The sequence below is a fragment of the Saccoglossus kowalevskii genome, chromosome 10 (assembly GCF_978046115.1).
Source record: "Saccoglossus kowalevskii chromosome 10, keSacKowa6.1, whole genome shotgun sequence".
Lineage (NCBI taxonomy): Eukaryota > Metazoa > Hemichordata > Enteropneusta > Harrimaniidae > Saccoglossus > Saccoglossus kowalevskii.
Window position 1 is genome coordinate 3339713 of NC_140650.1, and position 72089 is coordinate 3411801.

At 36.4% G+C, this 72089-nt stretch overlaps 1 long non-coding RNA gene and 3 other non-coding genes across 4 annotated transcripts; all 4 read right to left on the reverse strand.

Moving 5' to 3' along the window:
• Positions 1–30265: 30265 nt before the first annotated feature.
• On the reverse strand, positions 30266–30366 carry Mir252a (microRNA mir-252a). Its single transcript, NR_037552.1, has one exon. It is a non-coding gene; the product is annotated as a microRNA mir-252a (primary transcript).
• Positions 30367–33384: 3018 nt separating this feature from the next.
• LOC146737830 (uncharacterized) lies at positions 33385–34175 on the reverse strand. The gene is made up of 2 exons (XR_014930753.1): positions 34093–34175; positions 33385–33920 (listed from the first exon to the last, which is right to left on the reverse strand). It is a non-coding gene; the product is annotated as an uncharacterized LOC146737830 (long non-coding RNA).
• Positions 34156–34256, reverse strand: Mir252b (microRNA mir-252b). Its single transcript, NR_037553.1, has one exon. It is a non-coding gene; the product is annotated as a microRNA mir-252b (primary transcript).
• A 969-nt stretch (positions 34257–35225) lies between these two features.
• Positions 35226–35302, reverse strand: Mir2001 (microRNA mir-2001). Its single transcript, NR_037561.1, has one exon. It is a non-coding gene; the product is annotated as a microRNA mir-2001 (primary transcript).
• Positions 35303–72089: the final 36787 nt, after the last annotated feature.

The window sequence follows — 72089 nt, forward strand, 5'->3', positions numbered from 1 at the left end:
GTCTGACAATCATTTTGTAAATGAGACTACACAGTCTGACTATCACTTGGTAAATAAGATTAAACGGTCTGACTATCATTTGGGTAGATGAGACTACACATTCTGACAATCATTTGGTAAATGAGACTACACAGTCTGACAACCATTTGGTAAATGAGACTACACAGTCTGACAATCATTTTGGTAAATGAGACTACACAGTCTGACAATCATCTGGTAAATGAGACTACACAGTCTGACAATGATTTTGTAAATGAGACTTAACGGTCTGACAATCATTTGGGTAAATGAGACTACACAGTCTGACAATCATTTGGTAAATGATACTACACAGTCTGACAACCATTTGGTAAATGAGACTACACAGTCTGACAATCATTTGGTAAATGAGACTACACGGTCTGACAATCATTTGGTAAATGAGACTAAACGGTCTGACAACTATTTTGGTAAATGAGACTACACAGTCTGATAACTATTTGGTAAATGAGTCTACACAGTCTGACAACTATTTGGTAAATGAGACTACATAGTCTATCAACCATTTGGTAAATGAGACTACACATTCTGAAAACCATTTAGTAAATGAGACTACACAGTCTGACAATCATTTGGTAAATGAGACTACATAGTCTGACAATCATTTAGTAAATGAGACTACACAGTCTGACAATCATTTGGTAAATAAAACTACACAGTCTTACAATCATTTGGGTAAATAAAACGACATAGTCTGACAATCATTTTGTAAATGAGACTACACAGTCTGACTATCACTTGGTAAATGAGATTAAACGGTCTGACAATCATTTGGGTAGATGAGACTACACATTCTGACAATCATTTGGTAAATGAGACTACACAGTCTGACAACCATTTGGTAAATGAGACTACACAGTCTGACAATCATTTTGGCAAATGAGACTACACAGTCTGAAAATCATCTGGTAAATGAGACTACACAGTCTGACAATGATTTTGTAAATGAGGCTAAACGGTCTGACAATCATTTGGGTAAATGAGACTACACAGTCTGACAATCATTTGGTAAATGATACTACACAGTCTGACAACCATTTGGTAAATGAGACTACACAGTCTGACAATCATTTGGTAAATGAGACTAAACGGTCTGACAATCATTTGGTTAATGAGACTACACAGTCTGACAACCATTTGGTAAATAAGACTACACAGTCTGACAACTATTTGGTAAATGATACTACACAGTCTGACAACCATTTGGTAAATGAGACAACACAGTCTGACAACTATTTGGTAAATGAGACTACACAGTCTGACAATCATTTGGTAAATGAGACTAAACGGTCTGACATTCATTTGGTAAATGAGACTACACAGTCTGACAATCATTTGGTTAATGAGAATACACAGTCTGACAACTATTTGGTAAATGAGACTACACAGTCTGACAACTATTTGGTAAATGAGACTACACAGTCTGACAACCATTTGGTAAATGAGACAACACAGTCTATCAACCATTTGGTAAATGAGACTACACATTCTGAAAACCATTTAGTATATGAGACTACACAGTCTGGCAGTCATTTGGGTAAATGAGACTAAACAGTCTGACAATCATTTGGTAAATGAGACTACACAGTCTGACAATCATTTGGTAAATTATAATACACATTCTGACCATCATTTGGTGAATCAGAATACACAGTCTGACAATCATTTCGTAAATGAGACTACACAGTCTGATAACTATTTGGTAAATGAGACTACACAGTCTGACAACTATTAGGTAAATGAGACTACACAGTCTATCAACCATTTGGTAAATGAGACTACACATTCTGAAAACCATTTAGTAAATGAGAGTACACAGTCTGGCAGTCGTTTGGGTAAATGAGACTACACAGTCTGACAATCATTTTGTAAATGAGACTACACAGTCTGACTATCACTTGGTAAATAAGATTAAACGGTCTGACTATCATTTGGGTAGATGAGACTACACATTCTGACAATCATTTGGTAAATGAGACTACACAGTCTGACAACCATTTGGTAAATGAGACTACACAGTCTGACAATCATTTTGGTAAATGAGACTACACAGTCTGACAATCATCTGGTAAATGAGACTACACAGTCTGACAATGATTTTGTAAATGAGACTTAACGGTCTGACAATCATTTGGGTAAATGAGACTACACAGTCTGACAATCATTTGGTAAATGATACTACACAGTCTGACAACCATTTGGTAAATGAGACTACACAGTCTGACAATCATTTGGTAAATGAGACTAAACGGTCTGACAATCATTTGGTAAATGAGACTACACAGTCTGACAACCATTTGGTAAATGAGACTACACAGTATGACAATCATTTGGTAAATGAGACTAAACGGTCTGACAACTATTTTGGTAAATGAGACTACACAGTCTGATAACTATTTGGTAAATGAGTCTACACATTCTGACAACTATTTGGTAAATGAGACTACACAGTCTATCAACCATTTGGTAAATGAGACTACACATTCTGAAAACCATTTAGTAAATGAGACTGCACAGTCTGGCAGTCATTTGGGTAAATGAGACTACACAGTCTGACAATCATTTGGTAAATGAGACTACACAGTCAGACAATAATTTGGTAAATCAGACTACACAGTCAGACAATCATTTGGTAAATAAGACTACACAGTCTGACATCTATTTGATAAATGAGACTACACAGTCTGACAATCATTTGGTAAATGAGACTAAACAGTCTGGCAATCATTTAGTAAATGAGACTACACAGTGTGACAACCATTTGGTAAATGAGACTACACTGTCTGAAAACAATTTGGTAAATGAGACTACACAGTCTGACAATCATTTGGTAAATAATACTACACAGTCTGACAATCATTTGGGTAAATAAAACGACATAGTCTGACAATCATTTTGTAAATGAGACTACACAGTCTGAAAATCACTTGGTAAATGAGATTAAACGGTCTGACAATCCTTTGGGTAGATGAGACTACACATTCTGACAATCATTTGGTAAATGAGACTACACAGGCTGACAACCATTTGGTAATTGAGACTACACAGTCTGACAATCATTTGGTAAATGAGACTACACAGTCTGACAATCATTTGGTAAATGAGACTAAACGGTCTGACAATCATTTGGTAAATGAGACTACACAGTCTGACAACTATTTGATAAATGAGACTACACAGTCTGACAACCATTTGGTAAATGAGAAAACACAGTCTGACAACTATTTGGTAAATGAGACTACACAGTCTGACAATGATTTTGTAAATGAGACTACACAGTCTGACAATCATTTGGTAAATTATAATACACATTCTGACAATCATTTGGTGAATCAGAATACACAGTCTGACAATCATTTCGTAAATGAGACTACACAGTCTGATAACTATTTGGTAAATGAGACTACACAGTCTGACAACTATTAGGTAAATGAGACTACACAGTCTATCAACCATTTGGTAAATGAGACTACACATTCTGAAAACCATTTAGCAAATGAGAGTACACAGTCTGGCAGTCATTTGGGTAAATGAGACTACACAGTCTGACAATCATTTTGTAAATGAGACTACACAGTCTGACTATCACTTGGTAAATAAGATTAAACGGTCTGACTATCATTTGGGTAGATGAGACTACACATTCTGACAATCATTTGGTAAATGAGACTACACAGTCTGACAACCATTTGGTAAATGAGACTACACAGTCTGACAATCATTTTGGTAAATGAGACTACACAGTCTGACAATCATCTGGTAAATGAGACTACACAGTCTGACAATGATTTTGTAAATGAGACTTAACGGTCTGACAATCATTTGGGTAAATGAGACTACACAGTCTGACAATCATTTGGTAAATGATACTACACAGTCTGACAACCATTTGGTAAATGAGACTACACAGTCTGACAATCATTTGGTAAATGAGACTACACGGTCTGACAATCATTTGGTAAATGAGACTAAACGGTCTGACAACTATTTTGGTAAATGAGACTACACAGTCTGATAACTATTTGGTAAATGAGTCTACACAGTCTGACAACTATTTGGTAAATGAGACTACATAGTCTATCAACCATTTGGTAAATGAGACTACACATTCTGAAAACCATTTAGTAAATGAGACTGCACAGTCTGGCAGTCATTTGGGTAAATGAGACTACACAGTCTGACAATCATTTGGTAAATGAGACTACATAGTCTGACAATCATTTAGTAAATGAGACTACACAGTCTGACAATCATTTGGTAAATAAAACTACACAGTCTTACAATCATTTGGGTAAATAAAACGACATAGTCTGACAATCATTTTGTAAATGAGACTACACAGTCTGACTATCACTTGGTAAATGAGATTAAACGGTCTGACAATCATTTGGGTAGATGAGACTACACATTCTGACAATCATTTGGTAAATGAGACTACACAGTCTGACAACCATTTGGTAAATGAGACTACACAGTCTGACAATCATTTTGGCAAATGAGACTACACAGTCTGAAAATCATCTGGTAAATGAGAATACACAGTCTGACAATGATTTTGTAAATGAGGCTAAACGGTCTGACAATCATTTGGGTAAATGAGACTACACAGTCTGACAATCATTTGGTAAATGATACTACACAGTCTGACAACCATTTGGTAAATGAGACTACACAGTCTGACAATCATTTGGTAAATGAGACTAAACGGTCTGACAATCATTTGGTTAATGAGACTACACAGTCTGACAACCATTTGGTAAATAAGACTACACAGTCTGACAACTATTTGGTAAATGAGACTACACAGTCTGACAACCATTTGGTAAATGAGACAACACAGTCTGACAACTATTTGGTAAATGAGACTACACAGTCTGACAATCATTTGGTAAATGAGACTAAACGGTCTGACATTCATTTGGTAAATGAGACTACACAGTCTGACAATCATTTGGTTAATGAGAATACACAGTCTGACAACTATTTGGTAAATGAGACTACACAGTCTGACAACTATTTGGTAAATGAGACTACACAGTCTGACAACCATTTGGTAAATGAGACAACACAGTCTATCAACCATTTGGTAAATGAGACTACACATTCTGAAAACCATTTAGTATATGAGACTACACAGTCTGGCAGTCATTTGGGTAAATGAGACTAAACAGTCTGACAATCATTTGGTAAATGAGACTACACAGTCTGACAATCATTTGGTAAATGAGACTATACAGTCTGAATATCATTTGGTAAATGAAACTGCACAGTCTGACAATCATTTGCTAAATTTGACTACACAGTCTGACAACCATTTGGTATATGAGACTACGCAGACTGACAATCATTTGGTAAATGAAACTACGCAGTTTGACAATCATTTGGTAAATGAGACTACACAGTCTGACAAACATTTGGTAAATGAGACTACACAGTCTGACAACCATTTGGTAAATGAGACTACACAGTCTGACAATAATTTGGTAAATGAGACTACACAGTCTGACAATCATTTGGTAAATAATACTACATAGTCTGACAATTATTTGGTAAATGAGACTACACAGTTTGACAATCATTTGGTAAATGGACAACACAGTTTGACATTCATTTGGTAAATGAGACAACACAGTCTGACAACCTATTGGTAAATGAGATTACATAGTCTGGCAATCATTTGTCAAATGAGACTACACAGTCTGACAATCATTTGGTAAATGAGACTACACTGTCTGACAACCATTTGGTAAATGAGACTACACAGTCTGACAACCATTTGGTATATGACACTACACAGTCTGACAATAATTTGGTAAATGAGCCTACACAGTCTGACAATCATTTGGTAAATGAAACTACACAGTCTGACAATCATTTGGGTAAATAAGACGACAGAGTCTGACAATCATTTTGGGTAAATAAGACGACATAGTCTGACATTCATTTGGTGAATGAGACTAAACAGTCTGGAAATCATTTAGTAAATGAGACTACACAGTCAGACAACCTTTTGGTAAGTGAGAATACACAGTCTGACAACTATTTGGTAAATGAGACTACACAGTCTGACAGTCATTTGGTAAATGAGACTACACAGTCCAACAATCATTTGGTAAATGAGACTACACAGTCAGACAATAATTTGGTAAATCAGACTTCACAGTCAGACAATCATTTGGTAAATAAGACTACACAGTCTGACAACTATTTGATAAATGAGACTACACATTCTGACAATCATTTGGTAAATGAGACTACACAGTCTGACAATCATTTGGTAAATGAAACTACACAGTTTGACAACCATTTGGTAAATGAGACTACACAGTCTGACAATCATTTGGTAAATAAAACTACACAGTCTGACAACCATTTGGGTAAATAAGACGACATAGTCTGACAATCATTTTGTAAATGAGACTACACAGTCTGACAATCATTTTGTAAATGAGACTAAAAGGTCTGACAATCATTTGGGTAGATGAGACTACACATTCTGACAATCATTTGGTAAATGAGACTACACAGTCTGACAACCATTTGGTAAATGAGACTACACAGTCTGACAATCATTTGGTAAATCAGACTAAACGGAATGACAATCATTTGGTAAATGAGACAACACAGTCTGACAACCATTTGGTAAATGAGACTACACAGTCTGACAATCATTTGGTAAATGAGACTAAACGGTCTGACAACTATTTGGTAAATGATACTACACAGTCTGACAACTATTTGGTAAATGAGACTACACAGTCTGACAATCATTTGGTAAATGAGACTACACAGTCTGACATTCATTTGGTAAATGAGACTACACAGTCTGACAATCATTTGGTTAATGAGAATACACAGTCTGACAACTATTTGGTAAATGAGACTACACAGTCTGACAACTATTTGGTAAATGAGACTACACAGTCTGACAACCATTTGGTAAATGAGACAAAACAGTCTATCAACCATTTGGTAAATGAGACTACACAGTCTGACAATCATTTGGTAAATGAGACTACACAGTCTGACATTCATTTGGTAAATGAGACTACACAGTCTGACAATCATTTGGTTAATGAGAATACACAGTCTGACAACTATTTGGTAAATGAGACTACACAGTCTGACAACTATTTGGTAAATGAGACTACACAGTCTGACAACCATTTGGTAAATGAGACAAAACAGTCTGACAACAATTTGGTAAATGAGACTACACAGTATGACAACCATTTGGTAAATGAGACAACACAGTCTATCAACCATTTGGTAAATGAGACTACACATTCTGAAAACCATTTAGTAAATGAGACTAAACAGTCTGGCAATCATTTAGTAAATGAGACTACACAGTATGACAACCATTTGGTAAATGAGACTACACAGTCTGAAAACAATTTGGTAAATGAGACTACACAGTCTGACAATCATTGTGTGAATAATACTACACAGTCTGACAATCATTTGGGTAAATAAAACGACATAGTCTGACAATCATTTTGTAAATGAGACTACACAGTCTGAAAATCATTTGGTAAATGAGATTAAACGGTCTGACAATCCTTTGGGTAGATGAGACTACACATTCTGACAATCATTTGGTAAATGAGACTACACAGTCTGACAACCATTTGGTAATTGAGACTACACAGTCTGACAATCATTTGGGTAAATGAGACTACACAGTCTGACAATCATCTGGTAAATGAGACTACACAGTCTGACAATCATTTGGTAAATGAGACTACACAGTCTGACAATCATTTGGTAAATGAGACTAAACGGTCTGACAATCATTTGGTAAATGAGACTACACAGTCTGACAACCATTTGGTAAATGAGAAAACACAGTCTGACAACTATTTGGTAAATGAGACTACACAGTCTGACAATGATTTTGTAAATGAGACTACACAGTCTGACAATCATTTGGTAAATTATAATACACATTCTGACAATCATTTGGTGAATCAGAATACACATTCTGACAATCATTTCGTAAATGAGACTACACAGTCTGATAACTATTTGGTAAATGAGACTACACAGTCTGACAACTATTTGGTAAATGAGACTACACAGTCTATCAACCATTTGGTAAATGAGACTACACATTCTGAAAACCATTTAGTAAATGAGACTACACAGTCTGGCAGTCATTTGGGTTAATGAGACTACACAGTCTGACAATCATTTTCTAAATGAGACTACACAGTCTGACTATCACTTGGTAAATAAGATTAAACGGTCTGACAATCATTTGGGTAGATGAGACTACACATTCTGACAATCATTTGGTAAATGAGACTACACAGTCTGACAACCATTTGGTAAATGATACAACACAGTCTGACAATCATTTTGGTAAATGAGACTACACAGTCTGACAATCATCTGGTAAAAGAGACTACACAGTCTGACAATGATTTTGTAAATGAGACTAAACGGTCTGACAATCATTTGGGTAAATGAGACTACACAGTCTGACAATCATTTGGTAAATGATACTACACAGTCTGACAACCATTTGGTAAATGAGACTACACAGTCTGACAATCATTTCGTAAATGAGACTAAACGGTCTGACAATCATTTGGTAAATGAGACTACACAGTCTGACAACCATTTGGTAAATGAGACTACACAGTCTGACAATCATTTGGTAAACGAGACTAAACGGTCTCAAAACTATTTTGGTAAATGAGACTACACAGTCTGATAACTATTTGGTAAATGAGACTACACAGTCTGACACCTATTTGGTAAATGAGACTACACAGTCTATCAACCATTTGGTAAATGAGTCTACACATTCTGAAAACCATTTAGTAAATGAGACTACACAGTCTGGCAGACATTTGGGTAAATGAGACTACACAGTCTGACAATCATTTGGTAAATGAAACTACACAGTCTGACAATCATTTGGTAAATGAGACTACACAGTCTGACAACCATTTGGTAAATGAGACTACACAGTCTGACAATCATTTGGTAAATGAAACTACACAGTTTGACAACCATTTGGTAAATGAGACTACACAGTCTGACAATCATTTGGTAAATAAAACTACACAGTCTGACAACCATTTGGGTAAATAAGACGACATAGTCTGACAATCATTTTGTAAATGAGACTACACAGTCTGACAATCATTTTGTAAATGAGACTAAAAGGTCTGACAATCATTTGGGTAGATGAGACTACACATTCTGACAATCATTTGGTAAATGAGACTACACAGTCTCACAACCATTTGGTAAATGAGACTACACAGTCTGACAATCATTTGGTAAATCAGACTAAACGGTATGACAATCATTTGGTAAATGAGACAACACAGTCTGACAACCATTTGGTAAATGAGACTACACAGTCTGACAATCATTTGGTAAATGAGACTAAACGGTCTGACAACTATTTGGTAAATGATACTACACAGTCTGACAACTATTTGGTAAATGAGACTACACAGTCTGACAATCATTTGGTAAATGAGACTACACAGTCTGACATTCATTTGGTAAATGAGACTACACAGTCTGACAATCATTTGGTTAATGAGAATACACAGTCTGACAACTATTTGGTAAATGAGACTACACAGTCTGACAACTATTTGGTAAATGAGACTACACAGTCTGACAACCATTTGGTAAATGAGACAAAACAGTCTGACAACAATTTGGTAAATGAGACTACACAGTATGACAACCATTTGGTAAATGAGACAACACAGTCTATCAACCATTTGGTAAATGAGACTACACATTCTGAAAACCATTTAGTAAATGAGACTACACAGTCTGGCAGTCATTTGGGTAAATGAGACTACACAGTCTGACAATCATCTGGTAAATGAGACTACACAGTCTGACAATCATTTGGTAAATGAGACTACACAGTCTGACAATCATTTAGTAAATGAAACTACACAGTCTGACAATCATTTGGTAAATGAGACTACACAGTCTGACATTCATTTGGTAAATGGGACTACACAGTCTGACAATCATTTGGTTAATTAGAATACACAGTCTGACAATTCTTTGGTAAATGAGACTACACAGTCTGACAACTATTTGGTAAATGAGACTACACAGTCTGACAACCATTTGGTAAATAAATCTACACAGTCTGACAATCATATTGGTAAATGAGACTACACAGTCTGACAATCATCTGGTAAATGAGACTACACAGTCTGACAATGATTTTGTAAATGAGACTAAACGGTCTGACAATCATTAGGGTAAATGAGACTACATAGTCTGACAATCATTTGGTAAATGAAACTACACAGTCTGCCAATCATTTGGTAAATGAGACTACACAGTCTGACAACCATTTGGTAAATGAGACTACACAGTCTGACAACCATTTGGTAAATGAGACAAAACAGTCTGACAACAATTTGGTAAATGAGACTACACAGTCTGACAACCATTTGGTAAATGAGACAACACAGTCTATCAACCATTTGGTAAATGAGACTACACATTCTGAAAAACATTGAGTAAATGAGACTACACAGTCTGGCAGTCATTTGGGTAAATGAGACTACACAGTCTGACAATCATCTGGTAAATGAGACTACACAGTCTGACAATCATTTGGTAAATGAGACTACACAGTCTGACAATCATTTAGTAAATGAAACTACACAGTCTGACAATCATTTGGTAAATAAAACTACACAGTCTGACAACCATTTGGGTAAATAAGACGACATAGTCTGACAATCATTTGGTAAATGAGACTACACAGTCTGACAACCACTTGGTAAATGAGACTACAGAGTCTGACAATCATTTTGCTAATTGAGGCTACACAGTCTGACAATCATCTGGTAAATGAGGCTACACAGTCTGACAATCGTTTGGTAAATGAGACTACACAGTCTGACAACCATTTGGTAAATGAGACTACACAGTCTGACAATCATTTGGTAAATGAAACTACACAGTTTGACAATCATTTGGTAAATGAGACTACACAGTCTGACAATCATTTGGTAAATAAAACTACACAGTCTGACAACCATATGGTAAATGAGACTACACAGTCTGACAACTATTTGGTAAATGAGACTATACAGTCTGACAACTATTTGGTAAATGAGACTACACAGTCTGACAACTAATTGGTAAATGAGACTACACAGTCTGACAATCATTTGGTAAATGAGACTACACAGTCTGACAACTATTTGGTAAATGAGACTACACAGTCTGACAACCATTTGGTAAATGAGACAACACATTCTAACAACCATTTGGTAAATGAGACTACACAGTCTGGCAGTCATTTGGATAAATGAGACTACACAGTCTGACAACCATTTGGTAAATGAGACTACACAGTCTGACAATCATTTGGTAAATAATACTACATAATCTGACAATTATTTGGTAAATGAGACTACACAGTTTGACAATCATTTGGTAAATGAGACAACACAGTTTGACAATCATTTGGTAAATGAGACAACACAGACTGACAACCTATTCGTAAATGAGATTACATAGTCTAGTAATCATTTGTCAAATGAGACTACACAGTCTGACAATCATTTGGTAAATGAGACTACACAGTCTGACAATCATTTGGTAAATGAGACTACACAGTCTGACAACTATTTGGTAAATGAGACTACACAGTCTGACAACCATTTGGTAAATGAGAAAACACAGTCTGACAACTATTTGGTAAATGAGACTACACAGTCTGACAACCATTTGGTAAATGAGACAACACAGTCTATCAACCATTTGGTAAATGAGACTACACATTCTGAAAACCATTTAGTAAATGAGACTACACAGTCTGACAACCATATGGTAAATGAGACTACACAGTCTGACAACTATTTGGTAAATGAGACTATACAGTCTGACAACTATTTGGTAAATGAGACTACACAGTCTGACAACTAATTGGTAAATGAGACTACACAGTCTGACAATCATTTGGTAAATGAGACTACACAGTCTGACATTCATTTGGTAAATGAGACTACACAGTCTGACATTCATTTGGTAAATGAGACTACACAGGCTGACAATCATTTGGTTAATGAGAATACACAGTCTGACAACTATTTGGTAAATGAGACTACACAGTCTGACAACTATTTGGTAAATGAGACTACACAGTCTGACAACTATTTGGTAAATGAGACTACACAGTCTGACAACCATTTGGTAAATGAGACAACACATTCTAACAACCATTTGGTAAATGAGACTACACAGTCTGGCAGTCATTTGGATAAATGAGACTACACAGTCTGACAACCATTTGGTAAATGAGACTACACAGTCTGACATTCATTTGGTAAATAATACTACATAATCTGACAATTATTTGGTAAATGAGACTACACAGTTTGACAATCATTTGGTAAATGAGAATACACAGTCTGACAACCATTTGGTAAATGAGACTACACAGTCTGACAATCATTTGGTAAATGAAACTACACAGTTTGACAATCATTTGGTAAATGAGACTACACAGTCTGACAATCATTTGGTAAATAAAACTACACAGTCTGACCAGCATTTGGGTAAATAAGACGACATAGTCTGACAATCATTTTGTAAATGAGACTACACAGTCTGACAATCACTTGGTAAATGAGATTAAACAGTCTGACAATCATTTGGGTAGATGATACTACACATTCTGACAATCATTTGGTAAATGAGACTACACAGTCTGACAACCACTTGGTAAATGAGACTACAGAGTCTGACAATCATTTTGCTAAATGAGACTACACAGTCTGACAATCATCTGGTAAATGAGACTACACAGTCTGACCATGATTTTGTAAATGAGACTAAGCGGTCTGACAATCATTTGGTAAATGAGACTAAACGGTCTGACAATCATTTGGTAAATGAGACTACACAGTCTGACAACTATTTGGTAAATGAGACTGCACAGTCTGACAACTATTTGTGAAATGAGACTACACAGTCTAACATTCATTTGGTAAATGAGACTACACAGTCTGACAATCATTTGGTAAACGAGACTACACAGTCTGACAATCATTTGGTTAATGAGAATACACAGTCTGACAACTATTTGGTAAATGAGACTACACAGTCTGACAACTATTTGGTAAATGAGACTACACAGTCTGACAACCATTTGGTAAATGAGACAACACAGTCTGACAACTATTTGGTAAATGAGACTACACAGTCTGACAACCATATGGTAAATGAGACTACACAGTCTGACAACTATTTGGTAAATGAGACTATACAGTCTGACAACTATTTGGTAAATGAGACTACACAGTCTGACAACTAATTGGTAAATGAGACTACACAGTCTGACAATCATTTGGTAAATGAGACTACACAGTCTGACAATCATTTGGTAAATGAAACTACACAGTCTGACAATCATTTGGTAAATGAGACTACACAGTCTGACATTCATTTGGTAAATGGGACTACACAGTCTGACAATCATTTGGTAAATGAGACTACACAGTCTGACAATCATTTGGTAAATGAGACTACACAGTCTGACAATCATTTGGTAAATGAAACTACACAGTCTGACAATCATTTGGTAAATGAGACTACACAGTCTGACATTCATTTGGTAAATGGGACTACACAGTCTGACAATCATTTGGTTAATTAGAATACACAGTCTGACAATTCTTTGGTAAATGAGACTACACAGTCTGACAACTATTTGGTAAATGAGACTACACAGTCTGACAACCATTTGGTAAATAAATCTACACAGTCTGACAATCATATTGGTAAATGAGACTACACAGTCTGACAATCATCTGGTAAATGAGACTACACAGTCTGAAAATGATTTTGTAAATGAGACTAAACGGTCTGACAATCATTTGGGTAAATGAGACTACATAGTCTGACAATCATTTGGTAAATGAAACTACACAGTCTGACAATCATTTGGTAAATGAGAATACACAGTCTGACAACCATTTGGTAAATGAGACTACACAGTCTGACAATCATTTGGTAAATGAAACTACACAGTTTGACAATCATTTGGTAAATGAGACTACACAGTCTGACAATCATTTGGTAAATAAAACTACACAGTCTGACCAGCATTTGGGTAAATAAGACGACATAGTCTGACAATCATTTTGTAAATGAGACTACACAGTCTGACAATCACTTGGTAAATGAGATTAAACAGTCTGACAATCATTTGGGTAGATGATACTACACATTCTGACAATCATTTGGTAAATGAGACTACACAGTCTGACAACCACTTGGTAAATGAGACTACAGAGTCTGACAATCATTTTGCTAAATGAGACTACACAGTCTGACAATCATCTGGTAAATGAGACTACACAGTCTGACAATGATTTTGTAAATGAGACTAAGCGGTCTGACAATCATTTGGTAAATGAGACTAAACGGTCTGACAATCATTTGGTAAATGAGACTACACAGTCTGACAACTATTTGGTAAATGAGACTATACAGTCTGACAACTATTTGGTAAATGAGACTGCACAGTCTGACAACTATTTGTGAAATGAGACTACACAGTCTGACAATCATTTGGTAAATGAGACAACACAGTCTGACAATCATTTGGTAAATGAGACTACACATTCTGACAATCATTTGGTTAATGAGAATACACAGTCTGACAACTATTTGGTAAATGAGACTACACAGTCTGACAACTATTTGGTAAATGAGACTACACAGTCTGACAACCATTTGGTAAATGAGACAACACAGTCTGACAACTATTTGGTAAATGAGACTACACAGTCTGACAACCATATGGTAAATGAGACTACACAGTCTGACAACTATTTGGTAAATGAGACTATACAGTCTGACAACTATTTGGTAAATGAGACTACACAGTCTGACAACTAATTGGTAAATGAGACTACACAGTCTGACAATCATTTGGTAAATGAGACTACACAGTCTGACATTCATTTGGTAAATGAGACTACACAGGCTGACCATCATTTGGTTAATGAGAATACACAGTCTGACAACTATTTGGTAAATGAGACTACACAGTCTGACAACTATTTGGTAAATGAGACTACACAGTCTGACAACTATTTGGTAAATGAGACTACACAGTCTGACAACCATTTGGTAAATGAGACAACACATTCTAACAACCATTTGGTAAATGAGACTACACAGTCTGGCAGTCATTTGGATAAATGAGACTACACAGTCTGACAACCATTTGGTAAATGAGACTACACAGTCTGACAATCATTTGGTAAATAATACTACATAATCTGACAATTATTTGGTAAATGAGACTACACAGTTTGACAATCATTTGGTAAATGAGACAACACAGTTTGACAATCATTTGGTAAATGAGACAACACAGTCTGACAACCTATTCGTAAATGAGATTACATAGTCTAGTAATCATTTGTCAAATGAGACTACACAGTCTGACAATCATTTGGTAAATGAGACTACACAGTCTGACAATCATTTGGTAAATGAGACTACACAGTCTGACAACTATTTGGTAAATGAGACTACACAGTCTGACAACCATTTGGTAAATGAGAAAACACAGTCTGACAACTATTTGGTAAATGAGACTACACAGTCTGACAACCATTTGGTAAATGAGACAACACAGTCTATCAACCATTTGGTAAATGAGACTACACATTCTGAAATCCATTTAGTAAATGAGACTACACAGTCTGACAACCATATGGTAAATGAGACTACACAGTCTGACAACTATTTGGTAAATGAGACTATACAGTCTGACAACTATTTGGTAAATGAGACTACACAGTCTGACAACTAATTGGTAAATGAGACTACACAGACTGACAATCATTTGGTAAATGAGACTACACAGTCTGACATTCATTTGGTAAATGAGACTACACAGTCTGACATTCATTTGGTAAATGAGACTACACAGGCTGACAATCATTTGGTTAATGAGAATACACAGTCTGACAACTATTTGGTAAATGAGACTACACAGTCTGACAACTATTTGGTAAATGAGACTACACAGTCTGACAACTATTTGGTAAATGAGACTACACATTCTGACAACCATTTGGTAAATGAGACAACACATTCTAACAACCATTTGGTAAATGAGACTACACAGTCTGGCAGTCATTTGGATAAATGAGACTACACAGTCTGACAACCATTTGGTAAATGAGACTACACAGTCTGACATTCATTTGGTAAATAATACTACATAATCTGAAAATTATTTGGTAAATGAGACTACACAGTTTGACAATCATTTGGTAAATGAGAATACACAGTCTGACAACCATTTGGTAAATGAGACTACACAGTCTGACAATCATTTGGTAAATGAAACTACACAGTTTGACAATCATTTGGTAAATGAGACTACACAGTCTGACAATCATTTGGTAAATAAAACTACACAGTCTGACCAGCATTTGGGTAAATAAGACGACATAGTCTGACAATCATTTTGTAAATGAGACTACACAGTCTGACAATCACTTGGTAAATGAGATTAAACAGTCTGACAATCATTTGGGTAGATGATACTACACATTCTGACAATCATTTGGTAAATGAGACTACACAGTCTGACAACCACTTGGTAAATGAGACTACAGAGTCTGACAATCATTTTGCTAAATGAGACTACACAGTCTGACAATCATCTGGTAAATGAGACTACACAGTCTGACAATGATTTTGTAAATGAGACTAAGCGGTCTGACAATCATTTGGTAAATGAGACTAAACGGTCTGACAATCATTTGGTAAATGAGACTACACAGTCTGACAACTATTTGGTAAATGAGACTGCACAGTCTGACAACTATTTGTGAAATGAGACTACACAGTCTAACATTCATTTGGTAAATGAGACTACACAGTCTGACAATCATTTGGTAAATGAGACTACACAGTCTGACAATCATTTGGTTAATGAGAATACACAGTCTGACAACTATTTGGTAAATGAGACTACACAGTCTGACAACTATTTGGTAAATGAGACTACACAGTCTGACAACCATTTGGTAAATGAGACTACACAGTCTGACATTCATTTGGTAAATGAGACTACACAGACTGACATTCATTTGGTAAATGAGACTACACAGTCTGACAACTATTTGGTAAATGAGAATACACAGTCTGACAACTATTTGGTAAATGAGACTACACAGTCTGACAACCATTTGGTAAATGAGACAACACATTCTAACAACCATTTGGTAAATGAGACTACACAGTCTGGCAGTCATTTGGATAAATGAGACTACACAGTCTGACAACCATTTGGTAAATGAGACTACACAGTCTGACATTCATTTGGTAAATAATACTACATAATCTGACAATTATTTGGTAAATGAGACTACACAGTTTGACAATCATTTGGTAAATGAGAATACACAGTCTGACAACCATTTGGTAAATGAGACTACACAGTCTGACAATCATTTGGTAAATGAAACTACACAGTTTGACAATCATTTGGTAAATGAGACTACACAGTCTGACAATCATTAGGTAAATAAAACTACACAGTCTGACCAGCATTTGGGTAAATAAGACGACATAGTCTGACAATCATTTTGTAAATGAGACTACACAGTCTGACAATCACTTGGTAAATGAGATTAAACAGTCTGACAATCATTTGGGTAGATGATACTACACATTCTGACAATCATTTGGTAAATGAGACTACACAGTCTGACAACCACTTGGTAAATGAGACTACAGAGTCTGACAATCATTTTGCTAAATGAGACTACACAGTCTGACAATCATCTGGTAAATGAGACTACACAGTCTGACAATGATTTTGTAAATGAGACTAAGCGGTCTGACAATCATTTGGTAAATGAGACTAAACGGTCTGACAATCATTTGGTAAATGAGACTACACAGTCTGACAACTATTTGGTAAATGAGACTGCACAGTCTGACAACTATTTGTGAAATGAGACTACACAGTCTAACATTCATTTGGTAAATGAGACTACACAGTCTGACAATCATTTGGTAAATGAGACTACACAGTCTGACAATCATTTGGTTAATGAGAATACACAGTCTGACAATCATCTGGTAAATGAGACTACACAGTCTGAAAATGATTTTGTAAATGAGACTAAACGGTCTGACAATCATTTGGGTAAATGAGACTACATAGTCTGACAATTATTTGGTAAATGAGACTACACAGTTTGACAATCATTTGGTAAATGAGAATACACAGTCTGACAACCATTTGGTAAATGAGACTACACAGTCTGACAATCATTTGGTAAATGAAACTACACAGTTTGACAATCATTTGGTAAATGAGACTACACAGTCTGACAATCATTTGGTAAATAAAACTACACAGTCTGACCAGCATTTGGGTAAATAAGACGACATAGTCTGACAATCATTTTGTAAATGAGACTACACAGTCTGACAATCATTTGGTTAATGAGAATACACAGTCTGACAACTATTTGGTAAATGAGACTACACAGTCTGACAACTATTTGGTAAATGAGACTACACAGTCTGACAACCATTTGGTAAATGAGACTACACAGTCTGACATTCATTTGGTAAATGAGACTACACAGACTGACATTCATTTGGTAAATGAGACTACACAGTCTGACAACTATTTGGTAAATGAGAATACACAGTCTGACAACTATTTGGTAAATGAGACTACACAGTCTGACAACCATTTGGTAAATGAGACAACACATTCTAACAACCATTTGGTAAATGAGACTACACAGTCTGGCAGTCATTTGGATAAATGAGACTACACAGTCTGACAACCATTTGGTAAATGAGACTACACAGTCTGACATTCATTTGGTAAATAATACTACATAATCTGACAATTATTTGGTAAATGAGACTACACAGTTTGACAATCATTTGGTAAATGAGAATACACAGTCTGACAACCATTTGGTAAATGAGACTACACAGTCTGACAATCATTTGGTAAATGAAACTACACAGTTTGACAATCATTTGGTAAATGAGACTACACAGTCTGACAATCATTTGGTAAATAAAACTACACAGTCTGACCAGCATTTGGGTAAATAAGACGACATAGTCTGACAATCATTTTGTAAATGAGACTACACAGTCTGACAATCACTTGGTAAATGAGATTAAACAGTCTGACAATCATTTGGGTAGATGATACTACACATTCTGACAATCATTTGGTAAATGAGACTACACAGTCTGACAACCACTTGGTAAATGAGACTACAGAGTCTGACAATCATTTTGCTAAATGAGACTACACAGTCTGACAATCATCTGGTAAATGAGACTACACAGTCTGACAATGATTTTGTAAATGAGACTAAGCGGTCTGACAATCATTTGGTAAATGAGACTAAACGGTCTGACAATCATTTGGTAAATGAGACTACACAGTCTGACAACTATTTGGTAAATGAGACTGCACAGTCTGACAACTATTTGTGAAATGAGACTACACAGTCTAACATTCATTTGGTAAATGAGACTACACAGTCTGACAATCATTTGGTAAATGAGACTACACAGTCTGACAATCATTTGGTTAATGAGAATACACAGTCTGACAATCATCTGGTAAATGAGACTACACAGTCTGAAAATGATTTTGTAAATGAGACTAAACGGTCTGACAATCATTTGGGTAAATGAGACTACATAGTCTGACAATTATTTGGTAAATGAGACTACACAGTTTGACAATCATTTGGTAAATGAGAATACACAGTCTGACAACCATTTGGTAAATGAGACTACACAGTCTGACAATCATTTGGTAAATGAAACTACACAGTTTGACAATCATTTGGTAAATGAGACTACACAGTCTGACAATCATTTGGTAAATAAAACTACACAGTCTGACCAGCATTTGGGTAAATAAGACGACATAGTCTGACAATCATTTTGTAAATGAGACTACACAGTCTGACAATCACTTGGTAAATGAGATTAAACAGTCTGACAATCATTTGGGTAGATGATACTACACATTCTGACAATCATTTGGTAAATGAGACTACACAGTCTGACAACCACTTGGTAAATGAGACTACAGAGTCTGACAATCATTTTGCTAAATGAGACTACACAGTCTGACAATCATCTGGTAAATGAGACTACACAGTCTGACAATGATTTTGTAAATGAGACTAAGCGGTCTGACAATCATTTGGTAAATGAGACTAAACGGTCTGACAATCATTTGGTAAATGAGACTACACAGTCTGACAACTATTTGGTAAATGAGACTGCACAGTCTGACAACTATTTGTGAAATGAGACTACACAGTCTAACATTCATTTGGTAAATGAGACTACACAGTCTGACAATCATTTGGTAAATGAGACTACACAGTCTGACAATCATTTGGTTAATGAGAATACACAGTCTGACAATCATCTGGTAAATGAGACTACACAGTCTGAAAATGATTTTGTAAATGAGACTAAACGGTCTGACAATCATTTGGGTAAATGAGACTACATAGTCTGACAATCATTTGGTAAATGAAACTACACAGTCTGACAATCATTTGGTAAATGAGAATACACAGTCTGACAACCATTTGGTAAATGAGACTACACAGTCTGACAATCATTTGGTAAATGAAACTACACAGTTTGACAATCATTTGGTAAATGAGACTACACAGTCTGACAATCATTTGGTAAATAAAACTACACAGTCTGACCAGCATTTGGGTAAATAAGACGACATAGTCTGACAATCATTTTGTAAATGAGACTACACAGTCTGACAATCACTTGGTAAATGAGATTAAACAGTCTGACAATCATTTGGGTAGATGATACTACACATTCTGACAATCATTTGGTAAATGAGACTACACAGTCTGACAACCACTTGGTAAATGAGACTACAGAGTCTGACAATCATTTTGCTAAATGAGACTACACAGTCTGACAATCATCTGGTAAATGAGACTACACAGTCTGACAATGATTTTGTAAATGAGACTAAGCGGTCTGACAATCATTTGGTAAATGAGACTAAACGGTCTGACAATCATTTGGTAAATGAGACTACACAGTCTGACAACTATTTGGTAAATGAGACTATACAGTCTGACAACTATTTGGTAAATGAGACTGCACAGTCTGACAACTATTTGTGAAATGAGACTACACAGTCTGACAATCATTTGGTAAATGAGACAACACAGTCTGACAATCATTTGGTAAATGAGACTACACAGTCTGACAATCATTTGGTTAATGAGAATACACAGTCTGACAACTATTTGGTAAATGAGACTACACAGTCTGACAACTATTTGGTAAATGAGACTACACAGTCTGACAACCATTTGGTAAATGAGACAACACAGTCTGACAACTATTTGGTAAATGAGACTACACAGTCTGACAACCATATGGTAAATGAGACTACACAGTCTGACAACTATTTGGTAAATGAGACTATACAGTCTGACAACTATTTGGTAAATGAGACTACACAGTCTGACAACTAATTGGTAAATGAGACTACACAGTCTGACAATCATTTGGTAAATGAGACTACACAGTCTGACATTCATTTGGTAAATGAGACTACACAGGCTGACCATCATTTGGTTAATGAGAATACACAGTCTGACAACTATTTGGTAAATGAGACTAGACAGTCTGACAACTATTTGGTAAATGAGACTACACAGTCTGACAACTATTTGGTAAATGAGACTACACAGTCTGACAACCATTTGGTAAATGAGACAACACATTCTAACAACCATTTGGTAAATGAGACTACACAGTCTGGCAGTCATTTGGATAAATGAGACTACACAGTCTGACAACCATTTGGTAAATGAGACTACACAGTCTGACAATCATTTGGTAAATAATACTACATAATCTGACAATTATTTGGTAAATGAGACTACACAGTTTGACAATCATTTGGTAAATGAGACAACACAGTTTGACAATCATTTGGTAAATGAGACAACACAGTCTGACAACCTATTCGTAAATGAGATTACATAGTCTAGTAATCATTTGTCAAATGAGACTACACAGTCTGACAATCATTTGGTAAATGAGACTACACAGTCTGACAATCATTTGGTAAATGAGACTACACAGTCTGACAACTATTTGGTAAATGAGACTACACAGTCTGACAACCATTTGGTAAATGAGAAAACACAGTCTGACAACTATTTGGTAAATGAGACTACACAGTCTGACAACCATTTGGTAAATGAGACAACACAGTCTATCAACCATTTGGTAAATGAGACTACACATTCTGAAAACCATTTAGTAAATGAGACTACACAGTCTGACAACTATTTGGTAAATGAGACTACACAGTCTGACAACTAATTGGTAAATGAGACTACACAGTCTGACAATCATTTGGTAAATGAGACTACACAGTCTGACATTCATTTGGTAAATGAGACTACACAGTCTGACATTCATTTGGTAAATGAGACTACACAGGCTGACAATCATTTGGTTAATGAGAATACACAGTCTGACAACTATTTGGTAAATGAGACTACACAGTCTGACAACTATTTGGTAAATGAGACTATACAGTCTGACAACTATTTGGTAAATGAGACTACACAGTCTGACAACCATTTGGTAAATGAGACAACACATTCTAACAACCATTTGGTAAATGAGACTACACAGTCTGGCAGTCATTTGGATAAATGAGACTACACAGTCTGACAACCATTTGGTAAATGAGACTACACAGTCTGACATTCATTTGGTAAATAATACTACATAATCTGACAATTATTTGGTAAATGAGACAACACAGTCTGGCAGTCATTTGGATAAATGAGACTACACAGTCTGACAACCATTTGGTAAATGAGACTACACAGTCTGACAATCATTTGGTAAATAATACTACATAATCTGACAATTATTTGGTAAATGAGACTACACAGTTTGACAATCATTTGGTAAATGAGACAACACAGTTTGACAATCATTTGGTAAATGAGACAACACAGTCTGACAACCTATTCGTAAATGAGATTACATAGTCTAGTAATCATTTGTCAAATGAGACTACACAGTCTGACAATCATTTGGTAAATGAGACTACACAGTCTGACAATCATTTGGTAAATGAGACTACACAGTCTGACAACTATTTGGTAAATGAGACTACACAGTCTGACAACCATTTGGTAAACGAGAAAACACAGTCTGACAACTATTTGGTAAATGAGACTACACAGTCTGACAACCATTTGGTAAATGAGACAACACAGTCTATCAACCATTTGGTAAATGAGACTACACATTCTGAAAACCATTTAGTAAATGAGACTACACAGTCTGACAACCATATGGTAAATGAGACTACACAGTCTGACAACTATTTGGTAAATGAGACTATACAGTCTGACAACTATTTGGTAAATGAGACTACACAGTCTGACAACTAATTGGTAAATGAGACTACACAGTCTGACAATCATTTGGTAAATGAGACTACACAGTCTGACATTCATTTGGTAAATGAGACTACACAGTCTGACATTCATTTGGTAAATGAGACTACACAGGCTGACAATCATTTGGTTAATGAGAATACACAGTCTGACAACTATTTGGTAAATGAGACTACACAGTCTGACAACTATTTGGTAAATGAGACTACACAGTCTGACAACTATTTGGTAAATGAGACTACACAGTCTGACAACCATTTGGTAAATGAGACAACACATTCTAACAACCATTTGGTAAATGAGACTACACAGTCTGGCAGTCATTTGGATAAATGAGACTACACAGTCTGACAACCATTTGGTAAATGAGACTACACAGTCTGACATTCATTTGGTATATAATACTACATAATCTGACAATTATTTGGTAAATGAGACTACACAGTTTGACAATCATTTGGTAAATGAGACAACACAGTTTGACAATCATTTGGTAAATGAGACAACACAGTCTGACAACCTATTCGTAAATGAGATTACATAGTCTAGTAATCATTTGTCAAATGAGACTACACAGTCTGACAATCATTTGGTAAATGAGACTACACAGTCTGACAATCATTTGGTAAATGAGACTACACAGTCTGACAACTATTTGGTAAATGAGACTACACAGTCTGACAACCATTTGGTAAATGAGAAAACACAGTCTGACAACTATTTGGTAAATGAGACTACACAGTCTGACAACCATTTGGTAAATGAGACTACACAGTCTGACAATCATTTGGTAAATTACACTACACAACATGACAATCATTTGATAAATGAGACTACACAGTCTGACAACCATTTGGTAAATGAGACTACACAGTCTGACAATCATTTGGTAAATGAGACTAAACGGTCTGACAATCATTTGGTAAATGAGACTACACAGTCTGACAATCATTTGGTAAATGAGACTACACAGTCTGACAACTATTTGGTAAATGAGACTATACAGTCTGACAACTATTTGGTAAATGAGACTACACAGTCTGACAATCATTTGGTAAATGAGACTACACAGTCTGACATTCATTTGGTAAATGAGACTACACAGTCTGACAATCATTTGGTTAATGAGAATACACAGTCTGACAACTATTTGGTAAATGAGACTACACAGTCTGACAACTATTTGGTAAATGAGACTACACAGTCTGACAACCATTTGGTAAATGAGACTACACAGACTGACAATCATTTGGTAAATGAAACTACGCAGTTTGACAATCATTTCGTAAATGAGACTACAAAGTCTGACAACCATTTGGTAAATGAGACTACACAGTCTGACAACCGTTTGGTAAATGAGACTACACAGTCTGACAATTATTTGGTAAATGAGACTACACAGTCTGACAATCATTTGGTAAATAATACTACATAATCTGACAATTGTTTGGTAAATGAGTCTACACAGTTTGACAATCATTTGGTAAATGAGACAACACAGTTTGACAATCATTTGGTAAATGAGACAACAAAGTCTGACAACCTATTGGTAAATGAGATTACATAGTCTGGCAATCATTTGTCAAATGAGACTACACAGTCTGACAATCATTTGGTAAATGAGACTACACACTCTGACAATCATTTGGTTAATGAGACAACACAGTCTGACAACCTATTGGTAAATGAGATTACATAGTCTCGCAATCATTTGTCAAATGAGACTACACAGTCTGACAACCATTTGGCAAATGAGACTACACAGTCTGACAATCATTTGGTAAATGAGACTAAACGGTCTGACAATCATTTGGTAAATGAGACTAGACAGTCTGACAATCATTTGGTAAATGAGACTACACAGTCTGACAACTATTTGGTAAATGAGACTATACAGTCTGACAACTATTTGGTAAATGAGACTACACAATCTGACAACTAATTGGTAAATGAGACTACACAGTCTGACAATCATTTGGTAAATGAGACTACACAGTCTGACATTCATTTGGTAAATGAAACTACGCAGTTTGACAATCAATTGGTAAACGAGACTACACAGTCTGACAACCATTTGGTAAATGAGACTACACAGTCTGACAACCATTTGGTAAATGAGACTACACAGTCTGACAATAATTTGGTAAATGAGACTACACAGTCTGACAATCATTTGGTAAATAATACTACACAGTCTGACAATCATTTGGTTAATGAGAATACACAGTCTGACAACTATTTGGTAAATAAGACTACACAGTCTGACAATCATTTGGTAAACGAGACTACACAGTCTGACAATCATTTGGTAAATGAAACTACACAGTCTGACAATCATTTGGTAAATGAGACTACACAGTCTGACAACCATTTGGTAAATGAGACTACACAGTCTGACAATCATTTGGTAAATGAAACTACGCAGTTTGACAATCATTTGGTAAACGAGACTACACAGTCTGACAACCATTTGGTAAATGAGACTACACAGTCTGACAACCATTTGGTAAATGAGACTACACAGTCTGACAATAATTTGGTAAATGAGACTACACAGTCTGACAATCATTTGGTAAATAATACTACATAGTCTGACAATTATTTGGTAAATGAGACTACACAGTCTGACAACCATTTGGTAAATGAGATTACATAGTCTGGCAATCATTTGTCAAATGAGACTACACAGTCTGACAATCATTTGGTAAATGAGACTACGCAGTCTGACAATCATTTGGTAAATGAGACTACACAGTCTGACAAACATTTGTTAAATGAGACGACACAGTTTGACAATCATTTGGTAAATGAGACTACACTGTCTGACAATCATTTGGTAAATGAGACTACACAGTCTGACAACCATTTGGTATATAATACTGCATAGTCTGACAATCATTTGGTAAATGAGACTACACAGTCTGACAATCATTTGGTAAATAAGACTGCACAGTAATAACCTATATGAGTTCATTACCCATAGTGCACGAAGGATAACAGTAATTACTCCAGCCCCCGAGTTTGTCACCGATAATACACTATAAAAACAGTAATCGCCTGTGTCCCTTCAAGTTGGTTATCCATAATACACTAAGAATAACAGTAATTACCTCCGTAAGTTCATTACCCATAGTGCACTGTGGAGAACAATAATTTCCCTCGTTCCCGAGTTTCTTAACCATAATACACTGGGAAAACAGTAATCGCCTGTGTCCCCTCAAGTTGGTTACCTATAATACACTAAGAATAACAGTAATTACCTCCGTAAGTTCATTACCCATAGTGCACTGTGGATAACAGTAATTTCCCTAGTTCCCGAGTTACTCATAATACACTGGGAAAACACTAATCGCCTGTGTCCCTTCAAGTTGGTTACCCATAATACACTAAGAATAACAGTAATTACCTTCGTAAGTTGATTACCCATAGTGCACTGAGGATAACAGTAATTCCCCTAGTTCCCGAGTTTCTTACCATAATACACTGGGAAAACAGTAATCGCCTGTGTCCCTTCAAGTTGGTTACCCATAATACACTAAGAATAACAGTAATTACCTTCGTAAGTTCATAACCCATAGTGCACTGAGGATAACAGTAATTCCCCTAGTTCCCGAGTTTCTTACCCATAATACACTGGGAAAACAGTAATTACCTCCGTAAGTTGATTACCCATAGTGCACTGAGGATAACAGTAATTACCTTAGTACCTCTGAGTTTGTCATGCGCAACACACTGGAGATAACAGATATTAACCCAGAGTCTCTTACCCACATAGGGTTTAACAGTAATAACCCTACTCCCTATAAGTTACCCATAAATCACTGAAAATGGCAGTCTTTATCCTAGTCCCTCTAATTTGGCTACGCATGGCCCAGGCCTACCAGACACTGTATGCGGCTTAGGAGATTTAATGTTCAAATTTAGTAACTCGGACTTTAATTAACAGTTAACAGAACTTCGAGTTACGAGCAACATGGATTTTTAGTTTTGTTTAATGTTCAAATTTAGTAACTCGGACTTTAATTAACAGTTAACAGAACTTCGAGTTACGAGCAACATGGATTTTTAGTTTTGTTTAATGTTCAAATTTAGTAACTCGAACTTTAATTAACAGTTAACAGAACTTCGAGTTACGAGCAACATGGATTTTTAGTTTTGTTTAATGTTCAAATTTAGTAACTCGAACTTTAATTAACAGTTAACAGAACTTCGAGTTACGAGCAACATGGATTTTTAGTTTTGTTTAATGTTCAAATTTAGTAACTCGGACTTTAATTAACAGTTAACATAACTTCGAGTTTCGAGCAACATGGATTTTTAGTTTTGTTTAATGTTCAAATTTAGTAACTCGAACTTTAATTAACAGTTAACAGAATTTCGAGTTACGAGCAACGTGGATTTTTAGTTTTGTTTAATGTTCAAATTTAGTAACTCGAACTTTAATTAACAGTTAACAGAATTTCGAGTTACGAGCAACGTGGATTTTTAGTTTTGTTTAATGTTCAAATTTAGTAACTCGAACTTTAATTAATAGTTAACAGAATTTCGAGTTACGAGCAACATGGATTTTTAGTTTTGTTTAATGTTCAAATTTAGTAACTCGAACTTTAATTAATAGTTAACAGAATTTCGAGTTACGAGCAACATGGATTTTTAGTTTTGTTTAATGTTCAAATTTAGTAACTCGAACTTTAATTAATAGTTAACAGAATTTCGAGTTACGAGCAACATGGATTTTTAGTTTTGTTTAATGTTCAAATTTAGTAACTCGGACTTTAATTAACAGTTAACAGAACTTCGAGCTACGAGCAACATGGATTTTTAGTTTTGTTTAATGTTCAAATTTAGTAACTCGAACTTTAATTAACAGTTAACAGAATTTCGAGTTACGAGCAACATGGATTTTTAGTTTTGTTTAATGTTCAAATTTAGTATACTACTGCGAACGGAATTTTTTTTTTAATTGCGTATTGACACTGAGGTTTCAGTGTGTTACGGGATGAACGCAACCCTGTAACATTTGTCTCAACTCGTTAACATTCCCACCATGGTGTGTGAATGATTTATTATATTACGTCATTGTCATGCAAATTAAACGATTTGGGGGTTTTAATAACTCCCCACGTACACACATTAAACTTTCATACTCAGGCAGTAATAAATCATAGCGCGTTGTACAAGACTAAACATAGAATACATTTTTACGTTGACAGTTATTAATTTTAAATTGTTTAAATTAGTTTGAATACAAATGTGCGTGTATTGAATACTGGCAGACATTGTGGTAATTGCCAGATTACGGTATTGATTGATTGTCTCTGGCCACAGCCACGTCTCATATTATAGGACAGAATAGTAATGATTCGTATATACGATATATACATATATAGCGAGTAATTAATTTATGTTGCCAGCCGTGGAATATGAAATCAAGAATATGATGTGGGGGAAATAGCATGAATAGTTCGTAGAATTTGCCGAGAGGTTCTGAATAGACACTTCTCACATAATATTTTAATTTTAGAAAGCCATCGATAATTTTAAAGAGCGTTTATAGAACAACCATCCCGCTGACTAAGTTGTCATTGGCTAGAAAAAGAAACTCTCATGAGCCTCTGCGTGTACGACTGTTTTACGCAGATTAGAGATCCCATTAAACTTCATATGAATCGTTCCCATATATACATAAGCGTCACACTGGAAATGTATGCAAATGGTAATGATTCGCTGATGAAATGTGATTGGCGAAGCGGTCATACGTAATGTTTCAAATGACGGTTGAAAACCCGTGACAGTTCAAACATAGCTGGGTAGGGAGGTGCCCTTGAGTGCTCAAAAGTGAGACCATGTTTATACCTGGATAGTAGCAAAATCTATACCCATATTTATACCAAAGTACCATTTCTGTCATCACTGTTTATTCTAAATAAAACAGTTACCGTATTTGCTCTATTAGAAGAGCATCCCCAATATAAGCACATGTATGCTAAAAGTTGCATTGTATATTGATTTATTAAATCATGTATTTTGACCATGGAAACACCTCTGTCACTTACATAAGTATACCAAATCGGAAAAATATTACCGATATGTTTTGACCAGAAATAAGACCGATACTTATACCAAAAATCAAAAAATACTAGACCCATTTCAGGGGCAGGCCCCATTAAGCAAGTTCTATGTATCCTCCCCCGGGGTTAAAAACAACTTGACTAATCACAGCGCCATTATGGATGCCAGTATAAAATGTATTTCGCGCACATGGCAGTAAATCGACCAGTGAGAGACAAAGAGATTCATGGGTAATGTACGTTACAAAACGGCTTCCACGACCAATGTAATCGTCGTCTTTTCTGGATTTGAACAAAGTGCGAGGATTCTAATGCCATTGTCCAGTAAAACATGCAAAACACGTTTCCTTGGGAATTGATAAAATATGCCCCCCCCAAATTCCTGGAGTCCATAAAAAACCACTGACATGGATACTCTTCCAAATACTGTATCCCCCCAAAAGTGGCATCACTGTCATGCGCATGTATGGTTTCACCAAGGTTTGCTGTGACGTCATTAATTCTGCCCGAGTGGGTGGCAATTTAACGATTTAAAGATTACCGAGAAAATCTCGCTATTTTCATGAATAAAACTGCCGTCGATATTTGGAGGCGATTTCTATTCCTTTTTTTCTCTTTGCATTCCAGATGAATATTGGCACATCCTATGTTAAGCACAAGTACGACAGGGTTACTCAAATATACGACTCCTGCGGCACTAGTACTTAGTATTGGATCAGCCAGTCATGCTTATTCTTTAATTTGCAAATATTAGACCATTTCTTATTCTGTAACTTTAACTGGAACTTGACGTGCAGACAGAGACATTATATGAAGACTACTTGCAATGCATATGAAGACTACTGGAAATGCATATGAAGACTACTGGCAATGCATATGAAGACTACTGGCAATGCATATGAAGACTACTGACAATGCATATTAAGACTACTGGCAATGCATATGAGAACTACTGACAATGCATATGAAGACTACTGGCAATGCATATGAAGACTACTGGCAATGCATATGAAGACTACTGGCAATGCATGTGAGAACTACTGACAATGCATATTAAGACTACTGGCAATGCATATGAGAACTACTGACAATGCATATGAAGACTACTGGCAATGCATATGAAGACTACTTGCAATGCATATGAAGACTACTAGCAATGCATATGAAGACTACTGGCAATGCATATGAAGACTACTGGCAATGCGTATGAAGACTACTGGCAATGCATATGAGAACTACTGGCAATGCATATGAAGACTACTGGCAATGCATATTAAGACTACTGGCAATGCATATGAAGACTACTGGCAATGCATATGAGAACTACTGGCAATGCATATGAAGAGTACTGGCAATGCATATGAAGACTACTGGCAATGCATATGAGAACTACTGGCAATGCATATGAAGACTACTGGCAATGCATATGAGAACTACTGACAATGCATATGAAGACTACTGGCAATGCATATGAAGACTACTGGCAATGCATATGAAGACTACTGGCAATGCATGTGAGAACTACTGACAATGCATATGAAGACTACTGGCAATGCATATGAGAACTACTGACAATGCATATGAAGACTACTGGCAATGCATATGAAGACTACTGGCAATGCATATGAAGACTACTGGCAATACATATGAGAACTACTGGCAATGCATATGAAGACTACTGGCAATGCATATGAAGACTACTGGCAATGCATATGAAGACTACTGGCAATGCATATGAGAACTACTGGCAATGCATATGAGAACTACTGACAATGCATATGAAGACTACTGGCAATGCATATGAAGACTACTGGCAATGCATATGAGAACTAATGGCAATGCATATGAAGACTACTGGCAATGCATATGAGAACTACTGAAAATGCATATGAAGACTACTGGCAATGCATATGAAGACTACTGGCAATGCATATGAAGACTACTGGCAATGCATATAAGAACTACTAGCAATGCATATGAAGACTACTGGCAATGCATATGAAGACTACTGACAATGCATATGAAGACTACTGGCAATTCATATGAAGACTACTGGCAATGCATATAAAGACTACTGGCAATGCATATGAGAACTACTGGCAATGCATATGAAGACTACAGGCAATGCATATGAAGACTACTGGCAATGCATATAAGAACTACTAGCAATACATATGAAGACTACTGGCAATGCATATGAAGACTACTGACAATGCATATGAAGACTACTGGCAATGCATATGAAGACTACTGGCAATGCATATGAGAACTACTAGCAATGCATATGAGAACTACTGGCAATGCATATGAGAACTACTGAAAATGCATATGAAGACTACTGGCAATGCATATGAAGACTACTGGCAATGCATATGAGAACTACTGGCAATGCATATGAAGACTACTGGCAATGCATATGAAGACTACTGGCAATGCATATGAGAACTACTGGCAATGCATATGGAGACTACTGGCAATGTATATGAAGACTACTGGCAATGCATATGAGAACTACTGGCAATGCATATGAAGACTACTGGCAATGCATATGAAGACTACTGGCAATGCATATGAGAACTACTGGCAATGCATATGAAGACTACTGGCAATGCATATGAGAACTACTGGCAATGCATATGAAGACTACTGGCAATGCATATAAAGACTACTGGCAATGCATATGAAGACTACTGGCAATGCATATGAAGACTACTGGCAATGCATATGAAGACTACTGGCAATGCATATGAGAACCACTGGCAATGCATATGAAGACTACTGACAATGCATATGAAGACTACTGGCAATGCATATGAAGACTACTGGCAATGCATATGAAGACTACTGGTAATGCATATGACGACTACTGGCAATGCATACGAAGACTATTGGCAATGCATATGAGAACTACTGGCAATGCATATGAAGACTACTGGCAATGCATATGAAGACTACTGGCAATGCATATGAAGACTACTGGCAATGCATATGAGAACTACTGGCAATGCATATGAAGACTACTGGCAATGCATATGAAGACTACTGGCAATGCATATGAGAACTACTGGCAATGCATATGAAGACTACTGGCAATGCGTATGAGAACCACTGGCAATGCATATGAAGACTACTGGCAATGCATATGAAGACTACTGGCAATGCATATGAAGACTACTGGCAATGCATATGAAGACTACTGGCAATGCATATGAAGACTATTGGCAATGCATATGAGAACTACTGGCAATGCATATGAAGACTACTGGCAATGCATATGAAGACTACTGGCAATGCATATGAAGACTACTGGCAATGCATATGAGAACTACTGGCAATGCATATGAAGACTACTGACAATGCATATGAAGACTACTGGCAATGCATATGAGAACTACTGGCAATGCATATGAAGACTACTGGCAATGCATATGAAGACTACTGGCTATGCATATGAGAACTACTGGCAATGCATATGAAGACTACTGGCAATGCATATGAAGACTACTGGCAATGCATATGAAGACTACTGGCAATGCATATGAAGACTACTGGCAATGCATATGAAGACTACTGGCAATGCATATGAAGACTACTGGCAATGCATATGAAGACTACTGGCAATGCATATGAGAACTACTGGCAATGCATATGAAGACTACTGGCAATGCATATGAAGAATACTGGCAATGCATATGAAGACTACTGGCAATGCATATGAAGACTACTGGCAATGCATATGAAGACTACTGGCAATGCATATGAAGACTACTGGCAATGCATATGAAGACTACTGGCAATGCATATGAAGACTGCCCACTTGACGTACAAATATACACTGCATACTATGAGAGCAGGTAAAACCGAATAATAAATATGTTGAACTAGAACTAAGTGCATACCTAAATTTAGTATTTTATTACATTAACAATGGGGGGTCGTAGCTGATGAAAATTATGAAAAATAGTTTACATAAAGCATAATAAAATAATGCTCGTTACAATGACGACATTACATCGATCTGTAGAAATGCCTAGGTTGTGTAATAGGGCGCATGATAATCCCAGAAATTCAATTCAAATGATCTGATTGAATATTACGAACACAATGTTCAGTGAATGACGTAGCCAGACAGTCTACTCGTCACGGTAGGTAACCGCGGCATACATTGCAATGAAATATGAATAGTTGAATCAATCACACATACATTGCTAATACTAGTATATGGTAGGTTGGCGCGGCGTCTGACAATGAGGGCGCGTCGCAATTCTCCAGAAACCTGGGGCTGAAACAAACAATGACTATATTTCAACGGATTTGACAGTGCAAATGAAATATATAGAGCGTATACCGTTTAATGGAACATATGGTTAATGAGTAATGACAATAACGACATTCATGATGAATCCCTTGCTCTGAATCGTGCACTGCGAGGAAGAGGATAGAAGCCAGCTCACCACTGTTATATCAATCCCTGGGCGCCAGGTATCACGAAGAGTTATTACAGACACTCGTAATTTCGATGATTTTTGGTTATACCTTGTTAAGCAGTAGAGAGCAGGTAAATGATTATTTTAATTACCTGCGGCACTACTACTTAGCAAGGATAAGAACCAATGTACTGTCACAATACCAACTATCACCATGTCCACAAATAATTACGTCATTGTGAATGAATCAACACACAGAAACCGATAATTGTAGAACATTCCATAAATTCCAATATTGAAGCTCGCCAACCTCGTTCACGAACAAACGTTCAGATCTGAAATAAGTAAATTCAAGAGACTCTTACACCGAAACACTATGGGCGCAGAATTAGAGACTCATCTCCAGGCACTGTCATTTCGAGATGTGATACAACAATACAATTTACCAGCCTTGTTCGAATAAGTATGAACCGCCAAAATGTTTTGTCATTGTGAATAGGGATGGCCCAGATAAAAAAAAAAAATATAGCAACGGCAGTCGGCCAGTCTGTCACTGGGGTGTGACAACCAATTAAGTGAACACGTTATATAAAATAATACGATAATCTAAATAAAATAAAATACCGACAAAACTATCTCTGAAGTCGAAATTGGTGTGTTTATACCGAGACTACAGTTTATTGCATTTAGTAGCAGCAACCACACACAAACTACGCAATGCAATAATGGCGAAATCACATGAATTATTCATAAGGGATTTATATTTACATTTTTAAATGCGGCATGTTGAGTGTACAAATCCATTTTTTTAAATCAATGACACGCTTTCCTTCGCTTTGAAACTATGCTTATTTGAAATATATATTTGTTTTGCAGTTACTGTTTTAATTAAATATTAATATCACCACAGTCAATAAAGAACTTTACTTGGTGCCTCGCTAATACATTTTTCCATGGTCGTATATTATGAACACTACATTGAGGTTAAACATCACATATCCACAGCCACACACATAATGTTAATGAATGCAGTTCACATACGTACTTGTTGTGGCTGGCCCACGGAGAATAGACGACACCTAGGCGTGGAGAATAGCACGGTACAATCAACAGGTTGTGTCTGTAGTATAGTTGTCTTCGGAAGTCGATAGAATGTCCCCCATTGTTGTAAACGCTACAGTAGGCATTATGATTGCATTGGTGCTTGATATGCCCATTATAACGGTCACAACAACGTGAAACATATATTAAAAACGTTTTGAAGTGAAGTGCACACGGCGTGTTGTTGTAGTGTTAGTGGATACCGTAATAGCGGTTCAAGTAACGGAAAGAACAGAATGAATTCAACGAAAATATTAAACCCCCAATGTGAGCTAATATACGTGGATGAGAATTTAAATATTAGGTAAAGTTACAGAATGAAATTGCATGGCCCATATGGTAACCACCGCGGGCATGTATGTGTAGTGACATGATGAAACAGTAAATAGAAAGTACAACGCGTTGCAATAGACCAATGGTGGAGAGCAGTGAGAACACGTTGAAACGAAACAGGCATAGCGTGTGTATGGAAATATAGTAGAGTATAGACAAAGAACATGTGTACATTTAAAAGACGAGATATTACCTTCACATAATAAGCAGCCCGTGAAAATAGTCTTATAATGCAAACTAATCTTGCGTTTGCTCGTAATGGCGACGTATCGATAGCTAGTCTGGTCCACTTCGGAATATATCCCGACACAGTGGTTTCGCTCACGTTGCACGTCGAATGAAGCTCCCTTTACATGTACACTGCACTCAGATCGACGTCCGCACGTTAACCAGGGTCGACCATATGTTTTCATGAGAGCTAAATGTTATTAATAACTTGGGGATGAGTAAAAGTGGTGGTAGATACAGGGCGCAGTATCCACGATGATTAAGTTTATTTTTAGAGAATGTATTGTAGTTTAAACCCTCTATCCCACCAAGCTATCTTGCTACCCACCCTCAAATTACACGCTTAAAGGACGCAATAATAATTCCTCAATATGTTCGGGACAAAGCACAGTCGTAGGATAAAAAACAAACATCAGTTCATGTTAATTTGTCATCGAGAATGAACACCAGCACCAACATTAGGGGCATAAGAATTTTACAATTGTTTTCACCAAGAAACTCGACAGTGTAGCCCAGTTGAATTTAAACATTTTATAATATTTAGTTCAGATATCAAACACAGGTGTTGACTTGATGGATTTCAGTCGGTGACTATCGAATCAAACAAGCCAATAAATTCAACTCATCACCGAATGCTACCACGATTATTATTTATAGTAAAATAAAGACACGTAGCTACGTCACTGCAGTTACACATATATCAGACAGGGCCCATATTTGGCAGACTTATTATACGATCCATTTATAACATTTTCAGCTCCTTATAGGTCGTGTCAGGATCAATAATTAGTTTGCCATGTGCCATAGTGAACAATGGGTAAAGGTTATTGTTACAAACATGTATTAAGTGTACTGGAATGGGACAAAGAAATATAGTATTTAATAAGGAGTAAACGCTGCAATATACATACATACATATAGTCATGGTGCTTCATGGGCTGAACCATATTGATTTTAGGGAAGAAAGGAATAGTTATTAGGCACGGATACATAATTTACATATTTAAATATTCATATGACCTGACAAGTTCCAGCAATATCAGTATGTTGTAAATTCAAATTGGCAGTTCGTGGCGTGTGTAAGGTAAGAATCGTGAGTGGCCTGGACTGACATTAACACACTACCACAAAGAGAGCCCATTGTCCAAGCTAAAAATAGTACAGTAGCACGTTATTAAGGGCGAGTTGATTTATGTAAAGCCTAGGGAAATATTAAAAATTATTAAGTCAAGCCAACATTATTGTTACTGGTGTGTAGAAATATATTTACTAATTACGTATTATTTTAACCATGCATGGAAAGCTAAATGTATAATGGGCAAATGTAACGCGGAAGTCATACTAGCAGTGGAAATTACCGCTTTGATGCAAATAGCATGACTGAATTACTTATTTTCTTACCATACTCTAAACAGTTTATTATCTTTGCAATGAAATTACTAACAAGTTGACTGTGGTACATGACTGTGGTACATGACTGTCAGACGCTTCACTGTGAGTTGCAAAACAGTGCAAGTGTAATATGTAATTAAACTATCAGTATATATAGTATGGCATCAATGTTTGAGTGTTGGATCTCTACAAATAACCTGGACGTGGGTGATTGTTTCCCCTGTGAGGGCGATTACATATATACGTATGAAGTATGATCTAATTATAATGACATTCAATTTCCGTTTGAAAATGTATTAACACTACGATGGTTTGGTGCCTCAATATTGCCATACGGCCGCGTGCGAGCTTTGCACTACAATGTATTCTCTCACCGATGCATTGGTGGCGCTGTTAGTTTCACAGCATTATTTTATAAATAAATACTTCTGAGTTCGCAAAGCAGAGCTATGGGATTTAGAAGAACGAAAACATTAATTTTCCAAATTTACTATAATCTTGCAGTACAAGCATTGTTTTTTTAGGATGGTGGTTACATTGCTAATTTGTAGTTAATATTTCAATACAATAATTTATTAAAACGACTTGTCGGTTCTGAGAAAACGGTAATTTCAGATGATAATAAATTATATATTCTCGTCTCTTTATCATGTCGACTGTGTATTTTAAACTCAAACATGTTGTGTACACGTATTTAAAAAAAATAATGATTACTTACCCCAGTATTAGAACGTTAATTCTTACTTTGTTTCAGGCCGTCATACTCTATATAGCCAATGTGTATTCCGTTGATTGTACACTAATGACAGGAATTGATGTATACGGTCCCTCGGCAGATCAAATTAACTTAGTAATTAAAGGTTAAGGTCCAGAATCTTCTGCAAACAGTCGCGCTCGCAGTCTTGTCTCTGTGCAGCGCTCCTTCTGTCTGATGGTTTGCAATAAATAGCCTGATATTTATACCAGGACGTTTTAAAATAAGATTACAGGGGTAAAAGTGATGAGGGCCTTGGCAACAGTTTGGATAAACAAGCTGGTACCATGGTGCTTTGTTATGCTAATTTACGTGCAAAACGAACAAAAATATGATCAGCTGAAAAAAGTTGACGGTGGATTCATTTCACGTAGTTGGGCTGTAAAGATATGCAAATGAGATGGCCTTTGTTCTCTATTCCTTAGAGTACGATGTGTGTACGGGATAAAGTCACTGACGCGCTTGCATTCAACCATATGTTGAGTATCGTGAACTCATTAATATTGCGTCGGATACGGGGTTTCATTCACCGTGAACTCATTAACATTATGTCGAATAATTAGTTACGTCATCCACAGTACAGCATGCAGGTTGGGTCACATTACGTAAAATAACGGCAACATGCTGCTCCAGAACTTCACTTGTAATCCCCGCAAAAGTACGCCCTAAAAAAGGTGACTTTGGTATTCGACAAATATTGGAACACGCCACCGAGAAAAGCTTAGCATCACTGATGTGGCAACAAAAACAATGTCAAAAATTGTTATCAAAGTTACTGTCATTAACCCCCTTTTTAACCCGTGAGTTATTTATTTTATGGCACATGCGTCCTTCGTTCATTGGCCGTCTTACTTTCTACTTGCTACGTAGCGTGCAAACGACAATACGTGTTATCGATATATCACCGTCCCGAACTATTCTTGAACATTTTATAGCACTTATGAGGCATACAAAGGTGACCACAATATTTGAAACAAACGGTCTACAAACAAGCTCTCAGTAGATTAAAATAAATATACGGCTCTTGTCGTACAGACGAGTTCTTATTATTTCATTCACACACACACAATATGCTGTACTTGTAACGCAAGAGTTACTGGTAACAGAAGCGATTATAAACTATTATTATTTTAGGAAATTTGTATGTGTACGATGTTATGAATCATACAAATGACTGAATAGTCTGCTTTCTGCACAACGTTTAAACGAAAAGTCCCGACCAGAAATTCTAGCCGAAATCTCCGTGCATAGAAACATTGGCCATTCTTGTAATTGTATTTTACGCATAAAACTTTAGTGACACCCTTTAAGATATAATTAGTTCATGCCAACAAACACTGCAGTTTATTAGTGTTACAATGTCATCGATGGTGTATTGTTGTTTGCTGGTGTTAATTTGGTGTTGCATACCATTGTTACACCTGACTTGAAGTCTGTATAATTGCCTGTATAAACTAATGATATAGAGGCCACAGATTGAGCCGCTCGCCTGAAGTCCATTACTAACACTTGTTGATACAATCTTCTTTGTTTTACTCTTAATTAATACCAGCGGGGATTATGAGTCCTTATCGCCCTTACGTCTTCACATCTACTGCTGGCACGCGCCATATGTCTCACGGCAACAATACCATTCACAAAGATAGGTGTCCTTGATTCTCCAGTCAAATGTCAATTCGCTGGTATGAACGCCTCTAGGGTGTTGTGACTGCCATTTAAACAGAAAACAATCCATTTGTGTAATATTTTTGTTTCAACGACCAAGCCTGGTAAAAACATTCGTAACTTATTTGATTGAAATATCGACCATGTATAATCAAAACTAATTGGTATCTACTATTAGTACTTTACTAACCTTTGACCCTGAACATTGGAGACACACTGCAGTTTAGCTTACATGCATCTATGAGTAACTGTTTGTATAAACAACAATAACTATTTATAGTTCCAATTATGTATCTCATTGTAGGTTATGATGCAGGGGCGGATCTAGGATTCTGGAATAAGGGGGGGATAAGTTGGCCTAAAGCCAAGTTCGCGAGCGCCGATGGCGCGAAGCCCTGTTGGTTGTTAAAAGTAGGAGGGGGGGGGGGCCTCGGCCCCCATCTAAATCCGCCAATGTCATATATCGTGATGGCGTAGACTACATCGGCTGGTAAGTGAAAGCTACAACATTATAGAACCGACAATTCACTGCGCCCTGGTCCCGGCCCTACACACACACACACACACACACACACACACACACACACACACACACACACACACACACACACACACACACACACACACACACACACACACACACACACACACACACACACACACACACACACACACACACACGCCTGTTCACGACCATGATACAGCCTGTAAATCATGTTAAAGACAGTATAGTTGCAATCGCGTGCAGTCCTTTAGCATGGGTTCGCGCTTACAGGTAGTACGGAGTAAGAAACATTTAGTCTGAGCTAAATTTGATCCGTTTTTAAGACCCGTTCCAAATATTGGTACGGATTAACGAAGTAAGTTCGAACGGCTAGCTCGAATCATGGAAGGTAGTAGGACTATTAACTTCCTTGCTCGAACTAAGTGCCACCACTGTATTCGTTGCCAATTTACTCGATTTACTATTACAATTGTTCAGTCTACTATGTCATACATCGTGAGACCGATTAGCTAAAATGTGTAATTTTCGCGTTACTGCACTCAAAGTTTAAAATATTGCCAATTTTCATATTCATGGTAGGTTGGGGCTCAGATAACAATACAATATCTATATTGTTATCTGACAAACAAACACACAACCAACAAACATACGAGATACAAAAGTGTGGTATGGGTCACGCTTGTGGGTAAACACAATTGACAGTTGCTTTTACAGAAATGGTCTCTGTGTCAATGTAACATTGTATATGAAAAATATAAGATAATTTCATATAGCGATAATAGTACTCCTGCTATTATCTCAGCAATACGGCGTTGAGATAAAACTGATATAACGCGTAAAGTGACGCATATTTTATTGCCCCGCTCCACGTAGAGGAGTTAGGGACTGCATTGTATCCCACTATTAGTCCCTTCACATAGAGGGAGTTAGGGACTGCATTGTATCCCACTGTCAGTCTCTCCACATAGAGGGAGTTAGGGACTGCATTGTATCCCACTATCATTCTCTCCACATAGAGGGTGTTAGAAACTGCATTGTATCCCACTATCAGTCCCTCCACATAGAGGGAGTTAGGAACTGCACTGTATCCCACTATCAGTCCCTCCATATAGAGGGAGTTAGGGACTGCATTGTATCCCACTATCAGTCTCTATACATAGAGGGAGTTAGGGACTGCATTGTATCCCACTATCAGTTCCTATACATAGAGGGAGTTAGGGACTGCATTGTATCCCACTATCAGTCCCTATACATAGAGGGAGTTAGGGACTGCATTGTATCCCACTATCAGTCCCTATACATAGAGGGAGTTAGGGACTGCATTGTATCCCACTGCCAGTCCCTATACATAGAGGGAGTTAGGGACTGCATTGTATCCCACTATCAGTCCCTATACATAGAGGGAGTTAGGGACTGCACTGTATCCCACTATCAGTCCCTATACATAGAGGGAGTTAGGGACTGCATTGTATCCCACTGTCAGTCCCTATACATAGAGGGAGTTAGGGACTGCATTGTATCCCACTGTCAGTCTCACCGCATAGAGGGAGTGAGGGACTGCATGGTATCCCACTATCAGTCCCTATACATAGAGGGAGTTAGGGACTGCATTGTATCCCAATGTCAGTCCCTATACATAGAGGGAGTTAGGGACTGTATTGTATCTCACTATCAGTCCCTATACATAGAGGGAGTTAGGGACTGCATTGTATCCCACTGTCAGTCACTCCACATAGAGGGAGTTAGGGACTGTATTGTATCCCACTATCAGTCCCTATACATAGAGGGAGTTAGGGACTGCATTGTATCCCACTATCAGTCCCTCCATATAGAGGGAGTTAGGGACTGTATTGTATCCCACTGTCAGTCTCTCCGCATAGAGGGAGTTAGGGACTGCCTTGTATCCCACTATCAGTTTCTCCACATAGAGGGAGTTATGGACTACATTGTATCCCACTATCAGTCTCTCACATAGAAGGAGTTAGGGACTGTATTGTATCCCACTATCAGTCCCTCCACATAGAGGGCGTTAGGTACTGTATTGTATCCTACTATCAGTCTCTCCACATAGAGGGAGTTAGGGACTGTGTTGTATCCCATTATCAGTCCCTCCACATAGAGGGAGTTAGGGACTGCATTGTATCCCACTATCAGTCTCTTCACATAGAGGGGTTAGGGATTGCATTGTATCCCACTATCAGTCTCTCCACATAGAGGGAGCTAGGGACTACATTGTATCCCACTATCAGTCTCTCCACATAGAGGGAGCTAGGGACTATATTGTATCCCACTATCAGTCCCTCCACATTGAGGGAGTTAGGGACTGCATTGTATCCCACTAACAGTCTCTGCACATAGACGGAGCAAGGGACTACATTGTATCCCACTATCACTCTCTCCACATAGAGAACGTTAGGGACTGTGTTGTATCCCACTATCAGTCTCTCCACGTAGAGGGAGTTGGGAACTACATTGTATCCCATTATCCGTCTCTCCACAAAGAGGGAGTTGGGAACTACATTGTATCCTAATATCCGTCTCTCCACAAAGAGGGAGTTGGGAACTACATTGTATCCCATTATCCGTCTCTCCACAAAGAGGGAGTTGGGAACTACATTGTATCCTATTATCCGTCTCTCCACAAAGAGGGAGTTAGGGGCCAAACCAAACTTGTCATTGTGTATAATATAGCCGACAATATTGACAATGGATTATCGCTATATTTAAATTTCGAAATGCTTTTAATACAATAACTCATAATATTCCTTTTCAGAAATAACAATCGTGATTATGAATGAAAAAAATCATCAGTTAGCATCACGTGATAATAATAGCTCTTTCAAAAATGTGTCGATTCTAGATAATATTGCATCAACCATTTTGAACAATTATACGAGTCCTGAGAACCCCCTCCCCCATAAATCAGTGATTTTTGAGGCAGTCTGAGTAGCAATAGACATCCCACAGAAGCGTATGCAAATTGAAAAATAAGAAAATCTCCTGCCTCCGAAGTAGAAAATGTTCCTTGTCTATGCGACCCTCGGCATATACTCTTATTACTTTGCAACATTAATGTATTGCGGAGAACATAGCTTGAACCGTAAATCTCTGTTTATTATCATTCTGAGATTTCCGTGGCAACACAGTGCATCTCTTTCACCAACCTAGATAGAATCCACTAAATCTATTAACTATGCCAAAAAAACTTGCCTGTTTCCTCTTTATGTAATATAGTCCCGTCTTTATGTTATGCAGTCCCATCTCTATGTTATGCAGTCTCATCTTTATGTAATGCAATCCATCGCTATGTTATGCTGTCCCGTCTTTATGTTATGCAGTCCCGTCTTTATGTTATGCAGTCCATCTCTATGTTATGCAGTCCCGTCTTGATGTTATGCAGTCCCGTCTGTATGTTATGCAGTCTTATCTTTATGTTATGCAGTTCCATCTCTATGTTATGCAGTCCCGTCTTTATATTATGCAGTCCCATCTTTATGTTATGCAGTCCTGTCTTTATGTTATACAGTCCCGTCTGTATGTTATGCAGTCTTATCTTTATGTTATGCAGTTCCATCTCTATGTTATGCAGTCCCGTCTTTATGCTATACAGTCCCGTCTTTATTTTATGCAGTCCATCTCTATGTTATGCAGTCCCGTCTTTATATTATACAGTCCCATCTTTATGTTATGCAGCCATGTCTTTATGTTATGCAGTCCTGTCTTTATGTTATACAGTCCCGTCTGTATGTTATGCAGTCTTATCTTTATTTTATGCAGTCCCATCTCTATGTTATGCGGTCCCATCTTTATGTTATGCAGTCCCGTCTTTATGCTATACAGTCCCGTCTTTATGTTATGCAGTCCATCTCTATGTTATGCTGTCCCGTCTTCATGTAATGTAGTCCATCTCTATGTTATGCAGTCTCATCTTTATATTATGCAGTCCCATCTTTATGTTATGCAGTCCCATCTTTACGTTATGCAGTCCCATCTTTATGTTATGCAGTCATGTCTTTATGTTATGCAGTCCTATCTTTATGTTATACAGTCCCGTCTGTATGTTATGCAGTCTTATCTTTATTTTATGCAGTCCCATCTCTATGTTATGCAGTCCCGTCTTTATGCTATACAGTCCCGTCTTTATGTTATGCAGTCCATCTCTATGTTATGCTGTCCCGTCTTCATGTAATGTAGTCCATCTCTGTGTTATGCAGTCCCGTCTTTATATTATGCAGTCCTGTCTTTATGTTATGCAGTCCCATCTTTATGTTATACAGTCCTGTCTTTATGTTATACAATCCCGTCTGTATGTTATGCAGTCTTATCTTTATGTTATGCAGTCCCATCTCCATGTCATGCAGTCGCGTATTAATGCTATATAGTCTCGTTTTTATGTAATGTAGTCCGGTCTCCCTGTTATGCAGTCCCGTCTTTATGCAATGTAGTCTCGTCTTTATGTAATGTAGTCCCGTCTTTATGTTATGCAGTCCCGCCTCTATGCTATATAGTCCCGTCTTTCTGTAATATAGTCCCGTTTTTATAATATGCAGTCCCGTGTATATGTAAAGTAGTCCGTCTTTATGTTATGTAGCACCGCCTCTGTGTTATGCAGTAATGTCTTTTTATACAGTCTCCTCTTTATGTTATATGGTCTCGTCTTTATGTAATGTAGTCCTTTCTCTATGCGATATATTCCCGTCTTTATGAAATGTAGTCCTTTCTCTATGCGATAAATTCCCGTCTTTATGTTATGCAGTCCTGACTCTATGTTATATATATCCGTCTTTATGTAATGTATTCCCGTCTTTCTGTAATATAGTCCCGTTTTTATAATATGCAGTCCCGTGTATATGTAATGTAGTCGTCTTTATGTTATATAGTCCCGTGTTTATGTAATGTAGTTCTTTCTCTTGCGATATATTCCCGTCTATATGTAATGTAGTCCTTTCTCTATGCGATATATTCCCGTTTTTATGTAATGTAGTCCTGTCTCTATGTTATATATTCCCGTCTTTATGTAATGTAGTCCTGACTCTATGTTATATATTCCCGTCTTTATGTAATATAGTCCTGCCTCTATGTTATATATTCCCGTCTTTATGTAATGTAGTCCTGCTTCTATGTTATATATTCCCGTCTTTATGTAATGTAGTCCTGTCTCTATGTTATATATTCCCGTCTTTATGTAATGTAGTCCTGTCACTATGTTATATATTCCCGTCTATATGTAATGTAGTCCTGTCTCTATATTATATATTCCCGTCTTTATGTAATGTAGTCCTGTCTCTATGTTATATATTTCCGTCTTTGTGTGATTTAGTCCCGTTTATATACACATCTCTATGTTATGCAGTCCCGTCTTGATGTTATGCAGTCCATCTCTATGTTATGCAGTCCCGTCTTTATGTTATGCAGTCCATCTCTATGTTATGCAGTACCGTCTTTATGTTATGCAGTCCCGTCTTTATATTATACAGTCCCATCTTTATGTTATGCAGCCATGTCTTTATGTTATGCAGTCCTGTCTTTATGTTATACAGTCCCGTCTGTATGTTATGCAGTCTTATCTTTATTTTACGCAGTCCCATCTCTATGTTATGCGGTCCCATCTTTATGTTATGCAGTCCCGTCTTTATGCTATACAGTCCTGTCTTTATGTTATACAATCCCGTCTGTATGTTATGCAGTCTTATCTTTATGTTATGCAGTCCCATCTCCATGTTATGCAGTCGCGTCTTTAAGCTATATAGTCTCGTTTTTATGTAATGTAGTCCCGTCTTTATGCTATATAGTCCCGTCTTTATCTTATGCAGTCCTGTCTTTATGTAATGTAGTCCCGTCTCCCTGTTATGCAGTCCCGTCTTTATGCAATGTAGTCCCGTCTTTATGTCATGCAGTCCCGCCTCTATGCTATATAGTCCCGTCTTTCTGTAATATAGTCCCGTTTTTATAATATGCAGTCCCGTGTATATGTAAAGTAGTCCGTCTTTATGTTATGTAGCACCGCCTCTGTGTTATGCAGTAATGTCTTTTTATACAGTCTCCTCTTTATGTTATATAGTCTCGTCTTTATATAATGTGGTCCTTTCTCAATGCGATATATTCCCGTCTTTATGTAATGTAGTCCTTTCTCTATGCGATAAATTCCCGTCTTTATGTTATGCAGTCCTGACTCTATGTTATATATTCCCGTCTTTATGTAATGTATTCCCGTCTTTCTGTAATATAGTCCCGTTTTTATAATATGCAGTCCCGTGTATATGTAATGTAGTCCGTCTTTATGTTATATAGTCCCGTGTTTATGTAATGTAGTTCTTTCTCTTGCGATATATTCCCGTCTATATGTAATGTAGTCCTTTCTCTATGCGATATATTCCCGTCTTTATGTAATGTAGTCATGTCTCTATGTTATATATTCACGTCTTTATGTAATGTAGTACTGACTATATGTTATATATTCCCGTCTTTATGTAATATAGTCCTGCCTCTATGTTATATATTCCCGTCTTTATGTAATGTAGTCCTGCTTCTATGTTATATATTCCCGTCTTTATGTAATGTAGTCCTGTCTCTATGCTATATATTCCCGTCTTTATGTAATGTAGTCCTGTCACTATGTTATATATTCCCGTCTTTATGTAATGTAGTCCTGTCTCTATATTATATATTCCCGTCTTTATGTAATGTAGTCCTGTCTCTATGTTATATATTTCCGTCTTTGTGTGATTTAGTCCCGTTTATATACACATCTCTATGTTATGCAGTCCCGTCTTGATGTTATGCAGTCCATCTCTATGTTATGCAGTCCCGTCTTTATGTTATGCAGTCCATCTCTATGTTATGCAGTCCCGTCTTTATGTTATGCAGTCCCGTCTTTATATTATACAGTCCCATCTTTATGTTATGCAGCCATGTCTTTATGTTATGCAGTCCTGTCTTTATGTTATACAGTCCCGTCTGTATGTTATGCAGTCTTATCTTTATTTTATGCAGTCCCATCTCTATGTTATGCGGTCCCATCTCTATGTTATGCAGTACCGTCTTTATGTTATGCAGTCCCGTCTTTATATTATACAGTCCCATCTTTATGTTATGCAGCCATGTCTTTATGTTATGCAGTCCTGTCTTTATGTTATACAGTCCCGTCTGTATGTTATGCAGTCTTATCTTTATTTTACGCAGTCCCATCTCTATGTTATGCGGTCCCATCTTTATGTTATGCAGTCCCGTCTTTATGCTATACAGTCCTGTCTTTATGTTATACAATCCCGTCTGTATGTTATGCAGTCTTATCTTTATGTTATGCAGTCCCATCTCCATGTTATGCAGTCGCGTCTTTAAGCTATATAGTCTCGTTTTTATGTAATGTAGTCCCGTCTTTATGCTATATAGTCCCGTCTTTATGTTATGCAGTCCTGTCTTTATGTAATGTAGTCCCGTCTCCCTGTTATGCAGTCCCGTCTTTATGCAATGTAGTCCCGTCTTTATGTCATGCAGTCCCGCCTCTATGCTATATAGTCCCGTCTTTCTGTAATATAGTCCCGTTTTTATAATATGCAGTCCCGTGTATATGTAAAGTAGTCCGTCTTTATGTTATGTAGCACCGCCTCTGTGTTATGCAGTAATGTCTTTTTATACAGTCTCCTCTTTATGTTATATAGTCTCGTCTTTATATAATGTGGTCCTTTCTCAATGCGATATATTCCCGTCTTTATGTAATGTAGTCCTTTCTCTATGCGATAAATTCCCGTCTTTATGTTATGCAGTCCTGACTCTATGTTATATATTCCCGTCTTTATGTAATGTATTCCCGTCTTTCTGTAATATAGTCCCGTTTTTATAATATGCAGTCCCGTGTATATGTAATGTAGTCCGTCTTTATGTTATATAGTCCCGTGTTTATGTAATGTAGTTCTTTCTCTTGCGATATATTCCCGTCTATATGTAATGTAGTCCTTTCTCTATGCGATATATTCCCGTCTTTATGTAATGTAGTCATGTCTCTATGTTATATATTCACGTCTTTATGTAATGTAGTACTGACTATATGTTATATATTCCCGTCTTTATGTAATATAGTCCTGCCTCTATGTTATATATTCCCGTCTTTATGTAATGTAGTCCTGCTTCTATGTTATATATTCCCGTCTTTATGTAATGTAGTCCTGTCTCTATGCTATATATTCCCGTCTTTATGTAATGTAGTCCTGTCACTATGTTATATATTCCCGTCTTTATGTAATGTAGTCCTGTCTCTATATTATATATTCCCGTCTTTATGTAATGTAGTCCTGTCTCTATGTTATATATTTCCGTCTTTGTGTGATTTAGTCCCGTTTATATACACATCTCTATGTTATGCAGTCCCGTCTTGATGTTATGCAGTCCATCTCTATGTTATGCAGTCCCGTCTTTATGTTATGCAGTCCATCTATATGTTATGCAGTCCCGTCTTTATGTTATGCAGTCCCGTCTTTATATTATACAGTCCCATCTTTATGTTATGCAGCCATGTCTTTATGTTATGCAGTCCTGTCTTTATGTTATACAGTCCCGTCTGTATGTTATGCAGTCTTATCTTTATTTTATGCAGTCCCATCTCTATGTTATGCGGTCCCATCTTTATGTTATGCAGTCCCGTCTTTATGCTATACAGTCCCTTATGTTATGCAGTCCATCTCTATGTTATGCTGTCCCGTCTTCATGTAATGTAGTCCATCTCTATGTTATGCAGTCTCATCTTTATATTATGCAGTCCCATCTTTATGTTATGCAGTCCCATCTTTATGTTATGCAGTCCCAACTTTATGTTATGCAGTCATGTCTTTATGTTACGCAGTCCTATCTTTATGTTATACAGTCCCGTCTGTATGTTATGCAGTCTTATCTTTATTTTATGCAGTCCCATCTCTATGTTATGCAGTCCCGTCTTTATGCTATACAGTCCCGTCTTTATGTTATGCAGTCCATCTCTATGTTATGCTGTCCCGTCTTCATGTAATGTAGTCCATCTCTGTGTTATGCAGTCCCGTCTTTATATTATGCAGTCCTGTCTTTATGTTATGCAGTCCCATCTTTATGTTATACAGTCCTGTCTTTATGTTATACAATCCCGTCTGTATGTTATGCAGTCTTATCTTTATGTTATGCAGTCCCATCTCCATGTTATGCAGTCGCGTCTTTATGCTATATAGTCTCGTTTTTATGTAATGTAGTCCCGTCTTTATGCTATATATTCCCGTCTTTATGTTATGCAGTCCCGTCTTTATGCTATGTAGTCTCGTCTTTATGTAATGTAGTCCCGTCTTTATGTTATGCAGTCCCGCCTCTATGCTATATAGTCCCGTCTTTCTGTAATATAGTCCCGTTTTTATAATATGCAGTCCCGTGTATATGTAAAGTAGTCCGTCTTTATGTTATGTAGCACCGCCTCTGTGTTATGCAGTAATGTCTTTTTATACAGTCTCCTCTTTATGTTATATAGTCTCGTCTTTATGTAATGTAGTCCTTTCTCTATGCGATATATTCCCGTCTTTATGTAATGTAGTCCTTTCTCTATGCGATAAATTCCCGTCTTTATGTTATGCAGTCCTGACTCTATGTTATATATTCCCGTCTTTATGTAATGTATTCCCGTCTTTCTGTAATATAATCCTGTTTTTATAATATGCAGTCCCGTGTATATGTAATGTAGTCGTCTTTATGTTATATAGTCCCGTGTTTATGTAATGTAGTTCTTTCTCTTGCGATATATTCCCGTCTATATGTAATGTAGTCCTTTCTCTATGCGATATATTCCCGTCTTTATGTAATGTAGTCATGTCTCTATGTTATATATTCCCGTCTTTATGTAATGTAGTCCTGACTCTATGTTATATATTCCCGTCTTTATGTAATATAGTCCTGCCTCTATGTTATATATTCCCGTCTTTATGTAATGTAGTCCTGCTTCTATGTTATATATCCCCGTCTTTATGTAATGTAGTCCTGTCTCTATGTTATATATTCCCGTCTTTATGTAATGTAGCCTTGTCTCTATGTTATATATTTCCGTCTTTGTGTGATTTAGTCCCGTTTATATACACATCTCTATGTTATGCAGTCCCGTCTTGATGTTATGCAGTCCATCTCTATGTTATGCAGTCCCGTCTTTATGTTATGCAGTCCCGTCTGTATGTTATGCAGTCCTGTCTTTATGTTATAGTCTCGTCTTTATGTTATGCAGTCCTGTCTTTATGTTATACAGTCTCGTCTTTATGTTATGCAGTCCATCTCTATGTTATGCAGTCCCGTCTTTATGTTATGTAGTCTTATCTTTATGTTATGCAGACCCATCTTTATGTTATGCGGTCCTGTCTTTATGTTATGCAGTCCCGTCTGTATGTAATGTAGTCCTGTCTCTATGTTATATATTCCCGTCTTTATGTAATGTAGTCCTGTCTCTATGTTATATATTCCCGTCTCTATGTTATGCAGTCCTGTCTTTATGTGATGCAGTCTCGTCTTTATGTTATATAGTCCCGTCTTTATATTACGCAGTCCATCTCTGTTATGCAGTTCTGGCTTTATGTTATATAGTCCCGCCTTTATGTTATGCAGTCCCGTCTTTATGTTATGCAGTCCTGCCTTTATGTTATGCAGTCCCGTCTTAATGTTATGTAGTCCTGTCTTTTTGTTATGCAGTCCAATCTTTATGTTGCGCAGTTCCATCTTTATGTTATGCAGTCTCAACTTTATGTTATGCAGTCCTGTCTTTTTGCTATACAGTCCCAGTTTTATGATATTTATGATATGCAGTCCCAGCTTTATGTTATGCAGTCCCATCTTTATGTTGTGCAGTCCCAGCTTTATGATAATTATGATATGCAGTCCCTCTTTTATGTTATACAGTTCCGTCTTTATGTTATGCAGTCCCGGCTTTATGATATTTATGATATGCAGTCCCATCTTTATGTTATGCAGTCCCATCTTTATGTTATGCAGTCCCGACTTTATGTTATGCAGTCCCATCTTTATGTTATGCAGTCCCATCTTTATGTTATGCAGTCCCATCTTTATGTTATACAGTCCCATCTTTATGTTATGCCTTGATGTTATGCAGTCCCGTCTGTATGTTATGCAGTCCCATCTTTATTTTATGCAGTCCCATCTTTATGTTATACAGTCCCATCTTCATGTTATGCAGTCCCATCTTTATGTTATACAGTCCCATCTTTATGTTATGCAGTCCCATCTTTATGTTATACAGTCCCGCATTTATGTTATGCAGTCCCATCTTTATGTTATGCAGTCCCATCTTTATGTTATACAGTCCTGTCTTTATGTTATGCAGTCCCAGCTTTATGGTATTTATGATATGCAGTCCCATCTTTATGTTATGCCGTCCCATCTTTATGTAAAGAGTCAGTTTAGATAACAGAAGTAGATCGTCTGCATAAAGCAGGCGGGGGCGATTACTATTTAGTAAAAAAGGAGAATCAGTGTTTGAATTTTCGTGTCGTTGACATATATATTAAATAGTAATGGACTTAGGCCATCACCTTGTCGGAAGCCGTTTTGGACTGGGAATACTTATGTTAAGCTATTTTTTAATTTTATACAGCTAGTTTAGATTGATTGGATGATTTTGTTAAATTTTCCTGAAATACCATTTTTTATGAGTTTGTACAAAATACCTTGAGCCAAATTGAATCGAATGCCTTTTGGAAATCTATGAAGCAGGCGTAAATGTATTTATTTTGACTAGTGTGTTTTGTAATGATTTGTTTTAATACAAATATATGATCGCTTGTACTAAACTGTGGGATGAATCCTATTTGTTCTTTGATTAGAAGCCTGTTTTTTCAATGTGTTTAATTAATCTATTTTTTTTAAATTGATGTGAAAAGTGTATTTAATAATGTTATGCCACGATAATTACCTGGGTCCGATCTATCACCTTTTTTAAAGATTGGACTACTTATTCCAGTGTGCCAAATGTTAGGGAAATGACCACTTGTAAGAATTAAGTTGAAAAGAATTTGAATTTGTTTTATAACAATGTTTCTACTGACTTTAATCATTTCATTTGTGATACAGTCTGTATCTGGTGATTTGCCATTCTTGAGATTGCTAATTGCTTTCTGTATTTCAGGTTGGGAAATTGGTGCATCAAGTTCCGTTGTACAGGATGTGTTCTGTTCCAAGTACTTTATCTTTTCATTGATAACTGTCTCTATGGCTTCATTACTAGTCTTTCTATTTAGGTCTTTGAAATGTTTATATATAATTTACTACTGTCAATATTTTCATGCGTCTCATCTTTGTTGTTATGTTTAAGCTCTTTTATGAGGTCCCAGTATTTATTTGGGTTTGTTTCACTAAAACTCTCAAGTTTATTTAGTATTTCATTTTTGTATTCTCTTTGTTTCTTTTTAACCAATTTCTTATATTGTTTCATTGAATTATAACAATATATCCTCCACTGTTTATTATAGGGGTTTTATTGATAGTTTGTGAACATCATTTTTGAAGTTATTTAATTCTTTAGTATACCATTTTTGTTTTCTAGGTTTTTTAATATTTGTCTTCAAGTTTTTATTTGTTTTCATAATTCTTTTTTTAAAGCTTTTACCAGCTGCCTCATGATAGATGTTTGATAACATTGCAGCTTCAATTGATTGTTTTGAAACATCAAAATTCATAATGTGAATAGAATTCATAATGTGAATCCTTATTCCAAATGTAAGTAACAGCTGGTTTATATACATGTAAATTGTTAGTTATTTCAGATGAATCTCTATCTAAATTGCCAGATAATGCGTTTGTTTCTAGCCTAAAAGAGGTTTTAAATCTAACTGATGTTTATGAAATAGTTTAACCTTGTAGTATAGAGATTGGCTTACAATAGTGTAATCAACAGTGCTACTTCTACTCTGGTGACAGATAAATTTACCAACTTTGTCACCAATGCACCTCCCATTGAGAATGGTTAGGTCTGATGCAATACACAGGTCTACAAATAAATTACCATAATTATTTTTGATTGTCATGTCTTGTGAATTTCTTTTAAGCAAAAGTGTGAGTCATCAAACGTGACAGTATCCTGATCATTTTTATTACGGGCGTTAAAATCTCTTGTCAGGATAATTGAGCCACATTTAGAGTATTTTGCAATACAATATTTTTCTAAAAGCTGGGAGAGATTTGACTCTTTCCAGCTAAATATGCTAGATGACTCTGGGCTTAGATATAGGGTACAAAGGAAGATATCACGGTCTAGCTTGAAGGAATTTTTATCAAAATGTACCCATATAAAATCCTTTCTGCTACTTTCCATAAGTTTTATACCATTGTTATAGATAGTTTTGTAATAAAATACAAAAAAATAAAAGCCATCAAAAATGGCTCGAGCTTTTCTGTGTATTTTTGTTCGTTATGAGTGGAAGTAACTGTAGTTTGATATATCAACATTAGAGTGAATATTAGTTTTAGTTTCTACCAGACTAATAAAAATTAATTTTATCTAAAAAACTAGTATCAATAATTTTTTTTATCTAAATTGCCATAAATGTTACATGACGTAAATTTTAAAATCATTCTCTCAGCTGAATGAGCCATGCTGGGGAGAAGAAAAAGTGTAATAAAAAAGAATATTAAAAAGATGTAAATAGTATGCACTCATAAGTACCAATTATGTATATATAGTTATATAGTCCCGTCTTTATGTTATGCAGTCCAGTCTGTATGCCTTGTAGTCCCAGCAGTCGTGTAATTATATTTTGCAGTCTCATCTTCATGACATATCAGACCACAATATCAGACTTTTTTTTATTGGGCGCTAATTGTTTAATGCAATAAACAACCGATCATAATAACACGTCTATGACGTAATAACGCATAATAATTATTGTTATTTTATTTAATAACGAGATGGAGACGTCCGTGAAAAGGAAACGGACGATTAAAACGATGATGATTATGGCTGGAAAAACTATTCTAGAGAACTCAGACGAGGTCGACAATTATAGTTACTTGTATACTTTCCTCAACGGTACTTATTATTATTTTTGCATGCTTATACGGGTCACCGGGCACCCAGGTTGCATCACAGTAGCGTAGCTGAGTGTATGTGTAACTGTGCTGGGGACGGTTGTTTTTACGTTATAATTATTCTGATATTATAACAAAGTAAACAGAGAAAACATTAAATTTAGATTTAATGAAAATTTCAAGTTCCTACTTAATATTAATGACTTTGATTTCGCGTTCATACTAAGTTTCAAACGCAATGTCCACAAAAAGTACAAAAAATGTCGACGAAAGTGGGAGACATTAAAAATGCAGTTGTTCAACATATGAAGCAAACAATTGCAAGTACGTCCGTACTGCGTACGTTCAAAAATGCTTGGATAATCTTGTGTCAATAAACTACTAAGTAAGTTTGCAGTGGCACACATCATAATTCACACTTGAACAAAAGCCGTTGCTAGTATGAGATGATATGTAGTCCCGTATATATGTTAAGTAATCCTATCTTTATACTACATTATAACTTCTACTCGCGGTGCACAACGTGAAGACATTTTTATAATTCTCACAAGACAAGTTTATAATTCTCACAAAAAATAAATTTGAGTTCACATTTTATGGTTTACAGTCTTGTTTATTTCGAAGCACAAGTTCAATTTTAATCTGATTTTTGAAGATATCAGAAATTACGCGAACATTAAACTAATCAGATCGATTTTCAATTTAAAACTAATTAAGTTTTTAGCATTGTCCCAAAGTACGTAAGTGTCAAATTTCATTGAAAAGCAATACTGAAATATCGTCGGAAAAACTAAATATTGGTTAATTACTATGTAAATTTAGTTATAGTATGCACGGATTTCAACAATAGCAAGTGAAGTAATGCACATCTGAGGTCAGCATCCATGACCAGCGGTGTATTATACCAATGGAATGAATGAAATGGGTTTTGTCCTTTGTATAGTGCCTTCTATGTCCGATCGCTTGAAGGATACTGTACTCCACTGGTTGCAATGAGAAACTCTCGTACTCTTCCGTGATGACATCGAGACGTATCGGGCTTACCACCATCCTTGGGACAGGAAAATGTTTGTAGAGGCGACGTTTAAATTGAAGCCATCCATATTGATGATGTGAATATAATAGACGTCTGGATTGAAGCCCATATAGTGCTCACGCCGAGTGAGGTAAATCAAAGACATTCATTAGCGGAGAACTGACCAATACCCAATCTGATTTGGGCGTGTTGAACACCCAAAGACAAGGCAGAAGACCGCCACTCAATGTTAAAACCAGATTTTTAGCCGCCAAATGTAAACCAATGATGGGAATGGCCGAGACTTTTCTGAACACTAAAAAGACGGAGATGAACAAGACTATCACAGCAAAGAGGCGACAATACATTATAGGATTGTCTTTTAGTTTTTTTAGTTATTGTTGACAGTGAGAAAGGAATAGTGGTCGCTATGCGAGATTCGAAAGGCCAAATGAGGGTAGCTAACTGGAAAAGCAACACCTTCGCATACTTTGATTACTTTATTTTCTCGTATTTCGTTATTTATGTTTTCCACTTTACGGTGTTTTGAATTATTTTTTATTGCAAAAGTTGTTCTTACACCTGTAATTAAAGCTCTGTCCTGACGCTTCATAAGAATCACTGATCGAATGGCAAGGACACACTATGTCATATCAAAATACAGTTTATGGCGTCATATTCATGTAAAAATCTTTATGCTATACAGTCCTGTCTTTATGTTATACAATCCCGTCTGTATGTTATGCAGTCTTATCTTTATGTTATGCAGTCCCATCTCCATGTTATGCAGTCGCGTCTTTATGCTATATAGTCTCGTTTTTATGTAATGTAGTCCCGTCTTTATGCTATATAGTCCCGTCTTTATATTATGCAGTCCTGTCTTTATGTAATGTAGTCCCGTCTCCCTGTTATGCAGTCCCGTCTTTATGCTATGTAGTCTCGTCTTTATGTAATGTAGTCCCGTCTTTATGTCATGCAGTCCCGCCTCTATGCTATATAGTCCCGTCTTTCTGTAATATAGTCCCGTTTTTATAATATGCAGTCCCGTGTATATGTAAAGTAGTCCGTCTTTATGTTATGTAGCACCGCCTCTGTGTTATGCAGTAATGTCTTTTATACAGTCTCCTCTTTATGTTATATAGTCTCGTCTTTATGTAATGTGTTCCTTTCTCAATGCGATATATTCCCGTCTTTATGTAATGTAGTCCTTTCTCTATGCGATAAATTCCCGTCTTTATGTTATGCAGTCCTGACTCTATGTTATATATTCCCGTCTTTATGTAATGTATTCCCGTCTTTCTGTAATATAGTCCCGTTTTTATAATATGCAGTCCCGTGTATATGTAATGTAGTCCGTCTTTATGTTATATAGTCCCGTGTTTATGTAATGTAGTTCTTTCTCTTGCGATATATTCCCGTCTATATGTAATGTAGTCCTTTCTCTATGCGATATATTCCCGTCTTTATGTAATGTAGTCCTGTCTCTATGTTATATATTCACGTCTTTATGTAATGTAGTACTGACTCTATGTTATATATTCCCGTCTTTATGTAATATAGTCCTGCCTCTATGTTATATATTCCCGTCTTTATGTAATGTAGTCCTGCTTCTATGTTATATATTCCCGTCTTTATGTAATGTAGTCCTGTCTCTATGTTATATATTCCCGTCTTTATGTAATGTAGTCCTGTCACTATGTTATATATTCCCGTCTTTATGTAATGTAGTCCTGTCTCTATATTATATATTCCCGTCTTTATGTAATGTAGTCCTGTCTCTATGTTATATATTTCCGTCTTTGTGTGATTTAGTCCCGTTTATATACACATCTCTATGCTATGCAGTCCCGTCTTGATGTTATGCAGTCCATCTCTATGTTATGCAGTCCCGTCTTTATGTTATGCAGTCCATCTCTATGTTATGCAGTCCCGTCTTTATGTTATGCAGTCCCGTCTTTATATTATACAGTCCCATCTTTATGTTATGCAGCCATGTCTTTATGTTATGCAGTCCTGTCTTTATGTTATACAGTCCCGTCTGTATGTTATGCAGTCTTATCTTTATTTTACGCAGTCCCATCTCTATGTTATGCGGTCCCATCTTTATGTTATGCAGTCCCATCTTTATGCTATACAGTCCTGTCTTTATGTTATGCAGTCCTATCTTTATGTTATGCAGTCCTATCTTTATGTTATGCGGTCCCATCTTTATGTTATGCAGTCCCATCTTTATGTTATACAGTCCTGTCTTTATGTTATGCAGTCCTATCTTTATGTTATGCAGTCCCATCTTTATGTTATGCACTCATGTCTTTATGTTATGCAGTCCTATCTTTATATTATACAGTCCCGTCTGTATGTTATGCAGTCTTATCTTTATTTTATGCAGTCCCATCTCTATGTCATGCAGTCCCGTCTTTATGCTATACAGTCCCGTCTTTATGTTATGCAGTCCATCTCTATGTTATGCTGTCCCGTCTTCATGTAATGTAGTCCATCTCTGAGTTATGCAGTCCCGTCTTTATATTATGTAGTCCTGTCTTTATGTTATGCAGTCCCATCTTTATGTTATACAGTCCTGTCTTTATGTTATACAATCCCGTCTGTATGTTATGCAGTCTTATCTTTATGTTATGCAGTCCCATCTCCATGTTATGCAGTCGCGTCTTTATGCTATATAGTCTCGTTTTTATGTAATGTAGTCCCGTCTTTATGCTATATAGTCCCGTCTTTATGTTATGCAGTCCTGTCTTTATGTAATGTAGTCCCGTCTCCCTGTTATGCAGTCCCGTCTTTATGCTATGTAGTCTCGTCTTTATGTAATGTAGTCCCGTCTTTATGTTATGCAGTCCCGCCTCTATGCTATATAGTCCCGTCTTTCTGTAATATAGTCCCGTTTTTATAATATGCAGTCCCGTGTATATGTAAAGTAGTCCGTCTTTATGTTATGTAGCACCGCCTCTGTGTTATGCAGTAATGTCTTTTTATACAGTCTCCTCTTTATGTTATATAGTCTCGTCTTTATGTAATGTAGTCCTTTCTCTATGCGATATATTCCCGTCTTTATGTAATGTAGTCCTTTCTCTATGCGATAAATTCCCGTCTTTATGTTATGCAGTCCTGACTCTATGTTATATATTCCCGTCTTTATGTAATGTATTCCCGTCTTTCTGTAATATAGTCCCGTTTTTATAATATGCAGTCCCGTGTATATGTAATGTAGTCCGTCTTTATGTTATATAGTCCCGTGTTTATGTAATGTAGTTCTTTCTCTTGCGATATATTCCCGTCTATATGTAATGTAGTCCTTTCTCTATGTTATATATTCCCGTCTATATGTAATGTAGTCCTTTCTCTATGCGATATATTCCCGTCTTTATGTAATGTAGTCCTGTCTCTATGTTATATATTCCCGTCTTTATGTAATGTAGTCCTGACTCTATGTTATATATTCCCGTCTTTGTGTGATTTAGTCCCGTTTATATACACATCTCTATGTTATGCAGTCCCGTCTTGATGTTATGCAGTCCATCTCTATGTTATGCAGTCCCGTCTTTATGTTATGCAGTCCCGTCTTTATATTATACAGTCCCATCTTTATGTTATGCAGCCATGTCTTTATGTTATGCAGTCCTGTCTTTATGTTATACAGTCCCGTCTGTATGTTATGCAGTCTTATCTTTATTTTATGCAGTCCCATCTCTATGTTATGCGGTCCCATCTTTATGTTATGCAGTCCCGTCTTTATGCTATACAGTCCCTTATGTTATGCAGTCCATCTCTATGTTATGCTGTCCCGTCTTCATGTAATGTAGTCCATCTCTGTGTTATGCAGTCTCATCTTTATATTATGCAGTCCCATCTTTATGTTATGCAGTCCCATCTTTATGTTATGCAGTCCCATCTTTATGTTATGCAGTCATGTCTTTATGTTATGCAGTCCTATCTTTATGTTATACAGTCCCGTCTGTATGTTATGCAGTCTTATCTTTATTTTATGCAGTCCCATCTCTATGTTATGCAGTCCCGTCTTTATGCTATACAGTCCCGTCTTTATGTTATGCAGTCCATCTCTATGTTATGCTGTCCCGTCTTCATGTAATGTAGTCCATCTCTGTGTTATGCAGTCCCGTCTTTATATTATGCAGTCCTAGTCTTTATGTTATGCAGTCCCATCTTTATGTTATACAGTCCTGTCTTTATGTTATACAATCCCGTCTGTATGTCATGCAGTCTTATCTTTATGTTATGCAGTCCCATCTCCATGTTATGCAGTCGCGTCTTTATGCTATATAGTCTCGTTTTTATGTAATGTAGTCCCGTCTTTATGCTATATAGTCCCGTCTTTTTGTTATGCAGTCCTGTCTTTATGTAATGTAGTCCCGTCTCCCTGTTATGCAGTCCCGTCTTTATGCTATGTAGTCTCGTCTTTATGTAATGTAGTCCCGTCTTTATGTTATGCAGTCTCGCCTCTATGCTATATAGTCCCGTCTTTCTGTAATATAGTCCCGTTTTTATAATATGCAGTCCCGTGTATATGTAAAGTAGTCCGTCTTTATGTTATGTAGCACCGCCTCTGTGTTATGCAGTAATGTCTTTTTATACAGTCTCCTCTTTATGTTATATAGTCTCGTCTTTATGTAATGTAGTCCTTTCTCTATGCGATATATTCCCGTCTTTATGTAATGTAGTCCTTTATCTATGCGATAAATTCCCGTCTTTATGTTATGCAGACCTGACTCTATGTTATATATTCCTGTCTTTATGTAATGTATTCCCGTCTTTCTGTAATATAGTCCCGTTTTTATAATATGCAGTCCCGTGTATATGTAATGTAGTCCGTCTTTATGTTATATAGTCCCGTGTTTATGTAATGTAGTTCTTTCTCTTGCGATATATTCCCGTCTATATGTAATGTAGTCCTTTCTCTATGCGATATATTCCCGTCTTTATGTAATGTAGTCCTGTCTCTATGTTATATATTCCCGTCTTTATGTAATGTAGTCCTGACTCTATGTTATATATTCCCGTCTTTATGTAATATAGTCCTGCCTCTATGTTATATATTCCCGTCTTCATGTAATGTAGTCCTGACTCTATGTTATATATTCCCGTCTTTATGTAATATAGTCCTGCCTCTATGTCATATATTCCCGTCTTTATGTAATGTAGTCCTGACTCTATGTTATATATTCCCGTCTTTATGTAATGTAGTCCTGTCTCTCTGTTATATATTCCCGTCTTTATGTAATGTAGTCCTGCCTCTATGTTATATATTCCCGTCTTTATGTAATATAGTCCTGCCTCTATGTTATATATTCCCGTCTTTATGTAATGTAGTCCTGTCTCTATGTTATATATTCCCGTCTTTATGTAATATAGTCCTGCCTCTATGTAATGTATTCCCGTCTTTCTGTAATATAGTCCCGTTTTTATAATATGCAGTCCCGTGTATATGTAATGTAGTCCGTCTTTATGTTATATAGTCCCGTGTTTATGTAATGTAGTTCTTTCTCTTGCGATATAGTCCCGTGTTTATGTAATGTAGTTCTTTCTCTTGCGATATATTCCCGTCTATATGTAATGTAGTCCTTTCTCTATGCGATATATTCCCGTCTTTATGTAATGTAGTCCTGCCTCTATGTTATATATTCCCGTCTTTATGTAATATAGTCCTGCCTCTATGTTATATATTCCCGTCTTAAGTAATATAGTCCTGCCTCTATGTTATATATTCCCGTCTTTATGTAATATAGTCCTGCCTCTATGTTATATATTCCCGTCTTAAGTAATATAGTCCTGCCTCTATGTTATATATTCCCGTCTTATGTAATATAGTCCTGCCTCTATGTTATATATTCCCGTCTGAAGTAATATAGTCCTGCCTCTATGTTATATATTCCCGTCTTTATGTAATATAGTCCTGCCTCTATGTTATATATTCCCGTCTTAAGTAATATAGTCCTGTCTCTATGTTATATATTCCCGTCTTTATGTAATGTAGTCATGTCTCTATGTTATATATTCCCGTCTTTATGTAATATAGTCCTGCCTCTATGTTATATATTCCCGTCTTAAGTAATATAGTCCTGCCTCTATGTTATATATTCCCGTCTTTATGTAATATAGTCCTGCCTCTATGTTATATATTCCCGTCTTTATGTAATGTAGTCCTGCCTCTATGTTATATATTCCCGTCTTTATGTAATGTAGCCTTGTCTCTATGTTATATATTTCCGTCTTTGTGTGATTTAGTCCCGTTTATATACACATCTCTATGTTATGCAGTCCCGTCTTGATGTTATGCAGTCCATCTCTATGTTATGCAGTCCCGTCTTTATGTTATGCAGTCCCGTCTGTATGTTATGCAGTCCTGTCTTTATGTTATACAGTCTCGTCTTTATGTTATGCAGTCCATCTCTATGTTATGCAGTCCCGTCTTTATGTTATGCAGTCCCGTCTTTATATTATACAGTCCCATCTTTATGTTATGCAGCCATGTCTTTATGTTATGCAGTCCTGTCTTTATGTTATACAGTCCCGTCTGTATGTTATGCAGTCTTATCTTTATTTTATGCAGTCCCATCTCTATGTTATGCGGTCCCATCTTTATGTTATGCAGTCCCGTCTTTATGCTATACAGTCCCTTATGTTATGCAGTCCATCTCTATGTTATGCTGTCCCGTCTTCATGTAATGTAGTCCATCTCTATGTTATGCAGTCTCATCTTTATATTATGCAGTCCCATCTTTATGTTATGCAGTCCCATCTTTATGTTATGCAGTCCCATCTTTATGTTATGCAGTCATGTCTTTATGTTATGCAGTCCTATCTTTATGTTATACAGTCCCGTCTGTATGTTATGCAGTCTTATCTTTATTTTATGCAGTCCCATCTCTATGTTATGCAGTCCCGTCTTTATGCTATACAGTCCCGTCTTTATGTTATGCAGTCCATCTCTATGTTATGCTGTCCCGTCTTCATGTAATGTAGTCCATCTCTGTGTTATGCAGTCCCGTCTTTATATAATGCAGTCCTGTCTTTATGTTATGCAGTCCCATCTTTATGTTATAGAGTCCTGTCTTTATGTTATACAATCCCGTCTGTATGTTATGCAGTCTTATCTTTATGTTATGCAGTCCCATCTCCATGTTATGCAGTCGCGTCTTTATGCTATATAGTCTCGTTTTTATGTAATGTAGTCCCGTCTTTATGCTATATATTCCCGTCTTTATGTTATGCAGTCCTGTCTTTATGTAATGTAGTCCCGTCTCCCTGTTATGCAGTCCCGTCTTTATGCTATGTAGTCTCGTCTTTATGTAATGTAGTCCCGTCTTTATGTTATGCAGTCCCGCCTCTATGCTATATAGTCCCGTCTTTCTGTAATATAGTCCCGTATTTATAATATGCAGTCCCGTGTATATGTAAAGTAGTCCGTCTTTATGTTATGTAGCACCGCCTCTCTGTTATGCAGTAATGTCTTTTTATACAGTCTCCTCTTTATGTTATATAGTCTCGTCTTTATGTAATGTAGTCCTTTCTCTATGCGATATATTCCCGTCTTTATGTAATGTAGTCCTTTCTCTATGCGATAAATTCCCGTCTTTATGTTATGCAGTCCTGACTCTATGTTATATATTCCCGTCTTTATGTAATGTATTCCCGTCTTTCTGTAATATAATCCCGTTTTTATAATATGCAGTCCCGTGTATATGTAATGTAGTCGTCTTTATGTTATATAGTCCCGTGTTTATGTAATGTAGTTCTTTCTCTTGCGATATATTCCCGTCTATATGTAATGTAGTCCTTTCTCTATGCGATATATTCCCGTCTTTATGTTATGCAGTCCTGACTCTATGTTATATATTCCCGTCTTTATGTAATGTATTCCCGTCTTTCTGTAATATAATCCCGTTTTTATAATATGCAGTCCCGTGTATATGTAATGTAGTCCGTCTTTATGTTATATAGTCCCGTGTTTATGTAATGTAGTTCTTTCTCTTGCGATATATTCCCGTCTATATGTAATGTAGTCCTTTCTCTATGCGATATATTCCCGTCTTTATGTAATGTAGTCCTGTCTCTATGTTATATATTCCCGTCTTTATGTAATGTAGTCCTGACTCTATGTTATATATTCCCGTCTTTATGTAATATAGTCCTGCCTCTATGTTATATATTCCCGTCTTTATGTAATGTAGTCCTGCTTCTATGTTATATATTCCCGTCTTTATGTAATGTAGTCCTGTCTCTATGTTATATATTCCCGTCTTTATGTAATGTAGTCCTGCTTCTATGTTATATATTCCCGTCTTTATGTAATATAGTCCTGCCTCTATGTTATATATTCCCGTCTTTATGTAATGTAGTCCTGCTTCTATGTTATATATTCCCGTCTTTATGTAATGTAGTCCTGTCTCTATGTTATATATTCCCGTCTTTATGTAATGTAGTCCTGTCTCTATGTTATATATTTCCGTCTTTGTGTGATTTAGTCCCGTTTATATACACATCTCTATGTTATGCAGTCCCGTCTTGATGTTATGCAGTCCATCTCTATGTTATGCAGTCCCGTCTTTATGTTATGCAGTCCCGTCTGTATGTTATGCAGTCCTGTCTTTATGTTATACAGTCTCGTCTTTATGTTATGCAGTCCTGTCTTTATGTTATACAGTCTCGTCTTTATGTTATGCAGTCCATCTCTATGTTATGCAGTCCCGTCTTTATGTTATGTAGTCTTATCTTTATGTTATGCAGACCCATCTTTATGTTATGCGGTCCTGTTTTTATGTTATGCAGTCCCGTCTGTATGTAATGTAGTCCTGTCTCTATGTTATATATTCCCGTCATTATGTAATGTAGTCCTGTCTCTATGTTATATATTCCCGTCTCTATGTTATGCAGTCCTGTCTTTATGTGATGCAGTCTCGTCTTTATGTTATATAGTCCCGTCTTTATATTACGCAGTCCATCTCTGTTATGCAGTTCTGGCTTTATGTTATATAGTCCCGCCTTTATGTTATGCAGTCCCGTCTTTATGTTATGCAGTCCTGCCTTTATGTTATGCAGTCCCGTCTTAATGTTATGTAGTCCTGCCTTTTTGTTATGCAGTCCAATCTTTATGTTGCGCAGTTCCATCTTTATGTTATGCAGTCTCAACTTTATGTTATGCAGTCCTGTCTTTTTGCTATACAGTCCCAGTTTTATGATATTTATGATATGCAGTCCCAGCTTTATGTTATGCAGTCCCATCTTTATGTTGTGCAGTCCCAGCTTTATGATAATTATGATATGCAGTCCCTCTTTTATGTTATACAGTTCCGTCTTTATGTTATGCAGTCCCGGCTTTATGATATTTATGATATGCAGTCCCATCTTTATGTTATGCAGTCCCATCTTTATGTTATGCAGTCCCGACTTTATGTTATGCAGTCCCATCTTTATGTTATACAGTCCTGTCTTTATGTTATGCAGTCTCATCTTTATGTAATACAGTCCTCTCTTTATGTTATGCAGTCCCATCTTTATGTTATGCAGTCCCATCTTTATGTTATGCAGTCCCATCTTTATGTTATACAGTCCCATCTTTATGTTATGCAGTCCCGTCTTGATGTTATGCAGTCCCGTCTGTATGTTATGCAGTCCCATCTTTATGTTATGCAGTCCCATTTTTATGTTATACAGTCCCATCTTCATGTTATGCAGTCCCATCTTTATGTTATACAGTCCCATCTTTATGTTATGCAGTCCCATCTTTATGTTATACAGTCCCGCATTTATGTTATGCAGTCCCATCTTTATGTTATGCAGTCCCATCTTTATGTTATACAGTCCTGTCTTTATGTTATGCAGTCCCAGCTTTATGGTATTTATGATATGCAGTCCCATCTTTATGTTATGCCGTCCCATCTTTATGTAAAGAGTCAGTTTAGATAACAGAAGTAGATCGTCTGCATAAAGCAGGCGGGGGCGATTACTATTTAGTAAAAAAGGAGAATCAGTGTTTGAATTTTCGTGTCGTTGACATATATATTAAATAGTAATGGACTTAGGCCATCACCTTGTCGGAAGCCGTTTTGGACTGGGAATACTTATGTTAAGCTATTTTTTAATTTTATACAGCTAGTTTAGATTGATTGGATGATTTTGTTAAATTTTCCTGAAATACCATTTTTTATGAGTTTGTACAAAATACCTTGAGCCAAATTGAATCAAATGCCTTTTGGAAATCTATGAAGCAGGCGTAAATGTATTTATTTTGACTAGTGTGTTTTGTAATGATTTGTTTTAATACAAATATATGATCGCTTGTACTAAACTGTGGGATGAATCCTATTTGTTATTTGATTAGAAGCCTGTTTTTTCAATGTGTTTAATTAATCTATTTTTTTAAAATTGATGTGAAAAGTGTATTTAATAATGTTATGCCACGATAATTACCTGGGTCCGATCTATCACCTTTTTTAAAGATTGGACTACTTATTCCAGTGTGCCAAATGTTAGGGAAATGACCACTTGTAAGAATTAAGTTGAAAAGAATTTGAATTTGTTTTATAACAATGTTTCTACTGACTTTAATCATTTCATTTGTGATACAGTCTGTATCTGGTGATTTGCCATTCTTGAGATTGCTAATTGCTTTCTGTATTTCAGGTTGGGAAATTGGTGCATCAAGTTCCGTTGTACAGGATGTGTTCTGTTCCAAGTACTTTATCTTTTCATTGATAACTGTCTCTATGGCTTCATTACTAGTCTTTCTATTTAGGTCTTTGAAATGTTTATATATATATATATTTTTGTATTCTCTTTGTTTCTTTTTAACCAATTTCTTATATTGTTTCATTGAATTATAACAATATATCCTCCACTGTTTATTATAGGGGTTTTATTGATAGTTTGTGAACATCATTTTTGAAGTTATTTAATTCTTTAGTATACCATTTTTGTTTTCTAGGTTTTTTAATATTTGTCTTCAAGTTTTTATTTGTTTTCATAATTCTTTTTTTAAAGCTTTTACCAGCTGCCTCATGATAGATGTTTGATAACATTGCAGCTTCAATTGATTGTTTTGAAACATCAAAATTCATAATGTGAATAGAATTCATAATGTGAATCCTTATTCCAAATGTAAGTAACAGCTGGTTTATATACATGTAAATTGTTAGTTATTTCAGATGAATCTCTATCTAAATTGCCAGATAATGCGTTTGTTTCTAGCCTAAAAGAGGTTTTAAATCTAACTGATGTTTATGAAATAGTATAACCTTGTAGTATAGAGATTGGCTTACAATAGTGTAATCAACAGTGCTACTTCTACTCTGGTGACAGATAAATTTACCAACTTTGTCACCAATGCACCTCCCATTGAGAATGGTTAGGTCTGATGCAATACACAGGTCTACAAATAAATTACCATAATTATTTTTGATTGTCATGTCTTGTGAATTTCTTTTAAGCAAAAGTGTGAGTCATCAAACGTGACAGTATCCTGATCATTTTTATTACGGGCGTTAAAATCTCTTGTCAGGATAATTGAGCCACATTTAGAGTATTTTGCAATACAATATTTTTCTAAAAGCTGGGAGAGATTTGACTCTTTCCAGCTAAATATGCTAGATGACTCTGGGCTTAGATATAGGGTACAAAGGAAGATATCACGGTCTAGCTTGAAGGAATTTTTATCAAAATGTACCCATATAAAATCCTTTCTGCTACTTTCCATAAGTTTTATACCATTGTTGTAGATAGTTTTGTAATAAAATACAAAAAAATAAAAGCCATCAAAAATGGCTCGAGCTTTTCTGTGTATTTTTGTTCGTTATGAGTGGAAGTAACTGTAGTTTGATATATCAACATTAGAGTGAATATTAGTTTTAGTTTCTACCAGACTAATAAAAATTAATTTTATCTAAAAAACTAGTATCAATAATTTTTTTTATCTAAATTGCCATAAATGTTACATGACGTAAATTTTAAAATCATTCTCTCAGCTGAATGAGCCATGCTGGGGAGAAGAAAAAGTGTAATAAAAAAGAATATTAAAAAGATGTAAATAGTATGCACTCATAAGTACCAATTATGTATATATAGTTATATAGTCCCGTCTTTATGTTATGCAGTCCAGTCTGTATGCCTTGTAGTCCCAGCAGTCGTGTAATTATATTTTGCAGTCTCATCTTCATGACATATCAGACCACAATATCAGACTTTTTTTATTGGGCGCTAATTGTTTAATGCAATAAACAACCGATCATAATAACACGTCTATGACGTAATAACGCATAATAATTATTGTTATTTTATTTAATAACGAGATGGAGACGTCCGTGAAAAGGAAACGGACGATTAAAACGATGATGATTATGGCTGGAAAAACTATTCTAGAGAACAGTAGCGTAGCTGAGTGTATGTGTAACTGTGCTGGGGACGGTTGTTTTTACGTTATAATTATTCTGATATTATAACAAAGTAAACAGAGAAAACATTAAATTTAGATTTAATGAAAATGTCAAGTTCCTACTTAATATTAATGACTTTGATTTCGCGTTCATACTAAGTTTCAAACGCAATGTCCACAAAAAGTACAAAAAATGTCGACGAAAGTGGGAGACATTAAAAATGCAGTTGTTCAACATATGAAGCAAACAATTGCAAGTACGTCCGTACTGCGTACGTTCAAAAATGCTTGGATAATCTTGTGTCAATAAACTACTAAGTAAGTTTGCAGTGGCACACATCATAATTCACACTTGAACAAAAGCCGTTGCTAGTATGAGATGATATGTAGTCCCGTATATATGTTACGTAATCCTATCTTTATACTACATTATAACTTCTACTCGCGGTGCACAACGTGAAGACATTTTTATAATTCTCACAAGACAAGTTTATAATTCTCACAAAAAATAAATTTGAGTTCACATTTTATGGTTTACAGTCTTGTTTATTTCGAAGCACAAGTTCAATTTTAATCCGATTTTTGAAGATATCAGAAATTACGCGAACATTAAACTAATCAGATCGATTTTCAATTTAAAACTAATTAAGTTTTTAGCATTGTCCCAAAGTACGTAAGTGTCAAATTTCATTGAAAAGCAATACTGAAATATCGTCGGAAAAACTAAATATTGGTTAATTACTATGTAAATTTAGTTATAGTATGCATGGATTTCAACAATAGCAAGTGAAGTAATGCACATCTGCGGCCAGCATCCATGACCAGCGGTGTATTATACCAATGGAATGAATGAAATGGGTTTTGTCCTTTGTATAGTGCCTTCTATGTCCGATCGCTTGAAGGATACTGTACTACACTGGTTGCAATGAGAAACTCTCGTACTCTTCCTTGATGACATCGAGACGTATCGGGCTTACCACCATCCTTGGGACAGGAAAATGTTTGTAGAGGCGACGTTTAAATTGAAGCCATCCATATTGATGATGTGAATATAATAGACGTCTGGATTGAAGCCCATATAGTGCTCACGCCGAGTGAGGTAAATCAAAGACATTCATTAGCGGAGAACTGACCAATACCCAATCTGATTTGGGCGTGTTGAACACCCAAAGACAAGGCAGAAGACCGCCACTCAATGTTAAAACCAGATTTTTAGCCGCCAAATGTAAACCAATGATGGGAATGGCCGAGACTTTTCTCAACACTAAAAAGACGGAGATGAACAAGACTATCACAGCAAAGAGGCGACAATACATTATAGGATTGTCTTTTAGTTTTTTTAGTTATTGTTGACAGTGAGAAAGGAATAGTGGTCGCTATGCGAGATTCGAAAGGCCAAATGAGGGTAGCTAACTGGAAAAGCAACACCTTCGCATACTTTGATTACTTTATTTTCTCGTATTTCGTTATTTATGTTTTCCACTTTACGGTGTTTTGAATTATTTTTTATTGCAAAAGTTGTTCTTACACCTGTAATTAAAGCTCTGTCCTGACGCTTCATAAGAATCACTGATCGAATGGCAAGGACACACTATGTCATATCAAAATACAGTTTATGGCGTCATATTCATGTAAAAATTTAAGGATTTTAGTATTTGTTGTTCCAATATTCACCACTGGGATCACTGAAGCCTTCAATCCTCATCTGATTTTTATACATGTGAATGTTTAAAAATTGATGACAATGTCAGGAAACATGGAAATTACCGAATAAACATTGCGCGAGCTACAAACCACCCGCACCTAAACTTGTTTGTTGCCTCAAGTATACCGGTGTTAAAGCGGGAGGGTCGTCACCTACACACACGCGGGAATTGAGTCCCAAGCAACGATAACAACACACATTAAAAACGAAAAGGCCCATGGATAGACGCTTGTTTGTAAGCAATGACACGCTATGGCAATCTGACTCATGCGCAGGTGACGACTCCCCCCCCCCCCGCTTTAAATAAACCACGGTTACTAAAAAAGATTTTTTATGTGTGTGTGGTAATTTTTCTGGTGGTCGTCACATGCGTGTGGTTTGTGTTGATATTCCCATAACCCGATTTGCTTTTTCAATGGAACATGTTGATGCTACTTTGATTTCGTTAGAGTCCCTCGATGCGTTCAAATCATCCCAGAAACCATCCAGCTGAACCTCTGTTTTATGTGCGATGATATGCACAATAATTAAATTTGGGAAAGGGGGGGTATTCCTCTTGTATTTTATTTTCTGGATTTTAAACTTATCAATTAATTTTGTAAATTAGTGAGTGTCTGGTTCAGTTTGTGAACAAAGAACCCAGAAATTGTGCGCACAGTGATATCGGTGTAAAACAGTAATTAACTGCGTATGTCTCAGTTTTCTCAAGATAATTGTAGAAATAATCAATGCCATATTTAATTTATTCCATAGCTTGCTAACTTTATTACACTTCTCATCCCAATACAGTCCACACCTAACACAGTCTAGCAAGGGACTAAGATTTTATTCCGGCATGGAAGTTGATTGTTTATCGAATGTAAGGAGTTGACCATTACAAACTTTAAAATATATACTCATACACACACATAGTAGAGAAAAGCAATAGAAAATTACAGCAATATCGTGGAGATAAAAATCTAACTCGAATCAAGCACTTCATCTGGATACACAACCGTAATATCCGTGCCCAATACACGTATTTCAAATAATAGTATTCTAACGCGAGATTGTTTACATCATTTGTTCAAGTATAAAAAGAAAATCATCCGGGACAATAACCTTCATCTATAATCCCCCCCGGTGGTATTATTGCAATGACGGTCACATTGTCAAGCGAGAAAGACATGACTACGTATATATTAATTTTTTTTTATTTATTTCAGAAATCATTAGTATACAATTCATAGAAATAATTTGTTCAGACAGAATTTATTCTGTATGGCGATATATGAGAAAGATGGTGGTCGGCGAAGCGACGCAGTTCAAACCAAAACGGAACAGCTATGTACTGCCCGGGAACACTTCATCTCCATCGTTTTCTCAGTAACTTTAATACACTCGACAGCGTCACCTGGCAATACATGCACTATGGAATTATACATTGCGATTCGCTTATATACCAACAACAATAGTTTACTAATTCCTGAGATACAGTCCAAAACTGTTTATATTTATTTACACTGCCATCAAACAATAAGCAGCAACTTGTCGCATAATTTTCAATACCGTTGGAATTTCTGTTCTTCACCTCTCAGTCATTGTGATAGGATCGTTATTTTCTCAGCCTTGATTTATAATGTGCTAATTCAAATAAATATTTCCGGAATATGAAAACCGAAGTGTGCAAGTACCAATAATAAATACGTTTATAGTTTTATTTATATATATATATATATAGTTTATATGTTATTTCAGGATGGCTTGTCGAAAGTGCTCTTGAAAGATCCAAATTATGTTCTGTTGCTAGTTGAGAAGCACAATCACCGTCACCGTAATCGGGCGTGAAACCTGAGCCGCTATTGACAAATAATGTCTCGCGCGATTCGTGGAGAATCGCCCTGCAAATGATGATTTGTCCCTTCTCCATTTTTCATCGAGCTCAATAATGTTCAATTTGCATTCGACGAATGAGATTGCTTCAAATAGCATGACAGAGAATGCGAAGACATGATATGCGATCCCTATCAAATTGTATGACACATAATGGAATGACTATGCGTTGACTAATCATTCTCCAAGTCATGTGTGTAGGGAGTTATATACTAGACATTCTAAAGCTAAGTAGTTGTATTCATATGCTAGCTTAATATTTTAGAAACATTGACATCTTTCCACTTGCAATTGAGCGTGTAAACCCAGAAATAAAACCACTTCAGTTTGACCGTTTTCAGGGGGATGTGTTATGAGCAGGGAACTTCCTGTTCTGGGATCTGGGAACTTTGTCTCGCTTGGTTGATAGCACTTACACGTAGATATACCAGATTCGACCCAAATGAATACACATTAGTTAATTACAGATAGTCCAGCTTTATTCTTGTCATTTCTCTCCTTCACTCCCTCTTCTACAAGTCAGAGACGTGACAGAGTAAACATGCGATCAGCCAATCGCTGCAGTCGTTGGCACGATCACGTGATTACCAGGGATGTGTCTCACGGTTAAGGCCTTGCAAAGTTGCGACTACTAAACACAATAAGTAAACAATCTATATATTAAATTCCTGTAATATATGTTTATAATCTCCACCCTAAACATGCAAGTTGTTGATTCTAAATAATAATCTAACCGAATGTGCGAACGTGAAGTCGCTATCATAAGACATGTCTCGGATTTCGCCCCCCCCCCCCATCGCAGAACCTCTTTCTTGGTACAAGTAGTATTATGGCGTGAAATGCGCATAGAAAATATTTGAGATTAATTAAATATTTCTTAAAAATACATTTAAACACCCCAGTGTTGGCATTTTGCCGACTCATATACTGACGCCACCTCTAATGTCGTCCTGTGTAATAATAATAATATTAACTTTATTGTCAACCTATCTCCATTGAGATCTGGACTAACATACAATAAAGATT